Source organism: Clytia hemisphaerica, unplaced genomic scaffold (assembly GCF_902728285.1).
Source record: "Clytia hemisphaerica strain Z4C2 unplaced genomic scaffold, Clytia hemisphaerica genome assembly, whole genome shotgun sequence".
NCBI lineage: Eukaryota > Metazoa > Cnidaria > Hydrozoa > Leptothecata > Clytiidae > Clytia > Clytia hemisphaerica.
Window position 1 is genome coordinate 157,024 of NW_027103977.1, and position 71,542 is coordinate 228,565.

Genomic DNA, 71,542 nt, shown 5'->3' on the forward strand with positions numbered 1-71,542 from the left:
TTTCATAGAGGTCAATAGACCTGAGAAATACACTTCTATAAATAAAAGAAAAGATAAATTGTCTGATTTCATTTTGAGGGCATTGACCATTGCCATCTTGAACGTAAATTTTCAAAATTTCCCTCACTAAACCTCAGCCCCTTCCCAATATCACGTCACTGAGGAGTGTACACTTTTAAAGCCTATGGCGAGATATGATTTATTTAGAGCTTCAAAGTACCTTGCAGCATTCGTTCAAAAAATTTGGATTTGAATTAATGGAAACCATAGGTCTTGGTAAATAATTTTCAATGTGTAATCTAAAATACCTTTTGCATGTGTGCGTCAGATTTGACCATTTCAGCAAAATAATCTTCCGGTCTTTCTGTAGGCACACCCATATCTCTTAATTTACTTAAAGCCTCTTTCGCTGATACTTGTGCTTGACGATAACTGAAAAAAATTGAGGATACTGAATACAAATTCTTGACAAAAGAATATGAATTAAAGACTATTTTAGTGGATATGGCAAATGTGACGATCTGACCTGGTTTTCAGCCATAACATTCAAAACTTAGAAAGGACCTTATTCGCAGCAATCTAAAATCTTACAAAAACGAGGTTTTTCAATTTTGTCAGTGGCTCCAATTGACCCTAAAGTGACTCTAAATAGGTCCAGGGCACTCAGTTGCGACTCTCGAGTCCAACCCTGACCCTAACTGGTAGTGACCCAATAAGCGACAAATACGTCACTAAAGAACGTCACAATACGTCACTAAAGAACGTCACATTCCCGTCTAATCAAAAAGATGGATTTAAAAACGAAAGCGAATGCGGCCAGGTTCTAATGTTTAAGTTTATGATCGGGTTTTGATTATGGTGCAATTATTTATTTTCAAAAATATTCATCCCAAAACTGCATGAAAAAGATCAAAACAGTGCACCAACCTGGGCAGAATCTCTTACGGAGCCATGGCCTTTAGAATGAATAAGTGCCATGCGCGGAGTATTGGAATCTGCTTGGAGATTAAACGATCCTTTTTCGTTAAAAGGGAAAACATTGGAGGTGCATAAATTAGGTGGAGTTATTTGAAGAGTACTCCAGCAAAGTAGTAACTTCAAACAATCGATCTCATACAATAACTCTTCCTACAACTCTTCTAATGGTTGAAATTTGAGATTGAAGGACTTTAAGAAAACTGTACATACAATTGTAATTCTCGTTGAAAGTCATCCACAACTTCTTCTTTGGTACCATTTGTCTTTTTGCTTTCATCCTCTGTCTCATCTGTCGGGTTCAGACCTTGATGTAAAGGGAAATGTTTCAAATCTATACAGGCGAAGCAGAGGTCAAAAGGTCTGACATTTAATTCAAACCTTTGAAATATCAAAATATAGCTATTATCTGGGAATCAAGAAAAAAGCAAACAGCATAGCATAGACACCAGATGACTCCTAAGAATTACGTTGACCCACATTAATAGGGATAATTTTGCACAGAAAACTTTGCAGTTTTGCAATTCAAGAAAAAGTTTTAAGCAGCCTTAAATATCTTGAAACTATATAGCCTAGGGGGTTTATCATCCAGTTGAACATAGTTACCTGGCAAATCAGAGAGGTCAACCGTCACATCCATACGTTCAATCCAATCAATTTCTTTCTTCAATTCTTCAAGTCTTACTTTCATCAATTCCTTAGGAACAGTAAAACATTGAGTATAATGATGGTGTGTTACAGTACATTGAAAATTCACTGATAAATAGGTATATTGTAAAACAATTTTTCCAGAAAATTGGAGTAAATCTAGAGGGGGGGGGGGTAAAAGAAGAGGAGAGAGAAAAATCCAAAAGCCAAGGGGGAATAGTATTTAGAAAATTTTCTTCTTATACTGTTTGACTATCTAAAACACAAATTCCAACTTGTTACATCATTAGCTTTTTGTTCTTCACATCAAACATTCCAACATTCCAGAACACTAAGAAAACTGAGAATAGACAAAAACAAGGCTTACTTGGTTGTTGATCAATTCTCTCTTCTCGGTTGGTTCATCCTCACCCAAAATACGTTCATTCTCCTCCAAGAACTGAAAAAGGCCATATATTGATTTTTAATTTATTGTAGATAAAACATTTACCAAATTTATGAAAAAATACTCCAGTTTATAAGCAAGTCCGATTCTTAGTTGAAGTTTAGAAATGTGACAACACACAAAAGCAACTTGAATAAAAAAAAAACTATCAAACTATCTACTCACTTTAGACATTTTTGGATCTTATTACATTAGGCCCTTTAAGTGTGGAATAGAAAAACTACTAAACTATTTAATATCTTCATGTTAAGTGCCACTTAATCTTCAATCTTTATACAATCGAATAAGATAATTGGACCGCATTTGTTGTTGATAGCAATAGAAAAAACAATGCAGAAAAGCAAACCTCATTTTCGCTGTCTGATTCTTCATCTTCGCTGTGTGAGAGAACTGCTTTGTCTTCTTTTCCCATTTTATAATTATTTAATTCTTTGCTTTCTTTGTGTGTTATTTTGTGGTTGACTGAAAAAAATACCAAAGAATCATCATTATGATTTATCCAATCAAGGTAACATCCAAAATCAAGAGGTCTCTGAAATAAAAATAACCAAGAACTGATGGTTGGTTGTAAATTATCTTTGAACTTCAGTAGCAAATATCAAATACTTTAAAAATATGATTGCATGATAAAAAACTGAACAAAAACTATTTGAAAAAATTGAAATACTCTAAAAATATGATTGCATGATAAAAAACTGAACAAAAATTATTTGAAATAAACCAGCTGCGCTGGAAAGTCAGCCCAAAAGGCTTAGAAGGCTTAGAAGTACAAATAAGAAGCTTTGTTAAAATCTGAAAAGCTTGAAAGAGCGTATCTATTTGCTTGAAACGTTCAGACAAAAAAGTAGTGGTGCATAGTGGGATCCGTCCAAAGCAGAAGTCGGTGAAACAAATTAATACCATTGCTGTATTGAATTTGAATTTCGCTCCTCAAAATGACAGTTGATGAATTAGCCAATGAAAGCTTGTTTTAGTTTCTCTTTTCAAACTGCCTCAGAAAAAAGCGCGATTTTTTGTGGTCCAGTCGTTTACTCATTTTTATTCAGTGAGTGAGTCCTGCGCTTGTTCAACTGTTAAAAATGTGAGTCCAAAATTGGACTCACAGCTCGAACCTGTCTAGTTTATATCAGAGATATCAGATTATAAAAAACACTCGACGGGTGTCTTGTCATGACAATAAAATAAAAGACCCAAATAGAAGAATTTCTACAAGTAGTATACAACTTAACATTATTCAAAGAAAAGTAATTTCTTTAATACTCACTTTCTCTATAATTAGTTCTCTTTCTTTATTTACAATGCAAAAGTATCTTTTATTAACTATTGAATATGATGCAAAAAAGAATTTTTTTTCTTTTTTTCTTATTATTAATTATACGCGTCTTTTTATGTTATGTGTTTTTCTCGTCCTATTTTATCTTACTAAGAAAAAATTATTTTCGCACTAAGAATAATTATTTTCGCGCGCTAAGTAATTCCGAAATCCTGTTTCCCGAAAATAATCCGAAATTGGAATTAAAACTTAAAGTCTTAACGAAGACCAGCGGGAAAAAAATCGTCAAACTGATTTGAAGAGTCACCTGGGCTGACTAAAAATTGGAAAATAATTACAGTAATAATACAAAAATGTGCGAGTTTGTTTTCAAAATAATATTTTAGGAATCCTGTGTATCCTGTACTTTGAACAACCAGACTTTTCTCAATAGTTGGAAAAATAAGCAAATTTTTTTTCAAATATCATGAATATCTTCATTCCACAGTCCAGGTTTAGTTTTGATAAAATTTTCCATCATGTCAATACATTCTTTATTTTGTTCCAAATGCACCGTAACTTTACTTTCTGTCAGCCATTTCTCAGCAGGCGATGTATAATTTATGTTTTCTCCAACAATGATGCGGGGAACTTTGTACAAAATGGCTGTGCCACTACACATTGGACAGGGACTAGAGAACAAACCAATATTTCAAAGAAAATAAAAACTAAGCTGAAATCTGAAATTTAGATATTTCTCTCATAGGCAGCACAACTTTTACACAACATGTATTTACTGTGGAATAAAAAAGTAACAACTTATTGCCTCCTATTGGGCTTCTCACATAAACAAGGGATATCTTTTGGTGCAAAAAAAGTCTTCAATTTAAGAATCTAACTAGAAAAAAATCTTGTGAGAGACTGCAGAAATCATGTGATCTGGCTCTGATGATCATTTAAAATTAAAGGTATACCTCAAGGTAGAAACTAAAACCAGCTTATGCCAATCCTTTCTTCGCCCTGCATTTTTGAAGCATTCCATCTCAGCGTGTGCAGTTGGATCACCATTTTGAATTCTACGGTTGTGACCTCGTGCTACAATATTTCCAGTTTCAGGATCAACAAGAACACTTCCAATTGGAATCCCACCTTCACGTAAGCCCTGTTTTGCTTCTTCCATAGCAGCATCAAGCCAATTCAAATTAACCCAAGTCATAGTTTTTCTACATGTACAAATATGCTTAGTGTATACCTTAAAGTCAATTATATGTATAATAAAATTTCACATATTCTTGACAGCATAATAATATTTCTAAATTTAGGTGTATGCAAGCCTGATAACATTGACATTTTTTGTAGTGAAGAAACACCTTTCAAATAATTCAGACATGAATAATATAAATAATATGACAATAAAAAAAAACACCTCTAGACTTTGTATTTTACCCGTATAAAAATAATATCTGATTGTTAAGATTTATGATAAATATTGAAACAAGATATTAAAGCAGATATTGAATGTCCTTTCATTAGATATCACAATTTATCTACTTGAGATAAGTGATATTTATTTCTGAGAGCTAATAAATCCAATAAGAAGGCATGCAATATATGTGACTCCCCAAGCGATTTAAAGTACCTGAAAATGGGACCGGTCTTTAGACAGTCTTTTAAGGACCGGTAAATGACCGGTAAAAATTTACTAAAAGGCCGCTACGAGTCTAGTTAATTTAGTTGCCGCTGCGAAGCGTCCGGTCCTAGACCGGCCCCAGACCGGCCCCGATCGCCCAGTCGACATCCTTTTACAACAATTTTTTCATGTAATCGTTACTAAAAATCACTAACTAGCGGCCCGGACCGGTCTAACGAACGACCTCAGAAATAATTTTTCTTTTCCAGTGGTGGTCAGAATTCCAATAAAAATCCATGTACTTTTGCAAAATGCATCGGAAATTCCACTCTTTTGTGCCTTTTTTAATTCAATTGCCTTGGAAATTCATACATTTTCTTCTCTTGCCTTGGAAATTTTGAATTTTGGTGAAAACATAGCCCTCAAATGAATGACCTGGCTGGTCATTAAAATACAAAGTTAAATAAAAATAATAATGGTAGAGTAGAGCTGCGAGCGGAGCTGTGTAGTTGTATTTTAATGACCAGCCAGGTCATTCTTTTGAGGGCTATGCATGTTAGCCTCCACTGATGCAAGTAACCCAATCTCACGGTATGTCATAATCAATGCCGTGCATATTTTGTCAACATCCTTTTCATTGGATAAATACCACTAAAATATACAAGATAAGTAAACATAGATTTATCGCCCGCGAGTACGGCTTAGCTAAGCGCACCTCTCTTATTCATTATCTAAGAATTGAAGCAGGCAAAGATTAACGCGCAGGCTGATAGCGGAAAAAGGTTTTTTGAAGATATTTTCAGTTATAATCCAAGGTAGAACAAACTAAACATAGAAAGGGGGTATTTTTTAGTGCTCTATACAATGATCGGTATTTTTTTTGAATTCTATGTTTAGATTTTTCTACCCAGCCCGTTGCTATGTACACGCGCCCTGTTGCTAAGACCTTTGCTTGAAATCAAAAGCGAAACCAAAATAATTTAGCGCACACTGCCGTTTGCGTAATATCGATAAAGTGAAAGGAGGTTCTGACTGTGCATGACCAATCCAATTGCTCAAAACACCACTTCAAACAGTAACGGTAATCCTTGCATTTGCACGGGGTGTGCATTTGCAACAGTTTAAACGATTTTTTCCGACCCTGTACGTGTAAGGCAAAATGCGCGAAAATTAACAAATCTCAACTTTAAAATAAAACGAAGACGAATATGGCAATATGGGGGGTTCGAATAAACGGGGGGGGGGGGGGTTGGAAAATTTACTAGATTTTAATAAACGGGGGGGGGGGGCTAATTGCCGGGGGTTGGAAATTGTACTTTTGAAACCCAAAAATAAGGTAAATATAGACTAAAATCAGGCTATTTAGACCAAAATAAGGGGCCTTCTCTTTGACAGCTGAAAATATTCTTAGAGATTAATAAACAGGGGGGTCCTAATAAGGTCTGGGGGGGGGGGTTGGAAAATTTTCGAAAAATTAACAAGTGGGGGGGGGGCCTGTTTATTTGGAACCTAAGAGTAACATTTTTCCACTCTGTGTAAATGCGACGGGTCGCAGTGATCGATTGTATTTGCACGGGGTTTTTTCCTCACTTTCGTTTTCGACCCGTTGCATTTGCCGCATGTCAAACCCTGTGCAAATGCAAATCAGTTTGGGAAATTGCATAGATCTGCAACGTTGCAAAATTCCGCAACGTTGCGTTTTTTTGCAACGATTCCCTCAGCGTGCGCTGCAATTTTTCGCAACGTTCCCAATGGAAGTGTGCGATTATGAACACCAACTATGACGACCAATTATCACAAACAGAAGCAAAACTGGGCAGGACCCTGCCGACGCACCGGACTTAACGAACACCGGACACGCGAAAGTCCGGTGTAAAATGAGAATTTTTTTTACCACCGGACAATTTCTACACCGGACTTATAAGGAAGTGTCCGGAGTTTCTTTATTTTTTGTTTCATAAATGTCCGGCGTCCAAAATTCCCCGTATGCAACACCGGACTGACACCGGACTTATTGCGTCCGGTGTAGCGAAAGGATACTCCTTGCCACCGGACAATACACCGGACAGTCCGGTGCGTCGGCAGGGTCCTAACTGGGCAAAATCTGGCATATTTGAACAAAGTAGCATTTCTTCCAAGAATGATTATGAATAATCGCTAGATAGGAATTAAAATGCTAGGGTGAAAAGACGTGAAAAGTTTCCTTTTGGGTTGTTCCTTCAAAACAAAATGCACATTATTTTGGGACCCCGCGGTCCAGGCCCTGTGATGCCGGTTTTGGTCCATAGGTTAGGGCTGCGAAATTATGCAGCGATAAAGCTGCAGAATTTCACAGCGCTGCGGAATATGACAACGCAAAAAATGCAACATTTCGCAATCAACATTGCGGATTATGCAATTAATTTCCCAAACTGAAATGCAAGGATTTCCAAAAAACATTTAGACATCTTCCTAGCAACTGTACCAGACGAGCCATAGCTTGCCAACTATTTCCACCTTAGCCAAGCTAACTGAAATATATAAAACTCAATCTTATGAAATTCTAGATATTTTTTAGAACGTGATGTTGTGATCCAGTGGCTCCTGATACCTGAACAGTGAACACTGGATTTTACTTCGAAATTTCCTGTCCTGGAAAGAAAGTTGTTCGCTTACAGCCTATTCATAACCTGTTAATATAAAAAATAATTACTTAACTGAGAGAAAGATACCTTTAAACTGTTAAAATACCTTGGAGAGTTTTCTAATCTGATGTTTTTTAGGGTTTTTTAGTGTTTTCTGCTTTCCAAAAAATTACCATGTGGTTTTTCAAAACAACAAAGCGTGTTTTTAGTGACTCTTCCGCTCAACGCAACGCGGGTGAATTAACCTCATTCATTTTCGGGAAAAGTTGTTCGCTTTTCATGACCCAGAACATAATGTAATCATTAGGTCAATAACAACCTCGTTTCCAAAATAAAATCCCGGGCAATTTTTTTTCGTGTCCCAGTCTGCCGGACTGCCGGACAGTCAACAGTCACGAGGGTCAAAAGTGAAGGGTTAAAGGAAGAAATTTTCAAGAAAATTTAAACTCTGATGTCCATTTTTGCTGGACTAGACGACAGTAGTGGTTCGAATATTGACTTTTCTTTATCATTATCTTATCAAGGATTGAATGAAATACCCGAAGATGTGATCAAGAAACATTCAAAGCAAACAACGTCACTTGATCTTAGTTACAACATTTTCAAGTATAGTTATATATTTTTATTAAATACACCTATCCCGTATTTGTAAAACTAATGCGCGCGCATTATTTTGATGCTCTCCACCGTTTGGTCTCTGGAGGTAAACAAACCCGTTTTTGCCTGCGTTCCCTTAGGGAAAGTTGGTTTTTTGAGCTTTTCTTATAAGTTCTGCTGTCGAACAAAATTCCCTCAAATTTTAGTATGTTCAATCTATTCATGATATTATACCGACCTGAAAATATTTTGCCAAACAATCTTATACACAACGGTGGAGCACATTGGTGCTAAATCTTCATGATGCACCGGCCTTGCAAGTACACCGCGCGGGCAAAATATTGTGCGCGTAAGCGCACAGGCGAGCGCAGCGTTTTGTTAGGGATAGGCAGCAGGCTGGCGAAGCCAGCCTGCTGCTCATCCCTAACATGCACCCAGACGGCTGTGCACCCTCCCGGTGGTGCACCCGTGTGTGGGGTCTTCCTGGAGGAATGGTGATCATAACAGTTAGCCTAACTCGTGAGGTCTGTTCACCTGTATATACTATATATGTCACTCTATAAATAACCTTGAATTTCGGAAAATTAGCAGCCGTCGTGGCCCAGTGGTATAGAGTACGTGTTTCGTAATCGGAAACATGTAGGTTCGAACCGGGGTAAAGTATTGAAAAGTTTCAAAAAATTTTCTAAGTCTCCGTGCTTGTCGGTGCATCATGAAGATTTAGCCATAGGTTAAAAAAAGGTCTATTTAACGCAATTGAACAAAATCGAATAATCGCAATTCAATTGTCGAATCGCAATCGAATATTACCTAGGGATTTGCCGCTCGATTGCTTCGATTTCGTTTGATTGTATTCGATTACGTGATTGATTTAGATTTTATTCGCTTTCGTACGATACTTTAGCGCTCGGCCGCCCACGCTAAAACTCATCAAACGTTAGCGTAATAGAACGAAATCGAATATTAATCAAATGTAATTGACAATCAATCGAACCAATGGAACATAGTCAACTATTAATCGAACCAATCTAACCTTACTCGAACGCAATCGAACACAATCAAATATTACCCAGGAATTGACCGTTCGATTGAGATTCGATTACGTTCGACAATCGAATCGCAATTATTCAATAGCGTTCGATTACGTTCGATTGGTTCGATTGCGATTTTTGCTCGAAGTTGTTCGATTGACACCGTCTGGTGATTTTAAAACTGTGCTGTAAAACTCATTATCCTTGTCACTTTGCACATTCATTCTTTGAAAGTTTTAGAAAGATGCTCCTTGAAAATTCCTTGCGTTTTCTTTTTTCAAAGGAAATTGACAATCCAACATCAAATCAAATACCTTAGGATCGTTTAATATTGACATGCGTCTTCTAATTTCGACACCGGATCTGTAAAATAATCAAAACAAACCTTGAATGAAATTCTTGGTATCATTCTTATCGAACAAGTTCATCCATCAAACTAGAAGTTCAGTAAACATTGCAATCCTTTCAATAAAAAAAACAGCCAAATTATAAGCAGTTTCACACAACACACGAAACGCATGCAAACTTCCTCGTAACTTTCTCGTGTCCATCATTAAAATTTTACAACTTTATTACGCTTCAAGTCACGTGATAAAAATAATTCGGGCGCTTAGTCAACCTGGTTTCCCCGTCCTTATTGTTTATTACAAGCACACGCTTGACCGCTTGACACACTCTAGGCGCGTTTCTCATATTATATTAACAATCTGTGACGTGATAGGGAGAGTACAATTTAGTGATTGATTGATAACTTGGGTATGTATTTGTTTATGTTTGATTTTTTATTTCGAAGACCAGCCTACAGCTATGTCGAAATTAGAAGACGTATGTCGATATTAGACGATCCTACGGTAGTAATTTAGGAGAACCACCCGATGGTCTATTGAATGACAAATTACTCATATAAATACTTATTGTATTTGTTTTAGTCTGGAAAATAAATATTGACATTTTTGTGAAAACTTGCAATTTTGAGTCATTTAGTGATAACGGTATGAAATTTAAAAAAAAAAAGTAGAGAATGGTCTTTTTGATTGTGTGAGTGTAAGGAAGAAACTAAAAAGCATTCAGTCCATGTCTCGTGCCTGATTCATACAGGTATTATTACAAAGTTTAATTTTTTCAAGGTGCTTGATATCGTTACGACAATTTGACCAGTTGCATACTGTTATTTTGGATCATAATGCCTTGGATGAACATTTTTGCTTCCCTGGAAAATTCCCTGCCATCAAACTCCTCTCAGTAAATGGAAACAAGATCGCGAATTTGAGTGTCTTTGTAAACAGAATGTCGCAAGATTTACCTAATCTGACATTTCTAAGTATGATGAAAAATGACGCAGCTCCAAGCTACTTTAATGGAGGCACAAAATCACAAAATGAAGATTACAGGTTAGATTTCATCATTCTTTGTTTACATAGTCTTGTCCAAAACATTTACCCAATTGTTTACTGAAGTTCTCTCCATAAATTTTGTCCAATTATTTGAGATGAGCTGGAGTTTTTACAAGATACTTCACTAATTGGTCATTTGAAGTGATAGAAATGACGCGTTCTTTAGAAAAAGTAATAAGATTCTTTTATTACTGGTTAACGACCAATCAAATCAAATAAGAGCTTGTAAAAACTCCAGCTTGTCCCAATTATTTACTTACCCCCTATCTTTATTTGACCTCACCCCTAGAAGCTGAAACCCCCCATTTTGATTATAAATTAAGGAAGGGAGTCAAAGGTTCACACTGTAGCATTTTCTGAAATCTTTTCCTCAAGAGTCAACCCAAAAAAACTTGTTAAAATAAAGTGTTAAATAATAAGCTTAGAATTGCTTATCGTCTCAAAAAAGTATAAAATAGTTATTCAAAGTTTTTTTTAAAAATATTTTGTTAGGTCCTATGTCATCAGCCATTTCCCAAAACTAAGGAACTTAGATGGATGGCCCATCCTTGATGGAGAACGTGAACAAGCATATAGACTATATGGAAAGAGATGGAAGATCAAAAAGAGAACTGCAAGCAGTTACACATGAACTTATCCAATGTTCTTATTTAGCAGGCCCAATAGTTACATCATTTATTAAAAGCCTTTCTAAAGGCATACAATTCAACAACACGAGACTACATGGAAAGTGTTGTTTTATTCAATGATAATAACTTGCAACTTTTAAAGCTCAAATATAGATCTATTTGACCAAATTTAGAAAGCAATGCTTAAAATTTTAATTTTTGATAGCTAGTTTCTAAATATAAGAATTCTAAGGAATTCTAAGGAATTGGGTTCAAAAAGTTGCCCAAATTTCTTTAGGCAACTTTAAATTGTGTTAGAAATGAACAAAACATTTGAAGCTTTATAGAAAATGAATGACTGGTAATTCACCTGCCAAAGTTTTTCAGTTTAATTTTTTAAAATTAAAATATAATTTTGTACATTTTGATATGCATTATTTTTAATATTTTTATTTTTGATATTTTTATTTGAAATTTGTAATTTATAGTATTCCCAAAATAAATGTTGACCTTTTGATAACAACTTCAAGAATGATGCCATGTAGGGCTTGATTAACCAATCAAGAATAATACAGGAATTGATTTTATTTTGAAATTTGTCCTCACATTGTCCAATTTTGATTTTGGGGTTTAAGGCGAGACCAATTTAATTTGTTGTTCTACGGGCCCGACCGACCCTATTTTTGCTAAAATCAAAAAAATAATAATATTGAATTACCACTACAATATATTTTACACACTAGTTATTTGTAAAAATCAAATTTGAACAAAGCTGAAAATTAATTCAAGAAATTGAAAAATGTAGAAAATCAAGCATTCCATACACTAAAATTTTATTATGATCTTCATTGAAGATAAAAAAAGTGAATTTTTGATCTAGATATTTTTTGGAAAACTTTTTCGGTACTTTACCAATCCTGATAAGTGAAAAATTTATTCTTATTTTACCGACCGACCGACCCATATTTTGCTAACGATCTGCCCGTAGAACAACAAAATAAATTGGTCTCGCCTAATTTAATTGATTAATCCATTTTTCCGTAACACTTTTATTATTGTCTATTTTCATAGATTACAACAAAATAACAAGTTAAAATAGTTTTGAAAAAATGTCGGCCATATCAACGAGAGAAGAAATGGAAGTAGAAGGCTCCTCTTCAACCTTTACCAAAGAAATGCAGTCACTTGTCAATAACTCACAATTCAGGTAAGACCAAAAATATTTTAATGTTACCTATACACCATCAAAAATTGCAAGTTGCCTATTTTGGAATTTATGAATATCCAAGCTATTTTTTAAATATAGGTCCTTTATCAGACCCTTGGTAGAATAAGACCCAGAGACAAATTTTATTGTCAATATTTTAAGAACAAATAAAGGCTAATTTGTTTTGTGAAATATTTAAGTTCCAAGATGAAATAAAAAGCTATCTTCAAAAAAACACTGAATTAAAATTCTCCCTTAGAAAAACTTCCTTCAATTTTTAGTGACATATCTTTCCTTGTTGGACCAGAAAAGATCAATTTTAAAGCACATAAATGCATCTTGGCAACCAGGTAAATCATTGAAAGCTTGCTTGTTATTACAGTTTTAAGTTGTGAAAAGAGAAGCGAGAGGAAGCAGGTACCCATTGTCTTAAAATGAAATTAACTTTAATTTTCAAATCATCAAAGCTAAAAGATTACTTGCAGTTACTTGTTCATTAGTTTTGAAGAGAGAGCTTTGTCTTTGTCTTATGAAGACTTTCCCTATGCAAGTTCCATAGTAGAATAATACCTAGCACTCCAAATGTTAAGCACATTAAAATTATTCTCACAATGTTGTCTGTAGGTGAAAATCTGTACAGTTGATATTTTTCACTTACCTTAAGTGTATATATTTTCGCTGGCACTAAATTTTAGCTAATCGCAAAAAGGTGATTGCAACAATGACTCAAATTTCACTGTCTACTTAAAATTTTGTTTAGGTGTCAAGTTTTCAAAAGTATGTTTGAGAACCCTCTAGATGTGGATGAGCCATTGGTTCTGTCAGACGTTTCTCCTGAAATCTTCTCAATTTTGCTGCAATATATCTATACCATGGCGTTCTAAATTCAAGGCCTAGCAAGCGTGCTTTGACGTCAAAATCCTGTGGACCTAATTAATGATGTCATTGCAGTGTTGACGTCAAAAGAAAGAAAAAAATCAAATCTTTCAGAGAGATAGCTACGGAAAATGTTTATCTAGACCATATGATTTAGGAATAAGTTAGTTTATCATTTCTGTTATTTTCACTACGATATCCTAAGTACAATGAAATCTGAACACTTTATTTAAAAAAATAAACTATAGAAAATTGAAAGAACTGGATGCACTCAGAGTGTGATGATAGAAAAAGATGTTTCATTTTTCTTTTAGCTTTAGAACTTTCTGGCTCGCCTCCTTCGAGGAGCGAGGCGTCTGCGATTTGCAGAAATTGTTCAGAAAGATGTTCGATAATATCATAGCATTATTTTTAGTGATAGAGTCAAAAGCGTATGTGTGAGCGATAGACATCAAGACATCAGACAGTGATGTTCGGCAGACGAGATGTCGGATATGATTGAACATTATGTATGAAAACATCGTCCATTGACAAATCGTATCAGTCGGAATTTTCAAACCACCACGGTCAAGCTCGTGAAGATATTTCCCGTACTTTTGAGCGTAAAACATCGTAGCATCGAATAACTCCTGCTCACTCATCTCATCTTTACGAGCTACATAACCGGCCATATATATAAGAGACATTTTCGTTTCGACCGGGATGGACATCTCTTCCTCTTCTAACTGGTTGAGCAAACTTATTCCATCACGATCAAGAGCAAAAAAACACTTGTCACAACAATGACCCGGTTCAGCTCGTAAAACGGACAGGTCGACATTCAACTTTAGCAAAAGTTTGGTTTTCTTGATATCGAGTTTTTCGAGTACTTGTTGAGCAGTGATAAAATACGTTCCTGTAGATGAAGATAAAAGGAAAATTTTGAATTTTCGGTGTAAACTTGTAAGTAATCGAAAAACGCATCGCAAACTAATAATTACGTGGGTAAACAATTCAAGCCGTAAAATGATTAACAATGTTTAAAATGAAGACCTCATTTCAATTAGAAGAAATTAAAAAGTGTTCTCACCTCCGGAACCTTGTCTCAGCTTTCCAAATTCTTTTTCCAATGGATCTGAGCAAAATTCTCCAATCATAACATATTTTTGGTGAGGTGACATAAGAAGATGTTTCGTCAGCTCCACAAGACCATTTAGAGTATGGTGGAGTGCATTTGATGTATCTTTAGTCAATGTTTTCATGCGCTTTCCTCCCGATTTTTTTCCGATTGAGAGAAACCAATCAGCATAATCAATAAGTTGTTGCAAACGAGAATCTTGAGGAGAGTTGATAACGGCTTCTAACGGGTTGTTGTGTCGGATGTCTTTCCCAACGGTTCGAACATTTAAGATCTTCCACATAGTGTTGACTTTTTCGATGAATTTGACAGTGCCGGTGACATTCATGTTTTGCATCTGTGGGTGAACTTTAAGTGCTGCTAACGTCTCTTCACAAAAAACACGGAGACATGTCGATACACGTTGCCGTTCGACCGGTTTGGGGCGTACGGCGACTTCGGTCAACTTTGATAAGCCACGAACTCCGCAGAAGTTTGACATGTTTTCAACTTCATGTAATCGGATAAGGTCAGACCACTTGACAACGAATGTATCATCATCTTCTTTGAATGTGAGTTGGCCAGTCTTCTCTGTTAACCAATTATTTCGAATACTTTTAATCAGGTGAACAAAATCGAACAGAAGGAAAATACCATCAGTTGTCAACCAGGGTTTGTCTGTGACCGTATCAAACTGCTTGAAGAAATTCTGGTTCGTTCGATTTCCATCGACGATTATTGATTTGATATCGGCACCAGCGCCACGCAACAGAGCAATAGTTTGCTGAATTTGATCGAACAAAAAAGCAGCAGTCATAGCTTTCACAGGAATCATTTTGAATAAAAACGTTGGACCACCGAATAAGCATTTCACCATAATTCCGAGTACGGAAGTTGCTAAACTGGATGGGTTGTTTTCTGCCTGACCAAAGACGGTTCCGCCATGATAGAGTAGGCACTGTTTTACATACACTTCGTCTGCCATGACTATACACTTTCTCTGGTCAGGTTTTACAGCTTTGACGATTTCGTTGATAAATGTCCTGTCGGATGTGTTGTTGACTTTGGACGAGATGTTGGTTAGCGTCTTGATTGAGGGGAGTTTGAAATCGGATCGGAGCCTTGAGTAGAGTGAACGAGATTGAGAAAAGTAGCCGAATGCTCGCATCAGTACTTGCGGAGAATAGAGTTTTTTTCCGACTTGAGGTGGTTTCATAGATTCTATTTGTTCTTGTAAAATGGTTTGATGCCGAGTGAATTCACTATTTTTCAAAAAGCAAAGTGCTTCCTCAAGACACGACCATGAATCGAGATGAGTGATACGATTTTTCGAAAGGGATTTTATGGTACATTGAACACCCATTTTGTACGCAATGAATCTCAAATCTTTCGATATTTTCAGCGAAAATGATGGTATTCCTGATATATATTCACCAGATTGAATCCACTGTTCACCATTGACTTGAAATGCGACAATAGGCAAACCGAGTAATGTCAATCGATCGGAGTTGGCGATGTCCTCAAATTTTAGTTTGTCGCGATTTCTAAACTCTTCCATCTCATCCTCCTGCTGGCTGCGAGTTTCGAAAGACGTGCGTTTTGTTGGTCTTGGAGGTGGAAGAGGTGTTGGAATGGAACTGGACGGTATATTATCAAAGATTGATGGTGGTTCGATTGGTCGAGGAAGGCCGTTCTGACCTAAAGAAAGAAATAAACATAGCGTTTAAGAGTTAATTGAACTTTGTGTTGTAGATTTGTATCTTATGGGCCTATGAGTGAATTATAAATACAAATTTTCAACAAAAACAAGCATCAGATTTGGATTTTTTATAATATCGAAAATATGTTAATAGATAAGCTATGAACAGAGAAAAACTTATCCGAAGACTTTATTTAGCTTGTTCAATATTCCACGAAAGCAATAAGGTTACACACCTGTTTCAAAAGTAGTGTTTTCTGGCCAATGTTTACGGCAAACCGCTGGTGTATTGTTATTATTGACGATCTCTTCGGTAAGGTACGGAATGGATTTGATCCAGCGCTGCCTTTCATAGAGTCTTTTCTTCTTGCTTGGGAAACCATACATTGGAATTTTACGAAAATCGGCTAATTTTTCTTCATTCCTGATTCGTATATTATCATTTTGCGACGCTTTACTTTTGTTATAATTAGATTTGCAGCCACGCACAATGCATTTTCTACCCATTTTTTCGGTGTTGTTTTTCTTGCACGACGTCAAAAATGGGTGTGAACGTTAGATTTTTTTCTTTCTTTTGACGTCAACACTGCAATGACATCATTAATTAGGTCCACAGGATTTTGACGTCAAAGCACGCTTGCTAGGCCTTGAATTTAGAACGCCATGATCTATACCAATAAATGCAGTATAAACACAGACAATGTAAATATTGTTAAAATTTAACAATTCTTATTGACCAACCAAAGTAAAAATTAGCCTTTTTAGTTAAACAAAGCTTGTTTTTGCTATCCATTACCTTACCCCTGTTAATTTCAGTGTTGTTATTACTATGGATTGTGCAAGTTCGAGACTTGCTACCCAAGTTTACTTTATAAAAGCCAGAACTGTACACTCTTCCAGGTGATGCCTTTGCTATCAATGGCAATGGAATATGGCATGGAACAACTTATTAAGGTTAAATACAGTTCAGTTCAGTTTCTTTTTCAGTTGGAATTCGGTATTTTGTTTGTAGGGAAGTGGTAATGTCCTAATTGAAAGACCAAAACTAAGAAGCTAAACAAAATGACCTTCCTCTTATTTTGATGACAACTTTTCCCCTGTTGTTTTCTGGTTCACATGATTTGTAATTTGTAACTTGTAAGATTGAATTTTTGTATTTTCAGATATGTGAAAAATTTATCTCATCATCTATAAACATCGAAAATGCATGCTGCTCAATGCAAGTAAGTTCTAGCTAAGACAGCCAACATTCTACCTTGCTGTCCCTCTTATTCTTGAAATTTTGCAGAAAGTCCAATGACTTTATTCAATCTTTTTTTCAACAAAGCTTTGAAACCGTCTACTTTTCACTTGGTCTTTCATTTCCAGAATCATTTCCAGAATGAAAATAACGCCGATTATCTGAATTAGTTCTAAGATAATACAAACAATATGACAAGTTGTATTTAGTATTCAGCATAAAATGAAACTTGCTGCATACATTACCAACATTAAAGAACTATCTTCACCCAAGCTTTTTTGAGATCATTTACAAAAAATTATAAGGAATGGAAATGTTTGCCATATTGCCTTATCTCTGCCCCTAGAGGAGAGGTGTTTATTCAAAGGGATCATATAGGATAATTAAAAAAATGACCGAAACTTTTAAATTGTTCTTTGTCTCTATCTATAAGATAGATATGAAGATTCTGTTGATACAGAGTCATATGTGTTGTTAAACCAGGAAGATAAATTTCAATCAAAATTTCAGGCTGCAGTGACGTTTGGGTTGGATAATTTCAAGCGAACACTATTACCATTTATCGAACAAAATACTGCAGAGATATTCAAAACAAAATCGTTCAATGAGTTGTCAGAAACAACGTTGTCCTATATTTTGCAAAGTGATGAGCTGACAATGGACGAATATGATCTAATGAAAGCTATCAAGGGATGGGCTGTTGTAAATTCGGTAAGTTTTACAGCCCCTTTTATGTTTCATCTGATTTATCTTTAAGATCTGATAGTGCAATGCAAGAAGTTTCACAATTTTCACAAGTCTTGTAATTTTCACAAGTCTTGTAATTTATACAAAATCGTTTCCAAGCTAGTTTCCAAGCCTTATATCTTAATGATAATTCATACAAGAAATCCCCTACCGATAGGGCGTTTTCTAGCAATTTTTGAGACAGCACTCTCAGAAACCCCACCCACCAAATGAGAAACAAGAATTATTTCATGTTATTAGTAATAAGGCAGAGCTCTTTTTCTATCAAACAGTTAGTTCATATCTAGGGTGGTCACCTCAGGGTCTTTCATCAAAAATTGCATTTTTTACAAAAAACAGTCAAAAAATTGATTTTCTAAAATAAAATGTAATTTTTTCAAATATATTAGCCTGTAGCTATTTTCTCTCAATGTGCTGATACTTCAAGGCTATTATGACAATATTTCCAGAGGAGAAAGTTTCAGCTACAGTATAACTTAGAAAAATAGCTTTTGGAGTAGAGTATAAAACCCCCTACCGGTAGGGGGTTTGCTATACAGGGTAGGAGCAGAATGATTTCACTAATACTGACCTAAGTAAGTGCTTTCAAATGATATCTTTTGATTTTTCTCATCATACTTAACTAATCCTAGCATTACAAAGCAAAATTTACTAGTAAGATGTTATTTTTTCTTTTTTTTGAGATTCCTGCATAACTATTGAATTTTAAAAAAAGTCCTCATCTTTTAGCTATATCCAAAAATAATGACCCAATAAATTCAGTGGTCCTATTCATAGTGATATACTAGATTTTGGTATCTAAGGCAGGTAAGATACACTGAAAAACTGAAGGAAAAAGCTGAATGGCCAGTTGTAATTATCAGGATAGGGTCTACTTAAGAAAAATACCTACGGGTAGGGGGTAACTTTTTGCAACCCAAAGTTGGCACAAAGCTTCATAAAAAATCAAATTGAATATGAGTGAAGCAGTTTTTTGTTTAATTTTATCATTATCCATAATAACAAGCCTCATTTTACATCTACAACTAGTTACAGTGAAATATTTTCTTGATCTTGAGGTGTTTTATCTGAAAATATCAAATTTGCCTCGGACTTTTCAAGGTTAATGACACTATAACCAGATTTAAGGGGTTTTATTAATTCATGATATAAGATTCCCAAGTGAGATTTAGTTAACTAACTACAGAACCTCTCATTATTCCTGTTGAAAGTCTAAGAAGAGTCATAATAGAAAACCCCCTACTGGTAGGGGGTAAAAAGATTAGACTTTAGAATGAGAGAATCAGCTTGTTTTTCCCAAAAATCTTCTAAGAAAGTCATGTTTTAGGGAGGTAAAAAGGCCTTCTGTACATTTTTAGAGTACTTTGAGGTAATGTCTTGACCAAATCAAAAGAAGCATGCTGAGTAATGAGTTAAATTAAAAGATTTTCTCCCATTTTAAGTCTAGCAATACAGATGTATAATAATACTATTATGTCAATAACTTTAGGTATATTTTATGACTTTTTTCTCTTGAAAGCATGAATGTTTTGTATCAAGTTCCCTTGAAAAGGTCCAATACGAACAGTTTGATACACCTTTACAAGCCAAGCCAAAAACTGAAGACTTTTAGGGCTTGGCTGGTGATCAAGAACAATGTAGTGCTAGTAAAGCAGCAGAGACACATGCCCTCCTCTATGAGGATTTTGCTGAAGCCATTGATAACGAGACAGCTGATAAAGAAAATCTGAATGCTACTACATACACCCTTTTTGTTGATTCTGGGAAAACAAGAAAAAACTGCTTGCTTGGGAGACTTATTTCCTCTACTAATGATAGCCTAGTCAGGGGGGGGGGTGAAGCAGTTAGTACAAGACATCATGCCGGTTAGTACCGTGGTGGTGTGCCATATGAATTGGATAAAATCACTTAGTACTCAGATGTACTAACTGCAAAAAAGGGTGGTCCCCTGCTAAAAATTTGCCAAATTTTGGTACTAATTGTGTAAAAAATAGGATTTTGTGAGAAAATTAAAAAAAAAAGACCATATTTTACCAAAAAATTTTTTTGGGAAGTAGATTTTTTTTTCAAATTTTCGAAATTTTTTTTTTAAATCTTAAAACAATTTGCTGGTTGCAATAGAAATTTGATTTTCTAAAATTTTTTCCTATTGAAAGCTATGGATATTGAATCATTTTTAAGATATTAAATTTGATTTTATTTGATTTTATTGAATTTATGAAGGTCAAAAGCCTTTTTCAAGGCTAAATTCAGTTAGTACTAACTGTACTAAGTGTACCAAGGTGGTGGTATTACTAACTTCTTCCGAGAAAACAGTTAGTAGGCATGATGTCTTGTACTAACTGCTTCACCCCCCCCCCTGGCCTAGTTCATGGTAAAAAGCTAACTGAGAAATGGTCTAAGTTCCTCATAGCTAAAGTGCTTAATAACACTTGGAAAGGCTTTGATGCTGATTTCCATACTGCTGGAGCTTTTGCTGCTTGGGATAAAGATAAATATTTCTCAGAAAGTATTTAACCAACTAATGAAGCAAAAACTTCCAATGAGACCCAATCCAGCAAGAAAGGAAAACATAAAGCAGTCAAAAGAACAACAAAACTTGTAGTCAAAGAACATGATGAATCTGATAAAGAGAATGGCTCAGAAAGCATTCCTAAAAAAAAAGGCTCAACCAAGAAAAGCAAGGAAAGTACCTGTCAAAGTAACTGTGGGAAAAAAGGCAGCAGAAAAACTTACAGAAAGAAATAATAAGGTCTATGAAGAAGGTAACAAATTCGATAATGAAGAGGAAGTTGAAGAGCAGGAATAAGAGAGTCGTGTTGACCAGGTTGAGGTGAAGAAAGAGGAGGAGAAAAAGCTGTGGAAAACGGCAAGTTGGAAGATTAATCCAAGGACAGTGTCACTTCCAAGAGCACAACTGCTAGACACATTTCTCACGGCTTACCTGTGAAGCGTCGATTTTCACGCAAATAACTTTTCCTTAGATATTATCCAAAACAGTGACATTTAGACCCTTTTGTCTAGGCATTGCTGTCTTTTTGGACCTACCCCGGTGGGGTAGAGGTCCTATAAATTAACCGATGTCCGTCCGTTCGTTCGTCTGTTCGTTCGTTCGTCTGTTCGTTCGTTCGTTCGTCCGTCCGTCTGTTACCAGCTTTTCTCAGGATTGGCTCATTAGTTTTTTCTGATTTTTGGCACAATGATGCAAAATGGCAATGCCCAAAATGTGACGGAGCCCGATTTTGGAAAAAAAAATTTTTCCGGCCGGAAATGCCGGAAATATGCCGGAAAAACAGGTTTTTTGGCATTTTCTCGAGATTTTATCATTAGTTTTTTCTGATTTTTTGCTCAAAGATGCGTATTAACAATGCCCAAAACATGGGCGAGTCCGATTTTTGAGAAAAAATTTTTTCCGGCCAAAAATACCGGAAATATTCCGGAAAAACTGTTTATTTGGCATTTTCTCGTGATTTTATCATTAGTTTTTGCTGATTTTTTGCTCAAAGATGCGTATTAACAATGCCCAAATCATTGCCGAGTCCGATTTTTGAGAAAAAGATTTTTCCGGCCGAAAATGCCGGAAATATGCCGGAAATTGCCGTTTTTGCAGATTTGAATTGGGCTTTTTCCATATATTTCTTTGTTTTTTCACTTTAAAAAATTATTGATAACAATGCCCAGGCTGCATCATTTGAAAAAAGTAGGCGTGTGGTACACCGCACGCCTGACTTCATTTTGACTGGTTTTAGGCGTGTGGTTTATAGCACGTCTAGTGTGATTTAGGCGAGTGATGGCGTGTGGTCAAAAATTTTCAAATTTCAGGCCTAATTTCAAAACTTAAAGAAGCAAAGGGTAGATTGAGAAACCAGAAAAAATGAAATGAACTAATATATTCCGAATATATTTCATAATCTTTTCTTTTTCTTTTTGTTGTTAATCAGACAAAAGTTAAAAACTAGAGAAAGTTTGCTGAAGGTTATCAAATTTTCAATCCCTCACTTTAGGTACATTTTCAAGTCATTCATCGTCGGAAGAATTGTTTTCACCTTCACTATCGTAGTAGTCATCATTAATAGATTCATTATCAGTATAGAGAACATCACTGTCTTCGTCATCAGAAAGCTCAATTGATTCAACCTCTTTCTGCTTTTTGGGTGAGGAAGCAGTTTCATCATTGTTATCATCGAGCTTTCTTTTTCTTGTGGTAGAGAGATAAATTTGGCAAGCTCTCTCTAAAATCTCATCTCTGTCTTGTTTCGACCAATTTTTATCATTAATTTTCACTCGCATTCTCATTTCTAATACTTCATGAGAGGTATTGAGCCTCCGATCAGAGAGCATTAAGGTGAGAATGCTGAATGCCCTCTCTACACTGGAATTAGACCCTGATAAACAAAACATTAAGGTATGTGTTCACCTTCCTTGACACATTCTCTTTAATTGATCATATCTTTAGAACAACAAATTTTTATACATCAAAAGTATATATTTTCTGAAAGCCAATAATATTCTCTTTCTAATGGTAAAAGTTTCAGCTGAATTTAAAAAACTGGGCAGGATATAATTAAAATCTTAAGAATTTTAACCTTACCTACTTCAAAGAAGTTAAAGTCACCCATAGCTTTTGAAATTTGAAAAAATAGTTTCGATACTATGTTCCCAATAGATTGAACCAAAAAAATGTCTTAGGATTTTTTTTTGGATCGACTTTAACTCGAGAAAACTTAAAAATTGTTAAAATTTGGAAAAAATTCATTCATTTCTCGATTTTTTTCCACTTAACCTGAAATTGTGAAGCTTTAACTCGATTAGAAAAAAAATCCTAAGACATTTTTTTAGTTCAATTCTTTGCCAAAAATATAAAAAAAAAATTAAGTTCATAGCTAAATGCTATGGGTGACTTTAACCTCGTTAAAAGTAGTATGGTATGGTAAAATTTCATTTTTTCTACATCAATTTGAAATTTTTGACGAGATAATTACTGTTTAATTAAGTAATCAGAGAAATGTGTCAAAAATGTTACTATTCAATAGATGTGAGAATAAACATCAGCTGAATTCTCTCTTTTCTCTTTGTTGTTTCCGAAAGAGACAATTATTTGAGTAAATAATCCATCATAAGACGAACTTTGTTTTAAAATTTAAATGGTTATAACTCTGGATCAAAAAAAGATTTTAAGATCGCGATTTTACCAAAATGAAATCCAGTAACTTTTCTTCCACTTTGACTGAAGAAAAATTTTTTGACAAAAAATCGGAAAAAAGGTGTACACATACCTTAATTCAAGGAGCAAACAGAAGTTTGGAAATTCCTTTCTTTTATATAAAAGAACACTCTTCCAAACTTCAGCTGCTGTTTTCATTAAAAGGTTTTGTTTAACATGGACCTTGACTTTCTTCCAGTCTCTCAGAGCACTTTCAAGGTGGAAGTTCTTGGCTTTCAGAGGTGTTTTGAAGTGCTCTGCGAACTCTTTAATTTGGTCAACTCCAAACCCCTTCTCATCTGACCAAGTTTCAGGATTGCACCACCCTAAAACCTTAAAAATCTCCTCCTTCAAGTTGGCAAATCTTTCACTGAGCAGCTCAATCAAACTGTTTGCAACAACAGCCCTCGCATTTTGAGCAGCAGTTATGGTGGCCGGGGATAGATTTGTCATCTCAAATTGATCGAAATTAATATCTTTTGGTTTTTGATTAACCAACAGTTTCAATTTATCCCCAGGAGAATCGAAGTGACCTTTCAGACTGAAACCTCCTTTATCAGATGGCACAAGGACATACTTTTGAAGGTGGCTATCAATCTCCGTTTCTGTGCTGTCAACATCACCTTCTGAGTATTCCTTTAGGTATGCTGAAGACAATTTGATTGAAGAATCGATTTCAAACGGCAACAAAAGCTCACCTTCAAACACTTTTGAAGCAGGGACTATCTTTTCAAGAACATCAAGATAACAACATGTTAATGCTATGTATCTGTAACTCCTGAAGTTCTTTAAAAGACCCTGAATCTTTGCCTTTGTTTGAGGCTGAGTCTTTTTGTCAGCTTCAACATTTTCATAAGCCAAAATGAATGCTGGCCATGTACTAAGGAAGCTTGTGAAGGCCCGTCTTCGATGGCCAACAAACCTTGTTCCTGCCATTTTTGGCAAGGTATAATGCTGGATTCCCAAGACTCCACATGCTTTTTCTACCTCACTCTTTATTTTACCAGAGTCTCTCAGCAGGTAGAAATTTGTCAAGTAAAAAGAATCTATGTCCTTGAAGACACTGTCAGAGAAGGCTTCCTTGACAGCCAACTCTACCCTGTGGTTGATACAGTGTATTTTGACTAGCCACTCTCTTCCTTCACCTAATCGAGTCATCAGTCCAGACAGACGACCAGTATTTACACTTGCACCATCAGCAGTGACTGAAACAAGCTTAGTTTGATAATCAGACAGCGGGTATATGCCTTTAGATTCATCAAAAATGTTATCAATCGCAGATTTGAGTGATTCAGCATCTGTTCCTCCCCATTCTGCCATTTCGAGGAGAGATGCCCCAAAGTATGTCGGAACCCCTATTAAATGAAAAAGACATTAACTTCATTTGATAAATAACAAAAAGTACAGATTTCTTATAAAAGAAAAACAAGGACTTTATTTTGAGAGATTAAAAGGTTGAGAAATTTCCGATCAGACGAAGGCACATTCCTTGAAAGATTAATTAGATAAGAAAATTGCAAAGAAGAAGAAATGTAAACAATGAAAGAGCCTTAAAATATGTCTAAGATATTTATGACGTCAGTAAACAAGAAGAAAAAAAGTTCTTTAAACAAAATATAGAGAGAGAGATTCTGTACACAAATCTTATGACGTCAAACAAAATTTTATAAAAAGAATGTTAAAAAGATGCAGGGGTGTAACATGTTTTTTATAAAGGAATGATGATGCGGAGAAAAAAGAATAACAACAGCCCCAGTTCAACAAAATCTTCCATTTTAATTTGACTGTGTAAAGGATAACTTCTTAATTCAAAAGGAAACACCAGCTGTTAACTCTTTACTCCCTAGCATGTTTCCAAAAGGCAGACAGCTAGAGCCAGATAAAAGTTACATAAGTCTGCTGATATTATGCTAGTTTATAAGCAACAAAAACTTATCGTTTCTCTCGAGACGCACCATGACCATTTCTTTGTCACTTTGGGTTTTTCGAGCTTGGCTGCCATCTGATAGAATCCCAAAGAAGCTAGAGCTAGCAATGATAACAGCTATTTTCTCTGTCACTGCTTTGTGTATAGCCGTTAAAAATTCGCGGTAATAACGTGAATCATCTTTACCTGTAAAACAAATTCAACTATGTTGATCCAATAATATGATGATTTGAAGCTGTAAAACCTTTCAGTGTACGCATGTTTAAATAGAAAAGGATGTTTAGCTGTCCCCTCAAAGTTTTAATACAATAGCAAGCTCCTTATAACTTTGGATTTCGCTAGTTTAAAACTTTTAATGATGAGTTGCAATTATATAAATAACAACAGAATCAAATATTCTCTTTGCGAGTTATTATTACCGTCGATTAATCTAGTGCCATTTTCCCTTTGTACTTTAACCAGGGTCTTGAATTGCCTCGATGGTAGAGTAGACTCCATTGTCATTGTGTATGCTGTCCGTATCATCTTTTTGTAAGCGTCGTCGCTCGCTTTTCTTAATGCCGACTGAATCTTAGGCTGGGTTGAAGAGGATTTGTTTGATAATACCCGTTCTTGATGAGGCTCCGTGCTATCCAGAGTGCAGGCAAATTGGTGGCAAGAACCCTGAATATGTCGGGTTATCTAAGAAAACAATTCATTATAACACTCTTTTTTTTTCTATCAGAACAATTTTATAAGAATACACGTTTTTTTTTTTATTAGAACCTAGTTTATAAGAACATATAGGCTGAAATTCGTCGAAAAATTAAGAACATCTTAAGAACATGCCCAGCCTCAGTTTGGAAAAAAATGACAAGAAACTACAATTTTTTCCTCTTTTTAAGCAGTTTTAACCAAATTTAGGGGTGGATCTTCAAAAGTCAAGAGTCAAATATTGTCCAAATTTTGTCAAATTTAAGTGCTCTTTATTTTGTATCATATTGTCGATTTAGAGTAGTATGAAAAATTAAGAACGCATTTAAGAACATTTTAGGCTGAAAATTGCTAAAAAAATAAGCACATCCAGGCTCAGCCAAATTTTAGGTGTTCTAATAAAAAAAAAAACGTGTAATGAGGCTCAACAACGACGAAAAATATGGGCAATTTTTCCAATACAAACCCTGGAAAACAGCCTCAATTTTTTGAGTCTTCAGTCAGCTGAATTAATGAATTAATGAAATTAGGGTACAGGCCCAGAAATACCAAAAATTTGCCCTAAAAATAAGAATAGTACAAGACTTAAAGTGACAAAAGGAACACTCATTGCGAGGCTCGTTGGTTGAATGAAAGATACAGGGTGGTTCTATAAAACAGATTTTTACCTGGTGCTTTGTAACTGAGTTCGTTCCATCGATAAAAGCTTTCACAGATGTCTTTGCTGAGCCTTTGATAGTAGATGAGTTTTGAATTTCTTTCTTATACTTTGCACACACCTTGCACCACACAAAATTTACAAGTTTTCCTCCATTTCTCTCAAAAGTTTTGTATCCAATAACTTCGGAAACATCGTAACTTAAAAACGTTTTTAGAGATATTAAATTCCCTTTGGTCTCACGAGCAGCCATGTTTAAAACGTTCGTTCAGTACGCAGCCCTAAGGGTAAATGAACTTTCAGACTTCTTAAAAGACTTCTGAAAACACGCGATTTTAACTTTATTAAGAGAAGGTTTAATAAATGTGCTTACTTTATCTTGTTTCAGATAGTACATGACTGCCCTTATATGGTCATTTACGTTTTCATTTATTTGTTTACAAGACAGAGAAAGAGTTGATTACAAAGAACAAAAGGCTCTTCATTCTCGTTCCACTTCTTCTTGTTTCGAAACGATTTCGCAATCTCACAAAATCTTTTTAAAGAACCTTTACCTATGATGTAAAAAGCGTAAATAAAATGATTTTGTTAGGTTCAGTGAGGCGTGCGATTGATCGCTCGCCTCAATAAAAATCTTGTTTTTTAGGCGTGCTGTTTATCGCACGTCTGGAATTTTTTAGGCGTGTGTGGAGGCGCGCGCGTGCGATCGCACGCCTCAAATGATGCAGCCTGAATGCCACCATCAAGCATGATTCAATTGTCAATAAAACTTTTGCAATTTTGCAACCGGAACTTTCTATTTCTTTTTTCCCTAAACCCCTCCCCCCCCATCAACAATCAATGATGACATTTAATGCATTTTCGCTAAGGGATCTTCTCAAAAATAAAATCGATTATTTAATCGAATTTAAGCGAAATATTCGATTATTTTCAACATGAAATTCAATTATTTAAGTGAACCAATTCGATTATTTAAGCGAACCAATTCGATTATTTGAGAAAAATATTTCGCTTAAATAATCGAATTTCTCTATATTTTAATCGAATTTCGATAATTGATAATCGAATTTCGACTAGAAGGATAACCGAATTTGAAATCAATTGGAAGCGAAAATGCTTTTAAAAGCTTTTTTAAAAGCATAACAATCTCATCATAAAAATATTATTAGAGAGTAAAATTTTATGTTTTGCTAAAGTGACATTGAGATCCATTCATCTCCAATATAAATAAAAACTTACCTTATCCTTGGGAGTTTTTGATGTCCAAAAGTGAATCACCACTGATAAAAATAAAGTCTGATGAATAAAGTCTCCCTTCGAAAACTGAATTTCGAAGGCAGGAAACTTATACAGTGAAAACTGAAGCAAACAAAGAATTCCATTTCTCTACATACATACCTTTTACAATCAAATCTCAATTCAATTAATTTTATAACTTTCCTTTAATCTCAAAGGTTTGCTCAAAAATGAGTAATAATAAAATCACAACTAACTTTTGTTTTGATTGCAACATTTTCGAATCTTTCGAATGCGTGACGCAATTTGATTGGCACAAAATAGAACTCGCGCGAGAAACAATGCAACGACTTCTTTTCTGAGATGACAGAGTCATGAATATAAATAATCGAATTTGAGAATTCGATTAAATAATCGAATTATTTATTTGTCGCTTTTAATAATCGAATTCAAAAGGGGTCAAATTCGCTTAAATAATCGAATTCAACCGCTTAAATAAGCGAATCATTAATCGAATTGCATAGTCGAAATTCGATTATTATTTTTGAGAAGATCCCTAAGCGCTATATTTTCTTAATGATTGTTTTTCTCCTTATTGCTATCTAAGGTTCATCATCAGGTAGGTCCATTCAGCATGTTGCTTGTTACCATATATTTTTACCTTACTTCATTTACATTATTTACATTGACATTATTGTAGGAACCATTTTACCATAGGAAACTAGTTCATTTATTTGTTTAAGCCTATATTATTGCGGACAGCAAAATCAAAATTATGAAAAATACCTACTGGTAGGGGTTTTTCTATCATGAACTCTCTTAGCTCTTAATGAATGATCTGACGGAATGAAAAAGTCTTAAAACTCAATAAAATTGTTAGATATTTCAGAGGGTATGCAAATAAATCTTAAAGTATGACAGTTCAAAGTATTTCTTACTGCGTGTGAAAACCCCCTACCGGTAGGGGTTTTCACAAATAGGGCCTTTCCGGTTTTTGTTCCAGATGTTTCAGATTTAAATAAAGTCTCTATGTATTATTTGACTCCTACATATTGTAGTAATTCATGGTATAAATGCTTTTTAGCTGTGTGGGAATATTCTAGTCATACTGAATTTAGCTAGCAACAAGTTTTTATTTTTTGGCTGTCCGACAGGGCAAAATTAGGAAAAAAATTTTTTTAGGAGAACAGGCATGTATTTTTACCAGCTGCTTTAGGTGATCCAATATAATTATATCAGACACTTTTCAACCAAAATAAACCAGCTGCGCTGGAAGCTCCGGCTTAAGAGATTAAAAGATGTGAAAGATGAGCTTGTTGAGTTAGTTGTGTTAGAATGTTGCCCACAAACTACTAATCAGAACAGATCAGAAAGCAAAGTAATAATTCTATTGCAGAGCGAGTATGAGAAATAATCTTAACAAATATATAAACCAGCTGGAAGTTTAGCTCTTCTAAGTGATTACACATGCACTTTCTTGCCTAAAGAACCAACCCCACCCCCGCCCACTCATCCTCAACTAAAAAGTTCAAAATTGGAGCTAAAGGAGATAAACATTTAGAAGTGAATATTTCCAAGTTCTTATACTGTAAATTAATTTTTTTCTAAACTTGCCAATAGCGAAGCCATGATGCGCCGTTGATTTGATTGTCCGGATAAAATTTTCGGGAGAAAAATAGCCTAAATTAGAGGCCACGGCTTTGAGCTAAGCATTATTTTTTCTGTTGGGATAATACTTGGAAAAGAGTAGGATAAACCAAATAAAATGGTACAATAGTGTGTATGTAATAAATAGTGGGTCGAATACAAAACAGGATCATTTTCAGTCATAAACATAACACCACAAAAACTACTCAGATCGTTTTCAAATTTTCACTGTAATGTTCTAATTTTAGTATTCTCTTTTAAATTCCAATGGATGTGTGTTTGAAAGTTTCATTGTCAAGTTACCAACAGAATTTTATGGTTTTGTTAGCCATATGCAAGATTTAAGCACTCGATCAGCTGACGATTCATGGCTAAAATTTCTCCGAAGTCTTTCCACATTGTTATTTCTATTTCTATCCATTTATTTGCATAAGCCTAAAAAAGCTAACATCGCAAATATTTAACAAAAACTTGTTTATAAAAATAAAAAAGTATAAAAAGGAAGAAGAATATTATACAATAATAAATAGTTATACAATAATGAATAGTAATAAATAGTAAGACAGTAAAAATAATAAAAAATGTTAAAATATATTGAATAAATAGTTTATTAGTTTAAAATTCTAAAAAAAATTAAAAAGGCGCAATTCGAAAAAGGTGATCATCAAAATACCAAAAACTTAACAAAAGAAAATTTAATGGGGAAAAAGAAAACGAGGGTATTGAGGAGTGTAAATGCTCAAACCTGAAGGTAAGGATAACAGAAAGGCGGGAACTTAAGAATCTCGAAGTATAGGTGTTCTTAGTCATAATAAATTAGGTTTCATATGATTTTTCTACTTCTGCTATAAATTTATTTCTATCTAATATATTTGATATCTTTGATGGTAATTTGTTCCATAAGTCAATGGTGAAGGGAAAGTACGAGTTCTCATAAACTTTCAGTCGGGCATGTTGTCGCTTGTATCTAATATTTACACAGCGTTGACGTGCTGGTTTTAATTGATCGTCCACAAATTTTGAATTATTGTTGATGTCAAATAGTAACTTCAGACATGCTATTTGTCTTCTAGTTTCCAATGACTCCAGTTTAAGTGATTTGATCATTCGAGTTGGACTGAAGACATATTGCCACTTGTTTTCCACCCAACGAGCCGCCTTTCTTTGTACCATTTCTAAGTTGTTGATGAGTAGCTGTGTACTATTTGGACTCCAAACAGAGCTAGCATATTCCAAGATTGGTCGCACAAATACTTTGTAACATAGGAGTTTAGATTCTTTGTCAAAGTGGTGAAGATTTCTTTGGAGATAAAGACGAACATTAGTTGCTTTTGATATGATGTTGCTAATGTGTTTTTTCCAATTTAGATTTTTCGTTATGGTTACGCCGAGGTACTTTGCTTGGTCAACATTCTCAAGTTGGACACCATGGATGGAATAAGAAGCTTCGATCATCTTTCTTTTGTTTGTGATACGGATAAGTTTGCATTTATCGGGATGAAATTCCATTGACCAGTTATTTTCCCAGTGAACTATGTAATGCGAGCTTGGTGGCTCTGATGTACTTTTAGTAAAATTTCAATTAAACCAAAAAATTTCTCAGTTCCTATCCACAGCGTCTCATTTAACAGTCTTCTGTTTCCATGGTTTCAGTGTCACTTCAGTGTTTTGCGTTTATTAGCTTCTGTTTTCAATTAATTTTTTTATGCATCTTAATTTTATGTTCAATGCGTGCGTTGTCATTATTTTTCTATTGTTTCATTATGTAATCTTTTGTTCAATTTTTGTCAGTTTTTTATCAAAATCGAGACACTTTTTTCAAGGAGCTCACTTGTTCCTTACTAAGAGAGATGTGAGGTTCAAAGCAAGAGAATTGTTTTTTAAGTCATGGAATTCAATTTTTAACTTTGATTTGACAAATCGTCATTTTTGTCATTTTTTTGGGCACTCAATACACAGCTATCATTTACTGGCTACCTGGTAGGTTTCCTTCTCGTTTCTCACTCGTTCATTCTTTCGTGTTTCACCAGCCATCTGGGCTCAGGCATCGTGTCTCCCTAGGTTAAGATTAGGTTATGAAATTTTTGAAATGAATATTTCTTTTACATTTTTACGGAGAAATTTCTAGCCAATTTTTCCACTCACTTTTGGTCAGTTTTCAATCTTACAGTATGTGAGATTCGTCATTTTTTTTCAATTTTTTGAGATTAAGATTTGTCAATTTTTCTCAATTTTCGGATGATCAACTTTTGTCACTTTTTTCAATTTTTTCTCAGACTAAAATTTGTCATTTTACTTAATTTTCTTTGAGACTAAAACATTGTATTTTTTTTCTTCATTCAGTTTGAACATGTCATAAAAGTTACAAACGCGTCAGTCTCTGTGCCCTGCCCAACATTCAAACAGACGGTAATTCCGACAAGTCACGTGTCAATTATCGGTCAATCATATCACTCATTCGTTAACTCGCTCACTCGTCGTCACGTGTTATGACGTCACATAATTGAATGAAATTACGTAACGTTCCACGCATCAATTACCGTACTCTTCACTTGACCGGTGACGTCGAACCGAAATCACCAGACTCAACATCTGATCAACCCGTCACCATGTCAACACATGATGAAACCAGCAAGTCATTGGAAATCGATATGAAGGTCATCATCGAACAAGTTCATGACGTCATCGATGAGAACCCCATCGAATCCTCAACCATCACAGATACAGACCTTACCGTCCAGAAGCTTGAGGAATTACGAGTCCAGCTCAGACGTAAGAACCATCAGCTAGGAGAATCCGATCTTCCTGTTCTATCAACGCTCAACCTTATTAAAGATTTCATCGTAAGATCGAGAGATCATAAGTTAAATTCTCGTCTTACTCAAGAAAAGGAAAAGCACGATCAACTTCGTCTCAATGATCAATCAGTAGCTTTCTCAATAATCAATATTGCTCGCCAGATATCGGAACTTCAAGATGTTTACAGTGGCAACCCATCCAAAGCTTCTCTCGAACAGCTAATCGAATGGAAGACCAACCAACACAATCATCTCAAAAAGTTTGATAAAGTTGCTGTTGAGTACAAAGAACTCTTAAAATCTCCAGTACTCGATAAACAACGAGACGATGACGTTAAAAGTATCAGCAAACATTTTGAAAAACTTACCACGCTCAGACAAATTTATACCAAATCACTTGAATCTGAAGTCAGCAATCGTGAACCAGACAAACTCAATACCTTCAACAAGTTGTCACTCAACATCAAGCTTCAACCATTTGCAGGGTATGAATCAAAAATTGACTTTTACACATTCAAGTCTAATTTCGAGAAAATTCATCTTCACTCAACACCAAGTCGTTTGCTTCCAGACCTTCTGAAGAATAATTTTCTGGTCGACCCAGCTCTAACTCTCGTCAAAAGTCTCGATGATATCGACCTGATATGGCGCCACCTAGAAGATGCTTTTGGTGACGCCAAAATTATGCTCCACAAAAAGTTGCAAGAGTTATCAAAGCTAGACAACGTCAAGTCTAACAACTCAGAGAAGTTGACAACCAGTCTTGGCAAGATCATCAACGTCATTAACGAAACTATGAGGCTTGCAAAGGATCACAAGGTGGAAGAACATCTATACTACGGAGATGGACTATCTACAATCTACAACCTTCTTGGTAATCAAAGGACAACCAAATTCCTCACATCCATCATCGACGATGACCTATCAGAAAAACAGACTTGGTTGAAACTCATCACATTCCTCGAACGTGAAAAGAAGGTTCATATACAAAAGTCACTCCTCCAAACTGCCAAGGATGCATCAAATTCAAAGGATGATCAAAGAAAATCGGGCAGCTCAGGATCAAACACAGGCTCCAACAGACGATCATCGTCCCACATCACGAGTCCAGAAACATCATGCACAATTTGCAACGAGCCCACTGGTACCATTGGTCACATTCCATCATCTGGTCCAAACGGCACCAAAATCCTTCAATACTTCACATGCAGAACATTCGTCTTGGCTACACCTGCTCAACGTCTCAAGATCCTTCGTGAAAGAAACTACTGCATGCAATGTCTCTTCCCTCACTACTGGAACGAAAAGCATTCGTCGTGGACACACGAACGGTCAGTCATTCGTCACGAACGGTCTATCCGTTCGTCACGAATGCTTTTCGAGCGACTTTCTTTTAAAGCGTTCGTCACAAACACTTTCTAGAATCCGACTCATTCGTGACGAACGCTTTAACAGGGAGGCGTTTGTCACGAATGCTTTATGATTTATAACGAATGCCTAAGCGTTCACGACGAATGCCTAAGCGTTCACGACGAATGCCTAAGCGTTCACGACGAACGCTTTGCTTTTAAACGAAAGTTTAAGCGTTCGTGACGAACGCTTTGCTTTTAAGCGAAAGTTTAAGCGTTCATGACGAACGCTTTGCCTCTTAAAACGAATGTCTGAGCGTTATGACGAATGTGTGCATTTTTCACGAACGCTTTTCGAATAGAGTCACGCTAATAAAATAAAATCTGTTCGTGAAGAATGTCAGAAAAAGGTAGACTATATTATTAAAGCGTTCGTTATGTTTACGAAGTAAATTCGAAAATGTCATTGAATTTAAAATCCAGTAATGAAAATAATTATCATGTGGAAACTTTATGCAAAAATGCCATACAAAGTAACGACTTAGCCAAACCAAGACGTGAGACATCAAATACTTTGCCATTTCAATTTTTGATGACAATAATCTTATTACTGACTTTAAGCACAAATGTATTTCAAATTTCAAACGAAGACCAAATTCATTTTAGAACTATTTATTAAAGCATGCACAAGCACAAGGAGAATTACACACACCATATTGTTGTCTCCACCGTGAAATTAGAATTCAATTTTTCCGGCTGACTCTTGAAAAAAGCGCCTGAATTCTGTTGTTCCAAGGTAAAAAGTCCATGGGGATGGTTTTGGAGTGCAATTTTTAAACATTAAATTTCGAGTGGGGATGAAATCAAAGTCATTCTCCCAGTGGGGCTGAAATTCTAGGATATTTTCCCACCGGGTCTAGTGACACAGGGGTGTGTTGGATTTTTCTCAAGTAATGGAGCGTATCGAAAAGTAGAACGTCGAATTAGTGAGCAACAACTGTAGATACTGAAAGATTGTATAAATTATCAGTTCCCACTACGCATATTTTGATATTTTATTAATCTATACTTACTATACTATACTATAGAATAGGCAATTGAATTTGTTTTTTACATTTGTAAAGGTCTAAATCGTTAATTAGTTACGGCAGCTCAAAGATATTGTTCAAAATTACCTTAAATGTGGGTTAATTTACGCCGTTTTCGTTTGACATGGTTAGTGAATTTCAAAAGACAAATCGAGTGACAATTTTCAAATCAAATCAAGATAGACACTTCACCACAGCAGTATTTAAGCTTAACCATTATGGGCAGTATCTCAAAAACAAAATGGAGTATACGACATACGAGTTCGAATCTTGGAAAGATAATCGATAAAAAGGCCCAAAGATTCTTAAATTTGATTTTCATAAATAAGCGCTGACTTTAATAACTCCCGTCTCGAACATATTAAAGATCGTCATCACCACGGGCGAGTCCAATACTGGTATCTACTTATAAATAAATTTTTAAAGAAAGAAATGTTTCCCTTTTTTATATGTCTCAGTACTCTACCTTTATTTAATGGAAAATTACTTTTATAGGCTCACTCCTTTTCTCTTGGAGATTGAAATGTTACAAATCGAAGGTTTCTCTATTTAGCAACATGTTGGGGAGAAATGATCATAATCAGATGATGCTTGATTATCATTTTTTATTTGAATTTGATACATTTGCCCATGTCAAGCTCATCATTTATCGAAATTCACTTTCTAGCGTATTTCACTGTGCTCACCCCCAATTCTGCTCTTTGCAAAGAAAAAGAAGATAATGCAGTGTCATTTATGAAGATCAAATAAGCCGCCACTGAGCAACATTTTTTTCTCCTTTCTTGCAACATTTTTTTCTCCTTTTTTGCAACATTTAAAAGAAAAAGAAGACATTCCAATGTTTATTACGTGATATAAATTTCCCACGCTCTTAGAAACGTGCTTCACTATCTTTCTCTGATTTCCAGTTTTATTGTCGAAAAAAATGAAGGATTGAAATTGAGTACTTGCGTACTTGTTGAGGCGTGCAAAGTTTCGCGAGATCGAAGAATCACGAAATTTACAACACTTACTTTCGCGAGCGTATACTTCTAGAACTGGATTGAAACTTATGTATTTTGACTATGAGACTTTAACAGGCTAAAAAGTGCCATAAATCTTACATTTTATTTCAAGTTAGACGTTTTACAGATTTTTTTATTTTGTCCAGAATTTTCAAAGACATTTACCTCGGCGAAAAGGGCTAAAATAGAATTCGTGAAAATCGCGAAAGTTTCTACCCGTGAAAGTCTGCCAGTCTGTACGCCTAAAGTAGTATTTGGTTGTCTTAAAACAATCAAAAAAGCTTATAAAACAGAAAGTTTGCAAATAAATAAATAACAGTTAGTATTAAATAAGAAAATTCTACATAGTACCTTTTCGCAAGTCCCTTACTCTACTGGAGGAAAAACAATAGCTGATTCACAGACCCTATAGATATACTTCCTGTAGAAGCTTTTTTCGTTTGAGAATAATAGAAGCCTAGGCCAAAGCTTCGACGGGAAAAATTGGCTCACCTTAGAACATTCAAAAATTTTTACTTTAGTAGTTTTGGAAATAAGTGTTTCTACCCAGAGGGAGAACCACTCATTTCACCCCATTTTGATGAAATTATATAAGAGTGCAAAAAGGTCGTGGGAGGTTAAAAATGGAATGAAATGCAAGTTTTGGTTGGGGATAAAAATATCGCGGAAAGCTTTGTCGGTAGAAGTAAGAACGGGTTGGAATCTCCTAATTAATTACTTCCATACGTAACAAAAAGGGTTCTTCAAAAAGCATACGTGAGGGAGGGAGTCAATCAAGAGATGTATGTATCGTTTGCAAATTTTTTTAAACTTTCTTTTTTCAGTTTTTTTTTTAAAACCTTTTATGTATATAGTTAACTTAACTTACACCCGACTTACACTAGTTTCTTCAAAGTTTCAGCCCAAATATAAACTGGAATAAAGAGGGCTTTATTAAAGAGAACGTTTTTAAAATACATATTTATTAATCAGAGGGGTAAAAGGAAACAGGTAGGTAAAAATATCAACAAAACTAATTTTATAAGTTTCGAAGTTGCTTGACCATTAAAATCAAAGGCCAAAAAATCCCCTTCTCTTTGAACTTAACTAAATCAGGTAAACTTATTAGGTTTCTTTTCTTTCTTCCTTGAAAATTTGCGAAATTAATTGATTGACAAGCTCTTGCAACATTTTCTACTCTCGAAAGAAGACATTACAGTGTCACAAAAAAGAGATCCCCCAAAGCCGTGATCTTGGTAAACCTTAGAGAGACTTTGGGAGGGTGACCCAGCCCTTAAGGCACGCGTCATACCCAGCGCCCATATTTTTGCCGAAGTACCTCCCCCCACCGGGGGTTCAATCATACTAAGAAAATAACAGCCGAAATACTGCTCAAGTCTGTATTCAGTTCATTTGTGGGACAAATTTTTTGCAGTGCTCGTATCTCATCTTGCTGAAACGTATCTTCGGATTGTCTTTAAAAAAATTCTCTTTATACTCTTTACTCTATCTTCAAACGAGAACGATTGACTCATGACTATGCTTCTTGCCTTGGTGCTTCAACGATTTGTCTTTCTAAGGAAAAAGATAAGAGTGTATAGTTTGTTACGACACTTAATGTCGGACGGAAAAATACGTACAAATTGATTGATCGGCTCGTTTAAGAAAAACATCACAAGATGATTTTAATCTCGCTTTTCATGTCAGATCGACGGATGATAGAATTGATATTTTGTACTTTTCGGTTGTAGAAAGTCGATTAAGAAGACCTTTTAACCTTTTAGAGATGAAGTTAAGAATCATCACTTTTTGTAATACCCCCTCAAGAACAACAACAACCTTCTTTGACCTAAATAAAAACTCGACACGGCAATTTAAAAGTCGAAGAGACGCTAGCCGAAATATCGAAATATTCAAACTGGGAGATAATGAATCCTACAATGTTAGTCACTTTACCTTGATAACTTTACATGATATAAAACTTCTAACCACCAATGTTTTTTTTCTCAAACCAGTAATTTGTACTTACAAGCACTGTCTCAAATTTTTTAAATCTAAATATTGTAATATCATGCTGAAAAAAGAGATTAAATAAATTAGTCCCCGATCAGCAGCCCTCTCTTAACCAGTGGCGTTGTGGCAGGGGGGGCCGGCCCCCCAGCGGAGCTTTTTTGAAGGGGCGCCGAAGAGCAAGGGGCGCCAAAAGAGATTTTTTTAAACGCCCCAATCTTAAAAATCATACTTTATGCGCCTTAAATTGCGCCCAGGACCAATTTTACTGAGATAATTTTAAAATACTTGCAATTTTTTTCGCTCGCTTCGCTCGCAATACAGTTAATTGGTAACTTCTTTGTTATCTAGCTAATTTACAAGTTTTTTTGTGTACAATATAGTATTATTAAATGAAAAGCTAACTGCGTCCCAATCTGCTGACAACAATATTGAAATCATAAAACATCTATTTTTTCGCTCGCTTCGCTCGCATAACACATTGTTCCTTTAAGTTTCTTTTCACTCTAGCAAGTGTCAAATTTGTCTATTTTTATTTAGTGATTTAGGGTATCTTGGCAGTTGATTTGAAAAAATTTTCTAGTCGGCCCCAACCATGGTGGAGCCTGTTTTTCCCTTTTCCATTCGTCAAAGATAAATCTACTCTTCTCCACTAAATATTTCCTTCCTCATTATGCCTAGGCAAATGAATTTGGTAAAAGTTTAGAAAATGATGGGTGGGGACACCACTTTGAAAAATTGGAGGGGGGGGGGGGCGCCATTTAAAAAAAATTGACTTTGGCCCCTCCAGAAAAATTTTCCCACAACGCCACTGCTTAACCCCCATATACATCATACCATGTTCTCGTTACGATCAAGAAAATCGCCTAAATTTGTTCATTGTAATATTTTTTAAATATAAAAAACATAAAATGAGTCACGCAAATTTTCATCCAATTACAAATCAGGCTGAAACTTTGCTCACACCTAAAAAGAATCTGGAATCAAGCAAATGTATCACCCCTTCTCACAGATCTGGTAGAATTTTTCCGCCCGGGGTGGGAGGGGGTAAAAATAACGGACAAAAACTTGATGGGGATGATACTAACATGTACATATTTCAGAAAGTAGAAGTCTATATAGAGCCAATGTTCCTTGTTTTCATTGCGTGTTGTTACGACTTTTGAATGAATGATGATGATTTCGAATGAATATTTTGCCCTTCCAGACATTTTTTTAACATTCCCAGAAAATATGTATTTGTCAGAAAATTCAGTGGGGATAGAGAAAAATAGCACACAAGTTTAAGCAAGGATTTTTTTATTTGATTATTTTCAACTGGGACAAAAATTAGAGTCTAATTTTCCACTGGGAACGATATTTCGGCCAATTTTCCGGCGGAAGGGGTCTCAGAGGGTCGGTGAGAAGGGGGTGTAATGTAGGTAAAAAACAGAAGCCCTAATCATTGCCATCATACAGTAACAAAAATCAAGAAACATTTGTCCAAGTAATAAGAATTAAGATTATATTTTTTGAGTGTATTATAATTCAGAGTTATGCAAAGAATGGTTGGGATCTGATTCACCGCTAGATACTTTAACCCTTTTCAATTCAAAACTCCCTTTAATTACGAATTACATACAGCACACTCCTGTTTCAGTGACAAGTTGAAAATTGACTATCAGTAGGGATAAATTGAGGTGCTGGACGCGATGAGTCCAAAGGAGAACTTCCTGCTTTAGACAAGTGAGGTTTGAAATTCTATTGTCGCTACAATCACCCTCGAAATATATTGAGATTTTAGTGTATTTTAACGTTTTTCAGAATTTAAAGTTCGGGCGAGAATTGCTATTGTAGTAATTCGACTTTCTTCCATTGAATATTTCGATTTTAGAGGGGTTTGGTGGCTTCTAGGCTATATTCCAAGCCTCATTTGAGCAAATTTGAGCTTTTAAATCCTGAGATCCTAAGCTCCTCCTAAGTCTTAAGTCTCATGTTAAAACTCTACTTTCCAACTGTAGTTTAAGGCGCTTAAAAATCAATTGTGGTGTTCAAAATTACACCGGGAACTCCCCTTTGTCTCAAATATTTAGTGGATGATGGTAGTTTGAAATTCAAGTAAATTTTTGTTTCTTTGTTTCTGTGATAAAGGGATGTTTTATTTAAAGTGACGAACACTTTAAACATAGTCTATCTCTTTTTGTCATTCGCCACGAACCCCTTTGAACCAAACCATTCGTCACGAACGGTTTGGATTTGACCCTATTTGAAAAGCGTTCGTGAAAAATGCACAAGCATTCGTCATGAACGCTTAGACTTTCGCTTAAAAGCAAAGCGTTCGTCGTGAACGCTTAGGCATTCGTCATAAATCATAAAGCATTCGTGACAAACGCCTCCCTGTTAAAGCGTTCGTCACGAATGAGTCGAAATCTAGAAAGCGTTTGTGACGAACGCTTTAAAAGAAAGTCGCTCGAAAAGCATTCGTGACGAACGGATGGACCGTTCGTGGCGAATGACTGACCGTTCGTGTGTCCACGACGAATGCTTTTCGTTCTAGTAGTGCCTGGTGCTGACGCTACAACTGGAAAGCACGCCGAAGGAAGATGCCAACGAGACTTCGTATGTCCACATCCATCTCATCGAAGGTATGATGTTAAGAAACACTTCCTTGACTGCGAGGAACACAAATCCGAAAACGATCAATTACTTGCAAAGTACGTTCAACGCTTCATACGTAATCCATCACTACCAGAATTTGCTCACAACCTCAGCTTGACACTTGAAGAATCAGAGTGCCACAAGATCCACAATCAAGACTGTAATGACAGAGGAATCTACGCCTTACAACGCATCAACGTCGATGGTAAGAAGCTTCTCGTTTTCTTCGATTCCGGCTGCAGTGATTTCATCATCAGCAAATCTGCAGTTAAACTCCTTGGTGCCAGATGCTCACAAGAATCATCCAATCCTATCAGTCTTGGTGGTGTTGGCAACTGTTCAACTAAATCAACCCTTGGATCATATCGTGTCAAGTTACCTCTCTTTGACGGTGATGATGTCTTAATGTCAGGTCCTTGCTTGGAAAGGATCACATCAATCATGCCAACCTATCCACTTGACGAAGTCTTCAAAGACATTCAGCGAAGCTACACAATATCAGGTGGTAACCAACCACTGCCCCAGCTACCTCCTTCAATCGGTGGCGAAGTTCACGTTATGATTGGTGTAAGGTATCTTCGTTACCATCCAAAATTGATCCATCAGCTACCATCAGGACTCACGTTGTATCAGTCAGTTTTCCAAGATTCATCAGGTCGTCGTGGTGTTGTCGGAGGTCCTCACAAAGTCTTCACTAATGTTCATCTATACCACCACATTGCTATCCATCCAACCGTGAGGGAGGTCAAACCTCAACTTCCTCTTTTGGGATACCAACCAGATTCAACATCAGCATTCCTGTCAACTTCAATGAAAGTCTTCGAAGAGGTGGAAGGAGCAGGAAGTGAAATTGACTATCGATGTCCAAAGTGTCGAGGCTGCAAAGACTGTAAACATGATTCATCAAACGAAACTATTTCAATCAAAGAAGAAGTCGAACAAAGTCTCATCAATTCTTCAGTCAAGATCGACTTCGACCAATCCATCTCATCTGCTTCATTACCCTTCATTGCTGATCCAACAACTCGTCTCGCCAACAACAAAGATAAAGCAATGAAAGTTTACATCCAGCAATTGAAGAAGCTCAATCAACCATCAAACCTCACTGACAAAGAAGATATCCTCCAATCTGAAGGGAAGCTTCAGAAACTTGGGTATGTTGAATTTGTTCGTAACCTACCCCAAGATGTTCAATCAAGACTTCACAGTTCACCTATACACTACTTCATACCCTGGAGAGCCGTCTGGAAGGGAAACTCTCTAAGCACACCCTGTCGCATCGTCTTCGACGCATCTCAATCAACATCTTCTGGGTACAGCCTAAACGATATCTTAGCCAAGGGTCGTAACAATCTCAATAGGCTACAAGAAATCCTCATCCGTTGGTCAGTTCAACCAGTTGGGATGCATTCAGATGTAAAGAAAATGTACAATATGATCAAACTGGCAGAGAAAGATTGGTGCTACCAACGATACCTCTGGCATCCTGACCTCGACATTAACAAGCAACCAGATGAAAAAGTTATCAAGACGCTCATTTATGGCGTTCGATCGTCAGGCAACCAAGCGGAACACGCCCTTCGAAAGGTTGCTGAAGCTTCAAAGGAGGAGTTTCCTGAGGCAAACAATGTGGTTCAAAAGGATGTTTACGTCGACGATTGTCTCACAGGTGCACCTGATCACAAAGCAGCTCACAAACTTGCTGACCAGATAGAATTGTCACTCAATCGTGGTGGATTTGAATTGAAAGGTGTAGCATTTTCCGGAGAAGACCCTCCACCACAGCTTACCGAAGACGGAACGATGATCCACATAGCCGGTTTGAAGTGGTTCGTTAAAGCTGATCAAATTTCGCTCAACATCGGGGAGATGAACTTTGCTAAGAAGATACGTGGCAAAAAACCTTCCAAATTTTCAAATGTCATCCCAGAGAGACTTACCAGAAGACACTGTGCATCAAAGGTCGCCGAAGTATTTGATCTTACTGGAAAGCTCACACCACTCATTGCTGGAATGAAGATTGATCTCCAGACACTCGTTCATTTGAAGCTGGATTGGGATGACAAGATTCCAGACAATCTTCGAGAGATTTGGGTAAACAACTTCGATACAATCCAAGAAATTGGCGACGTCCGATTTCGTCGAGCTGTCGTTCCAGAAGATGCTGTCAATTTGCAAATCAACACCCTAGATTTCGCTGATGCAAGCCAACACATGACGTGCACCGCGATCTATGCCAGATTTCTACGTAAAGATTCCACTTACTCTTGTCAATTAATCTTCGCCAGATCAAGAACTGTACCAAAGGATATGTCGATGCCCAGAGCTGAATTGTACGCCGCTCTTGTCAATACTCATTCAAGTGAAGTTGTCAAAAAATCATTGCAAAATTTGCGACAATCGTCAACCAAATTTACAGACAGCCAGATTGTCCTTCATTGGCTCAACAACGATGAAAAACCTCTCAAGACCTGGGTCAGAAATCGAGTAAACGAAATCAACAGATTCACCTCAAAGGATCAATGGTTCTATGTGAACACAAGCAACATGATTGCTGATCTGGGGACGAGGAAGGGAGTAACCATCCAAGATGTTTCAGACGATTCCACTTGGATCAATGGCTACGAATGGATGACTCGAAACGTCGGAGAATTTCCAACCAATACAGCCAAGGACCTTCGACTCAGCCAAAAGGACATCGCAGAAGTTCAAAAAGAAAGACAATATCAACTACATCACATCATCCAATTGCCAGATGCTGTCCAAGAAAGATATCAATATTCCAATTACTTAATTGACCCCAATCACAGAGATTTCAGCTCAGTCATTCGTATTCTTGGTTACGTAATTCGATTTATCAACATCTTGAGAACGAAGCAACGAGTTACTTCGACCAATCTTACAGATCTGGAAATCAAACAAGCAGAGACGTACTTCTTCAAAAAGGCCACTGCTGAGATCGTTCAGTTCGTTCCAACCAAAAAGTACGAACCCATAAGTGTCAACAAAAATGATGTCTTGTACTTCAATGGTCGTATTCTGCCCTCAAACCAAATCACAATCGTTGGTAGATTCACTGAAGCAATGCTGGATTTATCTACAACATCATTCTGTGTCCCACTCGTGGATCGTTGTTCACCTATTGCCTTCAGCATCATATCAGATGTTCATTGGAACAGTCGTGTTTCAAAACATTCAGGAGTAGAAACCACCTTACGCGAAGTCAACAAAAAGGCTTATATCATTGACGGAAGGAATACTGTCAAGATCATCTTGAAGTGCTGTCAGAGATGCAAGTTCCTCAAGAAACAATCAATTCAAGCTTCAATGGGTCCAATACCTCAATCAAGAATTACCGTAGCACCTGCTTTCTACTTCACCCAGTTGGACCTGAGTGGACCTTATAAATGTTATTCAACACACAACAAAAGAGCCACTTTGAAAATTTGGCTTGTCGTCTATTGCTGTTGTGTCACATCTGCAACATGTATCAACGTTATGGATGACTATTCAACACCAGCATTTCTTCAATCGTTCATACGATTCGCATCACGTTATGGATTCCCAAAGAAAATCTTCTGTGACGAAGGTGGTCAACTCATAAAAGGTACCAAAGACATGCGTCTATCCTACAGCGACATCAAAGGAAAGCTATATCGAGATCGAGGAGTCGAAGCTGAAACTTGTCCAGTTGGTGCACACAACATGCATGGAAAAGTCGAGAGGAAAATTCGGGAGATTAACTCATCTTTGGAAAAGGATCTTCAGAACGAGAGACTATCGATTCTCCAATGGGAAACGCTCTGCTCGATGATAGCCAACTCGATCAACGATCGTCCAATTGCCATTGGTAACCTCACCGACATTGAGAATTTTGATCTTGTTACACCTAATCGTTTAATCATTGGACGTAATAATGATCGCAGTCCAACGGGGGAATTTCTTACAACGACAAATGCATCCAAGTTGATCGATCAAAACTCGAGTATTTACAACTCATGGTTTGAGTCGTGGTTGATGAATCATGTTCCAAAATTGATGTTCCAAGCGAAATGGTTCAAACACGATAGAAACGTCGAAGTTGGAGATATTGTCCTGTTCAAGAAAGTCGATTCAGTCTTGTCGAAGACATACACGTATGGAATGGTGATCAATGTTAAACCTGGTGATGATGGTAAAGTACGACGTGTCGCGGTGAAATATCGAAATGATAGTGAGAAGTCATTTCGTGAAACTTCAAGATCCGTTCGAGATTTGATTCTTATTCATTCAGTAAATGATTGTGATCTAATGAAGGACATGTATGAAATGTCCAAAACTGTTGATAATGGTTTTACTTAACTGGAGAAATTTTGTTGGTCTTGGCTGGGAGTGTAATGCGAGCTTGGTGGCTCTGATGTACTTTTAGTAAAATTTCAATAAAACCAAAAAATTTCTCAGTTCCTATCCACAGCGTCTCATTTAACAGTCTTCTGTTTCCATGGTTTCAGTGTCACTTCAGTGTTTTGCGTTTATTAGCTTCTGTTTTCAATTAATTTTTTTACGCATCTTAATTTTATGTTCAATGCGTGCGTTGTCATTATTTTTCTATTGTTTCATTATGTAATCTTTTGTTCAATTTTTGTCAGTTTTTTATCAAAATCGAGACACTTTTTTCAAGGAGCTCACTTGTTCCTTACTAAGAGAGATGTGAGGTTCAAAGCAAGAGAATTGTTTTTTAAGTCATGGAATTCAATTTTTAACTTTGATTTGACAAATCGTCATTTTTGTCATTTTTTTGGGCACTCAATACACAGCTATCATTTACTGGCTACCTGGTAGGTTTCCTTCTCGTTTCTCACTCGTTCATTCTTTCGTGTTTCACCAGCCATCTGGGCTCAGGCATCGTGTCTCCCTAGGTTAAGATTAGGTTATGAAATTTTTGAAATGAATATTTCTTTTACATTTTTACGGAGAAATTTCTAGCCAATTTTTCCACTCACTTTTGGTCAGTTCTCAATCTTACAGTATGTGAGATTCGTCATTTTTTTTCAATTTTTTGAGATTAAGATTTGTCAATTTTTCTCAATTTTCGGATGATCAACTTTTGTCACTTTTTTCAATTTTTTTCTCAGACTAAAATTTGTCATTTTACTTAATTTTCTTTGAGACTAAAACATTGTATTTTTTTTCTTCATTCAGTTTGAACATGTCATAAAAGTTACAAACGCGTCAGTCTCTGTGCCCTGCCCAACAAACTAAGTTGTTTAAGTCATTTTGGAGCACATGACTGTCTGCTAGCTGTTTTATAATTCTGTACAGTAGAGAATCATCTGCAAAGAGTGGAAGTGACGACTCTACCGTTAGAGGCATGTCATTGATGTAAACGAGAAACAACAGGGGCCCTAAAACAGTTCCTTGGGGAACCCCTGATGTAACTGGGGAGCTTTCAGAAATTGTGCCTCTTACAACAACGTTCTGTGATCTTCCTGACAGAAAATCTTTAATCCAAGCAAGGATTTTTCCATTGACTCCGTAATGTTGAAGTTTTAGTAGTAATTTACGATGACATACTTTGTCAAATGCTTTGCTGAAGTCGAGAAGTATTGCATCTACCTGTTCACCATTGTTTAAGGCCTTAGCAAAGTCGTTTACAGTGGTTAGGAGTTGGGTTTCGCATGAGCGGTTCTTACTGAAACCATGCTGATTGTTGGATAGTATTTTCTGTTCTTCCAGGTGATTTATAATATGACTATGTAGAACATGTTCTAGGAGTTTACACGAAATGGAAGTGAGACTCACTGGTCGGTAGTTTTCTGCTTTTGATTTAGATTTGTTGTTACCTTTGTGTATGGGTGTTATACGAGCCTGTTTCCAGTCTTTTGGTACTGATGATTGTTTCAATGATGCATTAAACAGCAGAACGTAAGCATCTGCAACTTGTTCCGAGCATTCTTTTAGTAGTCGTGATGCAACATTGTCTGGTCCGCTTGCTTCAGAGAGCCAGTATGCATCAAACTTCTCATAAATCATGTCCAAAACATCATGAATAATGATGAAAATGATCAATTTTTCACTGAGATTTGCCAGTATTTGCTACACAGTCAGCTAGTCCACTTTTGGCAGCCATCTTTTTCTTAAATACTTTCGGCCAATCAAATCACAGTATTATTGAAATCAGATAACCCGTTTTTGTTAAATCGGAATAGATCATCGGATTAGATAAACAAACAAAAAATGTCTTGACCGTCGTCGTCGTTGGACGAGAGAGAATTTAAGGCTCCTAGGCCGGAGCAATTACTGTTCTAACTTACCACAACCTCTTTTCCATAATAAATTATTATATGTTGCTTTTTTGACAAATTTTGGTATTTTTGAATAAAACTGATGGGGGACCGCCTGAGCTTTTTCAGACCCTGCAATTTCTCATTGAAAATAATTGTTATTTTCCATTCTGCAGGGGTATAAGCTTAGAGAATGTAGCAAAATTTATATTTTAGACACAAGAAATAAGGGTGTGGGAGTCTATAAATGAGGCATGGTGAAAACACCCTACTGGTAGGTATTAATACCTACCGGTAGGGGGTTGTACGAATTATCATTAAGGAAATGGGCAGAGAAATTCATAACAAGTTGACTATTTCACAACTTTATGACCTTTTATCTGATAACTAATTTAAATAAAAGAACCCCAAAAGATTATTTCTGGTTCTAAAGCCTACTCTAAAGAATAAATAGAAGTACACTCATCTCAAACATCTCTCTTGGTCAAGAAAGATCTGATAGACAAAATGACGTAAATTGTGAATTAAAAAAAATATTCTATACTCAAAGAACCCACAGAGTAAAACATTGTTTATTTGAAACTAAATCTCAAAAGTAAAACATTCTTTTTTTGACAGGTTGCATTGGGTCGACCATTGAGTGAGATTTCAAGGACGGTTGTCTGCAACCTTCGATTATCTTTATTGTCCGCTGAAGAGCTTGCAAGACTGGAAACAGAAAATATGAAAGAACATTTCATACCGGTGAGAACTGTTTATTTTAGTCTCTGTTATGCTTCTTCCCTTAAAGCCGGTCTCCACTTGTGCGCGCTTCAATCGCACTTTTTCGAGCAGAGCTTCCACGCTAGTCAAAAGAAAAATGAAGCAATTCCTCATTGACTCAGAACTTACATTTGAAGAACACATTGCAAAGCAAGTCAAAAAAGCAAACGCGATACTTGGCATAATCAATCGAGGATTTGTAAACATGAGTACAAGTACATTTAAAACATTGTATTGTACGTTTGTTCGCCCGCATCTGGAGTACGCTCAGTCAGTATGGTCTCCGTTTCTACGTAAACACGTAAATCTGATTGAAGGAGTACAAAGACGGGCAACAAAACTTGCTCAAAAATGTCGTAATATGTCTTATGAAGAACGATTGCGTGAATTAGATCTTCCTACGCTCGAGTTTAGAAGACACTTTTGTGACATGGTCCAACTTTACAAGCACATCAACTATTACGAAAAAGATACCATCCCAAACAAGATAGCCCGTCGAACGCGACCAAACAGAAGGCACAACTTTGAGCTGATTCCAAACTTTGGAAGCGATGGACTCCGTGGTGTACAAACGAATTCCTTCTTTTATCGAACTATACCAACCTGGAATAAATTGCCAAAAGATGTCGCTGAAGCAAAGACAGTCAAAGTCTTCAAAGAAAGACTCAACACTGCATGGAGTAAACACCCGAAAAGATTCAACACAAGACAATTGTAAAATACGTTGTATAATCACGATCAGTTCCAGAGGCCCTCGTGCGCCTAGAACTTTGTTACATTATAATAATAATAATTGGCGCGATCTGACGTAACGGTTGAAAAAAGTTGAAATGTGTTCAACTTTTTTTTCAAGCGCACGCTACATTTTTATGACGTAATCTTTTTTCCAAGCAAAAAGGATTGAAACCAAAGAGTGCGATCGCAGTGCGCGTAAGTGGAGACTGGCCTTTATAGGAGACTGCACATTTTTTCTAAGCAAGTAAGGCTACGCTACAATGGCCAAAATATTTAGAGCAAGTGAAGAACATCTTTGAGGCTTTGCAGACCCAATTTCTTAGAAAAATGCAGAATACTCCGGAATGGCAAAAATAAGAGCATAAGAACAATTTTAGGCTTAAACTCTAAAAGGTAATAAGAACATCTGAAGGCTTCATTCAATAATTTTAGATGCTCTTATAAAAAAACATGTATTTTATAAAATATTGTATGGGCCATTCATAAAGAGTATATTTTTCTGTTGTGTATGATTTAACCTTTACCACGCCTTCTCTCTGGGAACTTCACCCCGTGCACGCCTTGTCGTTTTGGGAAAAATGACAGTTTTACGCTTTCCGTCATAACTTTTGATCTACTAAACCGATTAAAAAAAATAAGCCCAATCTGGAAAGCCCAACTATCCTGCTTTCCAAAAATGTTAAAATAAAGGATTTTCCTCTATCAATGGTGACACAGTAGTCTTCTGCCTTAGAGTTGAAAAAAATTCAAAACGCAATTTATCATATTTTTCAAAATTTTACGTTTCGGTTAAAAAAAAAGTGGGGAGAACATTTGCGATACCATAATTTTCTGGCTCATTGTTTCCACCATTATAACTACAATTGCTAGCCAAAAAATCACAATCATACCTTTACTAGAAAAGGCAGAATTCATTTTTAGAAAACCTTGGTTTTCGAGAAAATTTCCACGTAAATCAGAGGCACGTAAGGCAGAGGCCCCTTGAGGTAATTTTTATGGGAAATATCACTAAAAACAGCTAAAAATGACTTTCCTATCATCAACCAGCATGAAAGCAATAGAAATAACATAGTATATACACTTTAAAACTCTTTGCAGCCTTATCAGAAGCCTTAACTTGGGTTTCGGTGACGGTCGATGACGGCCGACAAGCCTCCAGTCCTCACCCTTAATGTACCGTCATACTCAAGAATAAGGAGCCAGAAACTTACCTCAAACACTGACTAAACTACAAACAAGCAATACATAACATTTCCAACCAATAAAACAAACCATTTTCCACTAAATAAACATAAAAAGTTAGTTACAGCAGTCAATGAGCTCATAATTTCCAAAAGAATATTTTGCCTGATTTTCCAGTTTGTTTTGACAGTTAAAATCGAAAGTAGGTGGTTTCAAACTATTGAAAATAGTTTGTTTACATTTTCTCTCCGTCATATAAGACATTTCCCGGGATTTAAAGGCGTCTTTAAGGCGGTAGGGCAGCTTTTCTTAACACCCCATGAAAAACGTATATTTACGGCTTCGGCTATATATTAGAACGTAAATTTACGGCTTCGGCGTGGTAAAGGTTAAAGCTTTTGAACTTGTTTGTAATTAGCTTTTTTGACATACCAATTCACTGTTTTGTCCAACGTCTTCTGTTTATTTCCAGTGAATGTCTCTCTTGTCTTTCTAGAGTATATATTTTTTCCAATACTGCTTTTATTTTTAGGTTGAACAGATTTCGATGGCTTGGAAACATTTAGCATTGAAGACACCACTTCATTCCACGCTTGACACAACTCCAAGGAAAGGGACCATCCCAAGGAAAAAATGAGAATGGAGAAAACATACAAGATTTCTATTGATAGATGCTTGGATATTTGGGGTAATCACATCACTTGGAATGGTATGATTATGAATGATGAATCAATCTTTTGCTGGTTGTCAATAAAAGGTGATTTTATTACTGAAATGGTTTTTTGGCATTCAAATCACATTAAAATCGTATTCTTGAGTATTGGTGCCATCAATGTTTTGAATTAAGAAATCATGGATTTGGATGCAGCTTCAAGTTTATGTTTATCCTTTTAAATTAGAGATGCAGATCTAAGGTATCGTTTAATTTTGTTTGAAAAACCTTTATTACAAAGTGAATTGGTACTATTTTTGACTAGTATTTTGTTTGCATTTATCATTTCTTACCCGCACTGTAAAATGATAAAGAACTGGTTGGTTATCACAATTGGTGATAAGTGAGAACAAAGCTCACTTTCATGTTTGAAATAGCATCTTTTGATGAAAGACCTTATTTAGAATTGAGAGCTAAATATCACTATTATTACGTATTCCGCATTTTCATGCACTGAAAGATCAATGAAGTTTAAACAATACTTGCCAGTGCAGTATTTACAACAGTTAACTTCTTCAACAACTATGTGTAATTTCTCTTTTCCAATGTGATATCTTTTTTCTAAATCATGTTGAAAGGAACTTTGAAAGGGAATCTGATAATCCAACATATCATCGTATCTCACTTCTCTTTGGCTCAAACTTTAACTTTCGCTTGAGTCTTTTGAAGTTTAGTCTTAAATCTTTTTATTCCTCTTATTTCGTTGCCAAAAGGAGGGATCCGTCAGATTTTCTGCTTTTAATGAGTTAAAAATGTTTTGTAGATTGTTCAGTTAGGTTCATGAAAGTATCACTTGTTGTTCACAATAATCATATGGAAGTCTGAATCGGTTGTCGTTGTGATCTTTACTCTACGTTTTACTTTTGTGTCTGTTTGCTTTGTCTTTTCTTCAGGTTTGCTTTATCTTTTCTTCATCATTGCCATAAATATCTAGTATGGACAGAAAAGTTAGATTGACAGCAGATTGAATCCTATTTTGCGATAGGAACTAATGGATGCTGTAAAAGACCTTTCACCATCTGGTATATATAAAGGAGATAATAATTCAAACTGACCTCAAAAAGGCTCAAAAAAATCCTTTAGATCTTTTTTATCCTTTTGGGAACTTGGTGTCAAAAAGACACAAATTGAACAACCCTGATAGTCCATTAGAGACGTAGGGGATAAAGGGCATAGGGCCTCTTGCAAATTTTGTACTTTGGGTGTTGACTTGAAGTGTTATCATTAACTTAAAGTAAAAATCATTTTCATATAGCAAAAGCCAATACCTTTTGATCCACATAAGCCGTTATTGCCTTTCCAGACAGATGCATCTACTACAATACCAGATACATACACCATGTCAATATTCATCGAAAAGGAACATTTTTCATCTCTTATTCATCAGCGTCACCATTTTAAAGTGACACCCTTTCATTATGCATGTGTTTTGTACTTTAAAAACTACGAAAAGAGCTGCTCACAAACTTCCGTATTGACCTGAATTAAATTTTAAAAATAATAATTTTAATTCATTTATGGTTGACTTGAAACTTTGTACTTTGCTTTCATTTTTTAACACCCTTTCTATATGAAAGTATAATAGAAAGCCTAACAAAATATTGTAACTAATGAAATGTTGGTTGCCATGATTTTTCTTACAGTGATTTCTTTTTCACAAAATAACCTAAGTTATCCAGTGTTTCACTATGATCAGGATTACAATTTTCACGACAACATAAGTCAACATGATTTTTGAAATGAAATCTATCAGATCGATAATCCATGTCTGCCAGCCTTTCTGATACGTTTCTCCGGTTCATTGCGTATCTTTATAGATGGCATGCATCATCATACACATTCTAAAATTTAAAGAAACATCATGTATATCGCATAGTTTCCTCTCCCACTTCCTTTAAGATAGAATTATTGTCTCCAAAAATTAAGGTGGGGATGGAAAGTGCGTCAGGTATTACAAAATGTGTTATTATTACAAAGTGCGTTAATACAGGGTACGTTAATTCTAAATATTCTAATTCTAATAATTCTAAGTTGGTTTGTAAGGAACTATACTTGCTATTATTTGCCCGTACAGTAGTAGACATAACCGTAATCTTTTATGATCTAAAGTGCGTTTGCTCGAGATTTTCAGCAGTTCATTTGTTCATTGTAACAATTCATGAACCTACTTCTAAAATGAAAGCCAAGGTTCAAGTCTCGATAGGTTATCTTTTGGTAGAATTTGGATAAAATGTATATAAAGTCCGTCAACTATAATGTGGTTCATGGACTTTTACAACCCTAGCAAACATTCTCTCGCAGATCAGAAATAATTGTTTTTTAAATTATAAAGAGAAAAGAATTTTACCTCTTTATAAGTCGTTCTGTTTCATTACTTGCACGAACTTAGTAAAATTACTAACAACTGCGTGTCCACATGTTTTTGGACATAAATCTAATATATTACAAAAGCTCGAGCTAACAACATTGGAATCCAGAATTAAGTAATGAAAACAAAACAAACTAACCTACACGCATTAGAGCATAGCATGCTGGACAACGTGGCATTTTGATTTTAACATTATTCAATACAACTTCAAGTGGAGGGATCACCGTATCCGCTTTATAGTAAAGCTGGTTACTTTTTACGCTTAACCAGTTCTTAGAATCGACTTTATAATCCCACGTTCCTACTCGGTTCCAATTAGCATTACCGTACCAAATTGCTACTGCTCTGTGGTCACTCGTTCTCCATTCTTGGTAGTAGCCATGTTCCTTAGTAAACGAGTCCAAGGCTTTTCGATAAAGTCCTGATGTCCAGTGTTTACTGTCTATAAACATATCGATATCCTCGTCGTAATGAAGAATGCTTTTGGAGCGGGCGTAACTCATTACAAAACCACCGACTAAAAAATACGACACATTATGATTGTTTAAATGGGTACTAAGCTTCTCCAACACATCCATCATTTTGCGGCGACAGCACGGCGGCGTATCGATTCTCATTTTACGTTTGGTGTCGTAAATGGCGCCAGGATCACAATGTCTCGTGTATTTTGTACAGCCCAAGTTTGTTATTGTTCCATCTGTGTGAACGATCCATTTGACTCTCTTTTGGGGAACTTTCTTTTTGTTATAAAATAACATAACATCTCGAAACAAACTTTCGTAAAGTTTGTTGCATTTGTCATCTTCCAAATGTTGGTTGTATTCTTGTAATTCGTATACCGCCCAATCAGCCGGTGAAAAAACAAACAATTCTGAATCCAATAACTCAAACAAATGCCCAAACACTTGAAGTTTTCATTCGCTAATATATAGCTCTTTTAAGTTTACGATGATACCACAAGGGCTCGTAAAAGCCAGGACACCTGAAAAAATAATAATTCGAAAGTCAAAGATTATACTTCTTAGAATTAGAATTATATAAAAAATTTCAAAAAACACTCAAAAGAGTGATTTTTCAAAAAGCTGAGGAAATTTTGTCTCAACTGGCACTTTGAATCAGCAAAAGTTGAATGTATATCTAGAATTTATTAATGATCAAAGTTAGTTAATTACTGAAAATATCTAAATCACAGCTCTTTTTAAATGAGTAGATGATGAAAAATTTCACATTTTGAAAAATTAAAAAATGAACCACTAATGATATAGTAATAGAACCACTATTAGCAAAAAAGGATAAAAGAAATGCCAAAAAAGGAAGTGGTGCTTCTAAACCAGCACTCTACTTCAATTTGAATTGAGTTTAATACCACCGTTTAACGGGGGCATTCGGGCGGGTGATTGAAAAAACCACTGACATGGTCGTCACAGAATCTGTAAAATTCACAGTGAAAAATCCTTGTTTAAAAAAATTAAATAAATAAATAATAATTAAATAAATAACACTGCCACGGGCTTAAAACACCGTAAGTCTTCAAAAGGGCTATATCATTACCTTTTTTTTAAACACGTCTTTTCTATAAGAACCAATAATAAATGATTGTTCTTGTAAGAAGTGTGTACTTTAATTAGATCAATTTTTTGCAAGATTGATTTTTTTTGTCAGATTGGAGGAACAAATGCATTTTCAGTTGTTTTTTTGACCCGCTTAAATCTTGCAAAAAGTATCGGATTAAAGTACAGTCTAGGGCTTTTGAATAGCTGAGTTTGGTGATGTTCTTTCTGTACTGCCTCATTTTCTCACCAAGCTTTGAGGCAACATGTCCTTTTGTAAAATCAAACCCAGGCTCAAAGTTAAACTCTTCCTAGAGCTGTGTGAAAACCATCCGAACACGTCCTTCGTTTAATTTCACAAGCCCATAACCTCCACCAATGTTGCCAGTTTTTAATTCATAAGCGCGTGGAATCTTTCATCAGGGCTAATCCATGTAAAGCGATTCGCTCAACTTCAGCTGGGTTTCACTTTTTCGGTTGTTCCTCGCCAATCGGGTGATTTCTTGGGGTATTGATGAATAAGCAAATCGATTTATTGCTTGGGTGCTGTCTTGGGGTATCGATGAATCATTAGTAAATTGATTTATTGCTTCATTGTTGTTGTTTCTTTTTGTTGTCGGATGAGAAAAACCATCAATCTGAACTGTATTAAGTACCTCTTCCAAATAAGAATTGTTAAAATTGTTGAAAAGTAAATTATTATCTTCCAGGTCACCCAAAGATTGTTGACAATTACCCAGATCCGGTAAAGCCTGTGGTCCTATTAATATCTTGAGGATTGCTGAGATGTCCTCTGACTGACTCTTGACAATGGTGGTTAGTGATTCAACCTCTCCACGCAGCCTTCTGATTTCTTCCCACAGATTAAACGAAAATTATGATTGAAATAATTTTTATATCTAGAAAGGCGCCAAGTTTATGAGAATTTTTTTAAGAATGTAACTCCTATTTAGATGCATATCCCAGAGTTTTGAAAGACTTTGCTGTCGTGAGTGCTCCCAGGTCAACCATAGTAAATATCAATTAACCCTAATATGTGATCACATATTGTCTGAAAAATAAAAATTTAATCTGTGAAAAAATCGATAAATCAAAAGGCACAATTTTTCCAGTTGTTTCACCCCTTTTTGGTAAAAATTTTTCAATTTTCACTCTTTACATTTATGTCATCTAAAAAATTGCTGAAATTAAAATGTTCAATCCTCCAGGAATGCAAATTATCATATAAAATCCTAATTTGAGAAGGCTTGCATAGTTTCAAATAAAATCCTTTCCGATTGTAATATGTTTCAAAATCTTTAGTGATTTTTCTCTGGTGCAGTAATCAGGTAACATCTCTTTATAACTTTATTTAACATCTTTAGATGTGTTTGGCTCTACTCGCAATATTTCTACCTCGATTTCATCAAAAAGACTTGTAGGAAGAGCTGAGAGTATTTGTTTACGTTTTGACATCATATTTCGAATAATAAAGTGTTTAGCTTTAACTAGCAACATTTGGGTTTATTACAGTAGCAACACAGATCTTCTCTTGTTGCACTGTAAGAAGCCCACTCAATCGGTGTTTCGCAATGCATTTCGAGCCTTGTAAAGATTGAGTCAGACAAGAAGGAGACACCAGTGATATCAGACACCTAAAAACATAATCGTAGTTTCTTGTGATGCTTCTGATTTCTCTCTGTTCACTCTTACTGTTTATATACAAGGAAGTTTTTTACAGGTTTTTTACACGTTTTGTCCCGTCAACATTGAAGCCTTACAATCCTTTAAAGTAAAGATAATACACTATTGGCCACAAGCCATGCAGGATGTCTATAAGCTTGTTTCCACCGTCAATCTGACGGACGGACCAATGATAAAAAGTAATTAAACTCCATAAAGCCTTTCAGCTATTTTTCACTAGGTGACAATGGAAATAAAGTTGACTGTAAAGTTTTTCTTATTTCACATTTGGTTTGCCATGTTTTCCATGACAACTACTGATGATTGAACTTGATACATTTCCGCAAAAGTTAGATCTACCTTTCTCCAACCATTAGAATAATTTGCACCAGTTTTGATATAGTATTTCTTCCATTCTTCATTTTGGCAGATTGCTTTTTGGTGCTGGGTCAGAGTCTTTGCGCTTCTCTTTGCATGTGATGCATTCTTGCCAAGATTCATATTCACCACGGAAGATTAAACAATCATTAACACAAACGTCATATGTTTCCAGTGGTAGCAGCAATGGCTTGATTAAAGCTAAAGCTTGGTCCAAAGACTCTGGAAAATTATTTTCCTTTGGTAAGAGGAAATGATTGGTGTTATACGAAACATTTCATTCATTTGTGTTTTGGAGGCGTATGGATAGCACACGAGTGTCCTAATCTGTAGGAGAATTTTGGTAGTAGCAATTTTGGATGTCTGGTACAATGTATTGTCAAAACGAATGCGGCGGGCGTATTCGGGGATTTTTAATGTTTCTTCCCTTTCTTTTTTCAAATTTTCCAGATCCTTATTCACCACGAAACATCAGACAATCATTAACACAAACGTCATATGTTTCCAGTGGTAGCAGTAATGGCTTGATTAAAGCTAAAGCTTGGTCCAAAGACTCTGGAAAGTTATTTTCCTTTGGTAAGAGGAAATGATTGTTGTTGCAAAACACAACACTTGTCTGTGTTTTTGAAGCGTATGGATAGGATACGGTTGTATAAATGTGTAGAAAAATAGCTTCAAAGACACATCACATCACATCCGACCCTGCATACAATTTGGTTTTGGCAATTTCAGATGTCTGGTGTAATCATAGTGTGCAGGGGGGGTCAAGGTCCCACCTAAAATTTCAGGTCCCAGCACTTGAGAAACTCCCACCTGATAGTTGACTTTCCAAGTCCCACCTAAAATAGGGATTTTATTTAATAAAAATTTTTTAATTACCAAATTTCGATGTGCTGACCTCCCCTTCAATTTTTACTTGTTCACGGATAGGAAATGTAAAGCAATTCAATTCAACAACAACAAACTGTGATATGAATTTAAGCAAAACTACAGCATTCTATTTTGTCTTCTATATGTACCCCTTTTTTGGCGCGAAAGATTCGAATTATAATCGGGAAATGAATCGAACTAAAATCGGGAAACGATTCGGATTTCCAAAATAAAAACAAATATGGTAGAGAAGTTACGAAATGGAAAAAATGGTTCTTTTGAAGTTAAACCACACACAGACAGAAGCTGGCTTGGTTTGGTTTCTCCAGTTTATCAATGAAGAGAGCAAAAAGTAATAGTAAAGATTGAAATGATACCACATCAAAACAAATATGCAATGAATTCTAATTATCATACAACTAACGTGTATGAAGAATAGAATGATTTTAATTGGCTTTGCAGACTCTTTCGAACTTTCGAATGACTCGTTTAAAGCATAATTTTTGCCTTATGAAGGCCAACTTTTTTGCATATTTGATTGGCAAACAGTTGGCACTTCGGGCAGTTTGGAATGAAAATTCCAATAAAAAGTTAGGGGAATTTTCAATGAAAAACAGATTACAGGATTCAAAGACAAATATGTAAAAATCTAAAATTTAAAATAATTTTTCTTTCAAGATTTCCATAAGAGTCCCACCTAAAGATTTCTAGTCCCACCTCAACCTATTTCCCCCACCTGAAAGTCCAAAATTTCAGACTCCCACCTGGCTGTTTTGGACCCAAAAATCCAAAACCCCCCCCCCCCTGCAGAGTGGGGGGGGGTGCACACTATGGTAATGTTTCATTAAGACGAATGCAACGGACGTATTCTTGGATTTTTAATGTTTCTTTGAGTTGGTGTAGCTCTGTTGAGGTTGCAGTTGGGTATTTGGGAGAAATCCGTTTTCTTTTCAGGTTTGTTTTTTCCAGTTTCTCGTGTGCTTTTACCATGACATCCGCAACCGAGCTTGTATCATTCCATACTTTGAGCCGGAATGCATCCCATGATGCTGTTGGAAAGTCAAAATCTAAATCGAAAAAAAGATCATTTTTTGTTTAGATCAGTACACAGAAATTTTAGTTCTGATTGCCATTTCAACCTTAAAGTCACTTATGGACTTTGGAGGAAAATGCTTGGAAATTTTCAATTTTAGCAATATTTGTTTCTTCAAGAATCCGCCTGCTGCATAATTGAAAATAAAATATGTAAAAATACAAAAATGTTTTGAAATGATTTGAGTCTTGACATTGAATTCGGAGAAATTTTTGTCAATGCTGTTCACAATAATTGTCACATTATTGTTTGTTTGTGTGCAAGCCAACATTTCAAATTCTTGAAACTGGAACCCATCAGTTTTGCAATGGAATAGTATCAATATGAAGCATGGAATCCGAATATATCTTTCCTGATCTATCCATGTTCACGTGGTAGAGGTTGTTTGTGCTTTAGTTCTTTATCCTTCAGAATGGTATACTTTTATTTGGCACTGTTTTCCCGGAATTCCTTTTTGTGATTTTTCATTTGAGAGTTTTGGTCAATGATGTCTACAATAATTGTCATATTGTTTGTTTGTGTGCAAGCCAACATTTCGAATTCTTTAAACTGGAACCATCAGTTTTGCAATGGAATTCTTGAAACAGGAACCCATCAGTTTTGCAATGGAATTCTTGAAACTGGAACCCATCAGCTTTGCAATGGAATTCTTGAAACTGGAACCCATCAGCTTTGCAATGGAATAGTATCAATATGAAGCATGGAATTTGAATACACCCATCCTGATCTATCCATGTTCACGTGGTAGAGATCGTTTGTGCTTTAGTTCTTTATCCTTCAGAATGACATACTTTCATTGGCACTGTTTTCCCGGAATTCCTTTTTGTGATTATTCATTTGAGGAGTTTTTGTCAATGATGTCTACAATAATTGTCATATTGTTTGTTTGTGTGCAAGCCAACATTTCAAATTCTTGAAACTGGAACCCATCAGTTTTGCAATGGAATAGTATCAATATGAAGCATGGAATCCGAATATATCTTTCCTGATCTATCCATGTTCACGTGGTAGAGGTTGTTTGTGCTTTAGTTCTTTATCCTTCAGAATGGTATACTTTTATTTGGCACTGTTTTCCCGGAATTCCTTTTTGTGATTATTCATTTGAGGAGTTTTTGTCAATGATGTCTACAATAATTGTCATATTGTTTGTTTGTGTGCAAGCCAACATTTCAAATTCTTGAAACTGGAACCCATCAGTTTTGCAATGGAATAGTATCAATATGAAGCATGGAATCCGAATATATCTTTCCTGATCTATCCATGTTCACGTGGTAGAGGTTGTTTGTGCTTTAGTTCTTTATCCTTCAGAATGGTATACTTTTATTTGGCACTGTTTTCCCGGAATTCCTTTTGTGATTTTTCATTTGAGGAGTTTTTGTCAATGATGTCTACAATAATTGTCATATTGTTTGTTTGTGTGCAAGCCAACATTTCGAATTCTTTAAACTGGAACCCATCAGTTTTGCAATGGAATTCTTGAAACAGGAACCCATCAGTTTTGCAATGGAATTCTTGAAACTGGAACCCATCAGCTTTGCAATGGAATTCTTGAAACTGGAACCCATCAGCTTTGCAATGGAATAGTATCAATATGAAGCATGGAATTTGAATACACCCATCCTGATCTATCCATGTTCACGTGGTAGAGATCGTTTGTGCTTTAGTTCTTTATCCTTCAGAATGACATACTTTCATTTGGCACTGTTTTCCCGGAATTCCTTTTTGTGATTATTCATTTGAGGAGTTTTTGTCAATGATGTCTACAATAATTATCACATTGTTTGTTTGTGTGCAAGCCAACATTTCAAATTCTTGAAACTGGAACCCATCAGCTTTGCAATGGAATAGTATCAATATGAAGCATGGAATCCGAATATATCTTTCCTGATCTATCCATGTTCACGTGGTAGAGGTTGTTTGTGCTTTAGTTCTTTATCCTTCAGAATGGTATACTTTTATTTGGCACTGTTTTCCCGGAATTCCTTTTTGTGATTTTTCATTTGAGGAGTTTTTGTCAATGATGTCTACAATAATTGTCATATTGTTTGTTTGTGTGCAAGCCAACATTTCGAATTCTTTAAACTGGAACCCATCAGCTTTGCAATGGAATTCTTGAAACAGGAACCCATCAGTTTTGCAATGGAATTCTTGAAACTGGAACCCATCAGCTTTGCAATGGAATTCTTGAAACTGGAACCCATCAGCTTTGCATGGAATAGTATCAATATGAAGCATGGAATTTGAATACACCCATCCTGATCTATCCATGTTCACGTGGTAGAGATCGTTTGTGCTTTAGTTCTTTATCCTTCAGAATGACATACTTTCATTTGGCACTGTTTTCCCGGAATTCCTTTTTGTGATTATTCATTTGAGGAGTTTTTGTCAATGATGTCTACAATAATTGTCATATTGTTTGTTTGTGTGCAAGCCAACATTTCAAATTCTTGAAACTGGAACCCATCAGTTTTGCAATGGAATAGTATCAATATGAAGCATGGAATCCGAATATATCTTTCCTGATCTATCCATGTTCACGTGGTAGAGGTTGTTTTGTGCTTTAGTTCTTTATCCTTCAGAATGGTATACTTTTATTTGGCACTGTTTTCCCGGAATTCTTTTTGTGATTATTCATTTGAGGAGTTTTGTCAATGATGTCTACAATAATGTCATATTGTTTGTTTGTGTGCAAGCCAACATTTCAAATTCTTGAAACTGGAACCCATCAGTTTTGCAATGGAATAGTATCAATATGAAGCATGGAATCCGAATATATCTTTCCTGATCTATCCATGTTCACGTGGTAGAGGTTGTTTGTGCTTTAGTTCTTTATCCTTCAGAATGGTATACTTTTATTTGGCACTGTTTTCCCGGAATTCCTTTTTGTGATTTTTCATTTGAGGAGTTTTTGTCAATGATGTCTACAATAATTGTCATATTGTTTGTTTGTGTGCAAGCCAACATTTCGAATTCTTTAAACTGGAACCCATCAGTTTTGCAATGGAATTCTTGAAACAGGAACCCATCAGTTTTGCAATGGAATTCTTGAAACTGGAACCCATCAGCTTTGCAATGGAATTCTTGAAACTGGAACCCATCAGCTTTGCAATGGAATAGTATCAATATGAAGCATGGAATTTGAATACACCCATCCTGATCTATCCATGTTCACGTGGTAGAGATCGTTTGTGCTTTAGTTCTTTATCCTTCAGAATGACATACTTTCATTTGGCACTGTTTTCCCGGAATTCCTTTTTGTGATTATTCATTTGAGGAGTTTTTGTCAATGATGTCTACAATAATTGTCATATTGTTTGTTTGTGTGCAAGCCAACATTTCAAATTCTTGAAACTGGAACCCATCAGCTTTGCAATGGAATTCTTTAAACTGGAACTCATCAGTTTTGCAACGAAATTCTTGAAACTGGAACCCATCAGCTTTGTAATGGAATAATATAAATATTATTGATATTAATGCATTGATATTAATGCGATTGCCATCATGTCAGCCAGTCGGTCAGTATTATTAGCTTGCTTAACCTTTGCTAAATAAATACACTTGCAGTACCAAACAGCATATGGCCAAAGTATAGTGAGTTTTGAAAAAGAGTAAATTGAAAAAGTTTATATAAAAATGTATTATACCTTGTCGTCGACTTTGTGCATCAATAATCCATTCTGGATCCTGCAGGTCTTTGCCTTGTTTTTAATCTTTCTTAGATATTTTTCACATTTGTTGTCTAAGTTTTCCCCCTTCAAAGATTTGATAACATCACGATAAAGCTCCTCTGTGAATATTGTTTTAGTATGTTGTTCTTTTAGATATTCATTGAATATGCATCCATCAGTCAGGATTTTGATTAATATCTTGGCTTTTGCTCTATTCTATGGTTCAATAATTACACCATCCCCACTCATCCGGACTCATGCATCTTCTTTCAGAACAGGATTCTCTTTGCTGTAAATGTAATGAAACCAATTTTCATTGTCAAAAGGGAATACAATATGTTGATGAATTCCTTGAATAACAAAAAATGTTGATAAATCTCTCACTAATCTTTCAGTGTTGGAAAAAATCTCAAGCTCTTCAATCCTATTTCTATAATAAAGTTGCTATTTCAAATATGAGACCATTATTGCCTTTCCTTAATTCCTATGATAATTTTCATATTTTTTGACAAGACTTTTGTGCATTGACTTTTCTATTTATTTATGATATTTTAAATATACATAGACACCAAATAGTTGAAATTATTATCCTACTCTTTGTTTTCCTATATACAGGGTCCACAATGGGGATTCCCACTTAAATTAATTTTTGTAGATTTGCCAAAAACGCCAACTAATTGCTAAGCAAATGCAGGAAAGTTGACTATTAAGGCATAAATTGTGTTTTTGAAATAAAGTAAAGGGTTGAATGTCTCAAATTAACTTTTTTAAATATTTTAAATTTTGATTGAATTTATTTTCCAGATTTAAAAAAGAAATAAAAAAGTGATTACATTTAAACTGCTGCCCACAAGTCCTCAATTTTCAAATCACTTGGTTTGGTTGACTATGGTCAAATAAAATCCTTTGAAATTGCTGAAGAAGAATGGGCTACACAAGAGGTAAACAAAATCATTTCATCTTTTTGTATTAAGGGAGGAAAGAAATTGTTGTATTTGTAAATAGTATTTTTCAAGGAAAATGTCTGTATTCTTCGAGGAAGTCTGTATTTTTTCGAGGAAAATGTCTGTATTTTTTAAGGAAAATGCCTGTATTCTTCTGGGAAAATGTCTGTATTCTTCTGGGAAAATGTCTGTATTCTTAAAGGAAAAACGCCTGTATTCATGAAGGAAAATGTCTGTATTCTTAAGGAAAAACGTCTTTATTGCCGACCCAAAAAAATATCAGCGTTTTGATTGGTCGAGAGCATCGAGATATTTGCGATATTTCATATTTCTTTAGTCTGGAAATATGACCGCGTTGACTTTTGGGGGACTGGGTAAGCGGCGGGAGAAAAATCAAAACAAAACAGCCGAAAAGAACTGACTTTCGGAGAAACTGACTTGGGAATCAAAAGGGGGAAACGCAACAAAAATATGTTCAGATTAATTTTTACTTTGGAGTTCTTCCATAAAAGATACTAAAATCAAATCTGATGAACTAAGAATTTATTATAAAACAACTTTTGGCAAACTTGTCCGTGTGATAACCAAACAGTTTTTTATCAATGCATACAAAAAAACTTTAGATTCTTGAATGTTTGCCAATAAAATTTCTCATAACATAACAAGGAAAGTGTAATGTCTTGTATTTAACCAAATGACGAGTGGTTTTTATAAAAGTTCTCTCCTAATTCTCGTTCTCGACAACAACGTAGTCTACGTCCTTGACTTTTCAACTCAAAACAATCATTATACATCTTCCTTCTAAAATTCGAAACATTTAGAGCTTGACGATAATCAAGAAAGTATCCAAATTGTTTTGCTGTTGAAAAAATGTTTTTCTTTAATCATTTTTACAAGCATACATTTCCATCATGGGACTCCTTTCCTCTGCTATTCTTTCCCATGGTCATGTCACCGAAACAAAAACATAGAAAAAGACTGAATGTTATCAATCTGATTAATCCATTGATGGAGGGTTTCTTCTCTATCGAAACCATACTGTACATCATCTGCATTTTGAATTATCAATCTAGAAACTTTCAAATACATCTCTAAAAAATCTGCAACTCTTCAAAACAAAACTTCTGGATCGAAAATGATCGAAAAATGTTTCTCTATTTTGTTTTTGTGTGAATATTTTTAGCGGGAAGTTATCGAATGTTATTTTGTTCGAATCTAACGTTCGAATTAGATTTTCGAATAAAAACATTCGAAAGTACACAGAAGCAGAAGAAGGTGGAAGTAAGTTTAAAAACAAAAAGAGGACAATTTTTTTGAGTCGACAATAAATTAGTTATCACATGACTTCTCGTGCAATACTCGATATTTTACTCGTTCCGAGATTTTCCCGATATTTTTCCTCGCCTAAAGGCTCGGAAAAATATTACGGAAAAATCTCGGAACTGGTAAAATATTTCTCGTATTGCACTCGAAGTCATGCGATAACTAGTACGTATTCATGAAGGAAAATATCTGTATTCTTCTAGGAAAATGTCTGTATTCTTCTAGGAAAATGTCTATTCTTCTGGGAAAATGTCTGTATACTTCAAGGAAATTTCTGTATTTTCAAAGGAAAATCTCTGTATATTCTTCTGGGAAAATGACTGTATTTTTCGAGGAAAATGTCTGTATTTTTCGAGGAAAATGTCTGTATTTTTCGAGGAAAATGTCTGGATTCTTCTAAGAAAATCTCTGTATTAAAAAAGGACATTCTTTTTTTCAGGGATTGGCGTTCTCTCTGGCACCATGAGGAACAACACAGCTGAATGATGGACAATACATTGTCTGAAGGATTTCGTCATTAACTCCACTATGACACTTCTATAATGCTCTACTATGTCATGTCACTGATAAGTTGGATGATTTCTTTCATGTGTTTGAACTTCTGAAACCAATATTCATGTAGCAATCAGATTTTTAAGAAGAATGCTATGGGCCAACCAAAGTTAATCAAACGAGATGGTTCAGGATTTTTTGAGTTTTGAGAGGAGTGCTATGCTGGGAGGACGAAACAAAGTCAATCAAATGGCGTTGCTCTATAGTATCCTGTTTGGACCCCTTACCGAATGATTGGTTCAGCTTTTTAAGCTGCTTGGAATGCTGAAAATATTGATTAATTGTGCGTTGTTTACTTTTCATTGTCACGCTTGGAATCTACAGCACATTTTACTGGATAACCTGTGAAATTATTATTTCAAATTCAAGAAAACTTATGAAAATATCATCCATGTTGGTTAATAATTGACTGGTTGGAGTTCATTGATGCATGAGAATGACAGCAAGTTTTTGACTGCAGGTCATAATGATGATCAAGTAGTATGAATGATATTGTCGAGGTTTGAAATCATTTTTTCAATTATTTTACTTTTATCTACTGTGTTTGAAATTTCACTTGTGATGATGTCTTTAGTCTATTGATTTCTAACTAATCTACTGGATCTGGCTTCCAATATATTATGAAATATGTCAAGCTTTTGAGCTGACTAAACCGACATTTTGTTTTCTATTCTATTTGAGGAAGCAGAGGAAAATGATAAAATCCCAAATCTAGTTTGAGAAGTTCAGTGAGGTGCTTTGACTTTCTTACAAAGTAAATTAATAAAGAATGGAAAGTGGGAGGGTTAACAACACCGTTCATACATTATATCATGAAACATGAAAATGTCAGAATTAACAAAACTGTGGCACAATGCCTTTCTCTTAGACTCAGAGGATTTTATTCCTCTGACATTCAGAAAATGTAGCCTAAAGAGAGCTAAAAAAAACTATGAATAATGTAGATGTTTAAATTAATTCTTCTCTGTTTGTTGTTGTTCATGCTTCTTCTTCTTTTTCTTCTTTTTTCGTTTGTCCTTCTCGACATTTCCCAACACTTTCTGTTGGTCAATTGAAGATGTTTCGTGTTTCCGTTTTGACATTGTTGACACGGTTGATAGTATTGTGTCGTTTGAGGAAGTGCTTGCTTTGTCTGAGTCCTCCGATATGGGTCCAATGGGGTCGATAGAGTCGGTGGGGTCGATGGGTTTTCCACCGAAATCGAATGTGTTTGTGGTTTTGATATTAAATTTAATCTGGGTTGTTGTTTGATTGCAAAGGGACTCGTATTCTGGTGAGTTATGGAAAGCGTCGTTGTTGGAGATTGTCGTTGTTGGAGATTGTGGACTGGTTTTGGAGTTCAATCTTCTAGGCCATCTCCTTTTGAGAAATGTTACCTCCTTTCGAAATTAAGTGTTCGTACCTTTTTGGACCTGGAGGTCCTATAAATTAACCTTTGTCCGTCCGTCCGTTTGTCCGTCCATCTGTTACCAGCTTTTCACAAGATTGGCTCATTAGTTTTTTCTGATTTTTGGCACAATGATGCAAAATGGTAATGCCCAAAATGTGACGGAGCCCGATTTTCGAAAAAAAATCATTTCCAGCCGAAAATGCCGGAAAAAACGTTTTTTTGGCACTTTCTCGAGATTTCATCATTAGTTTTTTCAGATTTTTTGCACAAAGATGCGTATTAGCAATGCCCAAAACATGGCAGAGTCTGATTTTTGAGAACAATTCTTTTCCGGCCGAAAATGCCGGAAATATGCCGGAAATCGCCGTTTTTGCAGATTTTCATCGGACTTTTTCCTTATACTACGTTGTTTTTTCACACAAAAACATTATAAATAGCAATGTCCACGATCAAGCATGGTTCAATTGTCGATAAAACTGATTTTTGAAGCCGGAACTTTCTAAAAATTGCTGGAACAGCCGATTTTCGCCGGAAAAACGGTATTTCTTGAATTTCTCGAGCTGTACTTTACATTTTTTTATGAAATTTTGCACACTGATGTAAAATGACAATACCTAAAAAGTGACGGAGCCCGATTTTCGAAAAAGATTTTTTTCGACCGAAAATGCCGGAAATATGCCGGAAAAACTGTTTTTTTGGCATTTTCTCGAGATTTTCTCATTAGTTTTTTCTGATTTTTTGCAGAAAGATGCGTATTCGCAATGCTCAAAACATGGCTGAGTTCGATTTTTGAGAAATTTGTTTTTCAAGATGAAAATTCCAGAAATCGCCGTTTTTGCAGATTTTCATTAGATTTTTTCCTTGTATTTCTATGTTTTTGACACAAAAACATTATTGATAACAATGCTCACCATCAAGCATGATTCAATTGTCAATAAAACTGATTTTTGCGACCAGAACTTTCTATTTATTTTTTCCCTACAACCCTTCCCTCTCCCCTTATCAACAATCAATGATGAATTTATGTCGTTATGCATTTTCGCTAAACGCTATATTTTCTGACTGATTTTTGGACCTACCTGGAGGTCCTATAAATTAACCTGTGTTCGTCCGTCCGTCCGTCCGTCCGTCTGTTACCAACTTTTCTCAGGATTGAATCATTTGGGCAAATTTGGGCCAAAAAACGGCTAAAAAACGGGGTTTTGTGAAAAATTGGATCATTAATTTTTTCTGATTTTTTGCATGAAAGTAGGGTACCATCATAGGTAAAAGATGGCTGAAGCAGATTTTTGCAAAAAAATTTTGTGGGCTCAAAAAACGCATGTTTATCTATAAGAGTCACTTGTAATAAGCATACATCAATGTTCTTAGTCAAATTACTCAATTTTTATATGAGAAAGATGTTTTTTTGCTCATGAGGCCTTACTGTTGAAGAATATGTGTGTTTAGACAGGAAATTTGGGTTGCTTGGCGTGTTTTTATAAAAAAACTGGCCAAATTCGATATTTTTTTATAAGCACATTATCAATTACTTAGGTATTAGCTTTTCTCGAGATTGGCTCTTTCATTCTTTATGATTTATTGCACAAACATTGTCACAGCATCAGCTGCAGTTTTCAGTTTTTTGTCTTTCTGGCCTTTTCAGCTTTTTCTGTGTTTTGCCCTTTTTGGCCATTTTTCTGTCTGGTCTGTGTTTTGTTCTCTGTTTTTGCATTTTTGGGATTTTCAGTGTTTTTGGACATTTTCAATTAATTTATGTTAATTTATGTCAATTTATTCAATAATATTCATTTATAAATTTTTGGTCTGTATTTTATACACAAGTTGATAAATAGCAGTGCCATTCTCAGTTTTTGCATTCATTCCAAAAGGAGCACTTGAAGGGTGAACATCAATTTTCCAAATTTCAACTTTCAACAAGACTTAGTCATTCAATTCAAATATGACTTAGTCACACATTTTTCTCACCTTCATTTGCCCCTGACCCAACATTCGAACAGTGAAATCACAGCATCCTGTGTCGTAGAATGCAGTGAATTGTTTGTTGCCAACAAGTATTGATTGGAGCATGAAGATAGCCTCTGGATCCTCATCTGTGTCGATTGAGTGAAAGGTCAGCTTGTTGCACAACTGAACTTGGTGAACTGGTTGATCATCTTTCTCCGAACTTGTGGCAAGTAACTGTGGATCTGAGGAGCTGCTTTTGGTGCTATATGTATATGCGTATCATGTGAATCTTCTCTATAGGTCGTAGGTAAACAATGATACGTTCCACTGTCAGACTCTCTTATATCAGGCAGTATAAGTTTCCATGGTTTCTTGAAGTGATAAGGGCGACCAATTCCTTCGAAGTAACGCTCTATTACCCATACGTTGTTGTCTTTACGCCAAAGAAACCCAACATTTTTGAAGGGTGCATTGATACAAGTCAACACATAATCTGTACGATTGTTCTTTCGTTGTATAATCCTAAGGGCTGCCCTCTTCTTTTTTTTCTCCTTCTGCTGCGACATCCCCTGAATTACAATCAAAAAAATTATGACAAACAAGTTGATTTTCATCGTACCAGCAACTGCTCCAATGAAAAAGTATGTTATACTACACGTTGCAATGTCTTCTTAACCCTTTGAGTGCCAGGGTCCTTTTTTCTAAGTTTTTTTTTTTTTTAAATCACTAGTGTACTACGAAGCGATAAACGTGAGATGGGCGTGAGATACATACACTCTGGTACAGAGTAGCTCGACACTCGCTTGCTTCTTACTCAGACTCTGTTCCCCAAACACTTCAAGCTGAACTTGTCAAGAATAATCACCTTGGCGGCCAAGCCTTATCTCTGGTTCAAACCATCGATTGTATCTCCGAAATATGGGATCGTCTAAAAACTGTGTTTGGAGACAAACAAATTTTACTCCAACATAAACTTCAAGGCTTATACAAGATTGAACAAAAATCCAAAGATCCACTGAAGATCATTGACTTTCTATCACAACTAACAAATGCTATGCGAGATCTAATGAGCCTTGCATATAGCCATGACATTGAAAACGAACTCTACTTCAGCGATGCAATCAACCAAATCACTCAGATGCTTGGTGAACAACGCATGATGAGATGGCTCAACCTATCCTGTGAGGTACCAAAGAGAGGAAATCTCAAAGAGGTTACAAGAACTTATCTATTTGCGCCCAAATATGACAATGTATAATGAACTTAAAATAAATTATACAGCCTTACAAGACAAAAAGGAGGAATATGAGAGCAAACTCAATCAAGAACTGAAGTCCAAGTATGCAAGATATTTCCCGGAGGAAATATTCAAGATGCCATCCGGACTAACCATCTACTCATCATGCTTCAGGAGCCCTGATGGATCAACTGGGGTCATTGGTGGACCTCATCCAGTGTTCAACAACATCAAGTATCATCACTTCAATTCTACTCAGTTTGTAAAGAACCAACACAAGCTATTCCAGTTAGGGTACCACGTTAATCCTGACCTTCGTCTACTTGGATATACTGACAAACAAGCAGACATCTTCATCCCATCCAAATCAGCAATCGAAGAAGAATCAGAACACTTCAAACAATCTCAAGCCGTGGGCAGTGAATTCCTCTTCAGATGCATCAACTGTCGTGGATGTCAGTCATGCAAGAATCTAAAATCTACTGATGAGGTTATGAGCGTGCAGGAGGAGGTTGAACAACACATCATCAATGAATCGATCGATATCGACATATCTAATCAAACATCAACAGCACATCTACCTCTCCTAAACGACCCATCCATTTACCTATCACCAAACAGAAAAATTGCGCTTCAAGTCTACAATCAACAATTGAGACGATTATCAAAACACCCAGAAGATAAACAGGATGTTTTGAAGTCTGAACAAAAGCTTCAAGCTCTTGGCTATGTGGAGTACGTAAAAAACCTCACACCTGAAATCCAGAAATCTCTTCACAATATCAATATTGCAAACTTCATCCCTTGGCGTGCAGTGTGGAAAGAGAATTCCATATCCACCCCATGCAGAGTGGTATTCGATGCTTCTATGAAGACTGAAAGCGGATTCTCCCTCAACAGCATCATTGCCAAAGGACGTAACAATATGAACAAACTAATGGAAATCTTCGTGCGGTGGAGGGGACATCAAATTGGTATACACACAGACGTTGCCAAAATGTACAATTCTATCAAGTTGGATCAATCACATTGGTGTCTGCAACGCTATTTGTGGGAAGAAAACCTCAGTCCTGACAAGCCACCAGAGGAGAAGGTAATTAAAACCCTTATCTACGGTGTTAAATCTAGTGGAAATCAAGCCGAAAGAGCCCTCCGAGAAACAGCAAAAATTTTCAAAGACACCTACCCGGACGTTTTCAAAACTATCACAGAAGACGTTTACGTTGACGACTGCTTAACTGGCCAACCATCACTACCGAAAGCCAAACAACTAGCTGATCGACTTGAAATGGTTGTCAACCATGGCGGATTCTCGTTAAAAGGATTCACATTCTCCAATCAACTACCACAAGAATCATTGACAAGCGACGGAAAATCAGTATCGGTGGCTGGTCACAAGTGGTTCCCAAAAGAAGATCAAATCTGTCTTGATATTCAGCAACTCAACTTCTCAAAGAAATATCGTGGGAAGAAACCAAAAGAGATCAAAGAAGTGCCAATCAATCTAACACGACGACAATGCGTCTCTAAAGCGTCAGAGGTATTTGACATTTCTGGTCTTCTAACTCCAATCACCTCGACATTGAAAGTTGACCTTCATGATCTTGTTAGACGCAAGATGGACTGGGATGATATCTTACCGAACGACCTTCGAAATCTCTGGTCATCACATTTTGAAATGATACAAGACATCAAATCAATCAGATTCAATCGAGCAATTGTGCCACTAGACGCAGTTGACCTCAACATCACCACATTGGATTTTGGCGACGCTAGCCAAAATCTGATATGTGCTTCAATCTACGCAAGATTCAAAAGGAAACAAGGCGACTATTCCTGTCAACTCATATTTGCAAGATCACGACTTGTGCCAGACGATTACACCCAACCAAGAGGCGAGCTATACGCAGCACTTACCAACACTCATGCAAGTGAAGTGGTAAGAAAATCCTTCAATTCAACTCATTCTGAGAGCTTCAAATTCACTGATTCTCAGATCACACTCTATTGGATAACAAACATGACACTTCAGCTCAAACAATGGATTCGAAACCGTGTCAATGAGATACATCGTTTAACCAACATTGAATCATGGAAGTATGTGCAGTCAAGCGACATGATAGCTGATGTAGGAACAAGAAGATGCACAACACTAGAGGATGTTGACCAATCATCTCAATGGATCAATGGCATGCCTTGGATGAAACAGGATGCATCTCAATTTCCAGCATCAACAGCAAAACAAATCACTCTCGGTCAAGCTGAACTGGAACAAGCGCATAGAGAAGTCAAGAATCCTTCAACACATACTTGCAATGCCTACCACAGTCAAATGATCAATGACGAATTCCTTAAACAAGCTCAACAAAGGTATCAATTCTCAAACTATCTTGTGGATCCAAACCGTCATTCGTTCTCTAAAGTTGTGAGAATCATTGCAATTGTCCAACGATACATCAAACTCCTTCGCATACCAAGAGAAGCGAAGACATTTCAACCAAAATTACAACCACACATTATTCTCACAGATGAAGAGATATCACATGCTGAGAAGTATTTCTTCCGCAAAGCAACGGGAGAAATCAAACAATTCGTCAAACAAAAGATT

The 71,542-nt window shown here is 35.9% G+C and overlaps 7 protein-coding genes across 7 annotated transcripts in view; 4 read left to right on the forward strand and 3 right to left on the reverse strand.

Annotated features, from left to right (window-relative positions):
• Positions 1–2,530, reverse strand: part of LOC136810820 (probable rRNA-processing protein EBP2) — a 7,744-nt gene extending 5,214 nt beyond the window's left edge. Inside the window, exons 1-5 of the mRNA XM_067067410.1 lie at positions 2,415–2,530; positions 1,991–2,062; positions 1,582–1,672; positions 1,189–1,282; positions 309–432 (exon numbers count right to left, since the gene is read on the reverse strand). Of these exons, the coding sequence (XP_066923511.1) occupies positions 309–432; positions 1,189–1,282; positions 1,582–1,672; positions 1,991–2,062; positions 2,415–2,480 (447 nt within the window). The 5' untranslated portion in view covers positions 2,481–2,530. The remainder of the gene's footprint in view (positions 1–308; positions 433–1,188; positions 1,283–1,581; positions 1,673–1,990; positions 2,063–2,414) is intronic.
• Positions 2,531–3,413: 883 nt separating this feature from the next.
• On the reverse strand, positions 3,414–4,648 carry LOC136810821 (uncharacterized). Its single transcript, XM_067067411.1, has 2 exons — positions 4,295–4,648; positions 3,414–4,012 (listed from the first exon to the last, which is right to left on the reverse strand). The coding sequence occupies exons 1-2, from the start codon at positions 4,534–4,536 to the stop codon at positions 3,799–3,801; spliced, it is 456 nt and encodes a 151-aa protein (XP_066923512.1). The 5' UTR covers positions 4,537–4,648; the 3' UTR covers positions 3,414–3,798.
• Positions 4,649–7,923: 3,275 nt separating this feature from the next.
• On the forward strand, positions 7,924–11,791 carry LOC136810823 (leucine-rich melanocyte differentiation-associated protein-like). The gene is made up of 3 exons (XM_067067413.1): positions 7,924–8,180; positions 10,330–10,593; positions 11,089–11,791. Exons 1-3 carry the CDS (start codon positions 8,026–8,028, stop codon positions 11,225–11,227), a joined length of 558 nt encoding a protein of 185 aa, XP_066923514.1. The 5' UTR covers positions 7,924–8,025; the 3' UTR covers positions 11,228–11,791.
• A 488-nt stretch (positions 11,792–12,279) lies between these two features.
• On the forward strand, positions 12,280–50,452 carry LOC136810837 (BTB/POZ domain-containing protein 19-like). Its single transcript, XM_067067424.1, has 9 exons — positions 12,280–12,411; positions 12,693–12,761; positions 13,172–13,294; positions 16,769–16,784; positions 16,983–17,036; positions 17,246–17,305; positions 17,833–18,033; positions 47,180–47,305; positions 49,773–50,452. Exons 1-9 carry the CDS (start codon positions 12,314–12,316, stop codon positions 49,875–49,877), a joined length of 852 nt encoding a protein of 283 aa, XP_066923525.1. The 5' UTR covers positions 12,280–12,313; the 3' UTR covers positions 49,878–50,452.
• Positions 13,452–16,744, reverse strand: LOC136810825 (uncharacterized). The gene is made up of 3 exons (XM_067067415.1): positions 16,319–16,744; positions 14,357–16,081; positions 13,452–14,182 (listed from the first exon to the last, which is right to left on the reverse strand). Exons 1-3 carry the CDS (start codon positions 16,587–16,589, stop codon positions 13,587–13,589), a joined length of 2,592 nt encoding a protein of 863 aa, XP_066923516.1. The 5' UTR covers positions 16,590–16,744; the 3' UTR covers positions 13,452–13,586.
• LOC136810824 (uncharacterized) lies at positions 39,847–45,529 on the forward strand. The gene is made up of 2 exons (XM_067067414.1): positions 39,847–45,115; positions 45,480–45,529. Exon 1 carries the CDS (start codon positions 40,182–40,184, stop codon positions 44,637–44,639), a length of 4,458 nt encoding a protein of 1,485 aa, XP_066923515.1. The 5' UTR covers positions 39,847–40,181; the 3' UTR covers positions 44,640–45,115; positions 45,480–45,529.
• Positions 50,453–68,947: 18,495 nt separating the features above from the next.
• Positions 68,948–71,542, forward strand: part of LOC136810839 (uncharacterized) — a 3,933-nt gene continuing 1,338 nt past the window's right edge. The window contains exon 1 of the mRNA XM_067067425.1: positions 68,948–71,542. This exon is cut by the window's right edge and continues 1,338 nt beyond it. Coding sequence (XP_066923526.1) covers positions 68,948–71,542 — 2,595 coding nt within the window.

What these genes read in the sequence shown, in the direction of transcription:
- LOC136810823 (XM_067067413.1), top strand. Translation starts at nt 8,026, where the DNA reads ATGTCCATTTTTGCTGGACTAGACGACAGTAGTGGTTCGAATATTGAC. An exon ending in CTTAGTTACAACATTTTCAA is followed by an intron (nt 8,181 to 10,329) that starts GTATAGTTATAT and finishes AATTTTTTCAAG; the next exon opens with GTGCTTGATATCGTTACGAC. An exon ending in TCACAAAATGAAGATTACAG is followed by an intron (nt 10,594 to 11,088) that starts GTTAGATTTCAT and finishes ATATTTTGTTAG; the next exon opens with GTCCTATGTCATCAGCCATT.
- LOC136810837 (XM_067067424.1), top strand. Translation starts at nt 12,314, where the DNA reads ATGTCGGCCATATCAACGAGAGAAGAAATGGAAGTAGAAGGCTCCTCT. An exon ending in ATGCATGCTGCTCAATGCAA is followed by an intron (nt 17,306 to 17,832) that starts GTAAGTTCTAGC and finishes TCAAAATTTCAG; the next exon opens with GCTGCAGTGACGTTTGGGTT. An exon ending in GATGGGCTGTTGTAAATTCG is followed by an intron (nt 18,034 to 47,179) that starts GTAAGTTTTACA and finishes TTTTTTTGACAG; the next exon opens with GTTGCATTGGGTCGACCATT.
- LOC136810821 (XM_067067411.1), bottom strand. Translation starts at nt 4,536, where the DNA reads ATGACTTGGGTTAATTTGAATTGGCTTGATGCTGCTATGGAAGAAGCA. An exon ending in GTTTTAGTTTCTACCTTGAG is followed by an intron (nt 4,013 to 4,294) that starts GTATACCTTTAA and finishes TTTGTTCTCTAG; the next exon opens with TCCCTGTCCAATGTGTAGTG.
- LOC136810825 (XM_067067415.1), bottom strand. Translation starts at nt 16,589, where the DNA reads ATGGGTAGAAAATGCATTGTGCGTGGCTGCAAATCTAATTATAACAAA. An exon ending in AAACACTACTTTTGAAACAG is followed by an intron (nt 16,082 to 16,318) that starts GTGTGTAACCTT and finishes TTCTTTCTTTAG; the next exon opens with GTCAGAACGGCCTTCCTCGA. An exon ending in GCTGAGACAAGGTTCCGGAG is followed by an intron (nt 14,183 to 14,356) that starts GTGAGAACACTT and finishes CTTCATCTACAG; the next exon opens with GAACGTATTTTATCACTGCT.
- LOC136810824 (XM_067067414.1), top strand. Translation starts at nt 40,182, where the DNA reads ATGCTTTTCGTTCTAGTAGTGCCTGGTGCTGACGCTACAACTGGAAAG.